General features: G+C 34.1%; 1 protein-coding gene and 2 pseudogenes across 4 annotated transcripts; all 3 read left to right on the top strand.

Annotated features, from left to right (window-relative positions):
• The first annotated feature begins 33,710 nt into the window (after positions 1-33,710).
• LOC120215579 (probable E3 ubiquitin-protein ligase RHG1A) lies at positions 33,711-37,809 on the top strand. 4 transcript variants are annotated; one of them, XM_039213222.1, is made up of 7 exons: positions 33,720-33,798; positions 33,945-33,986; positions 34,630-36,295; positions 36,756-36,806; positions 36,983-37,081; positions 37,160-37,300; positions 37,365-37,809. In XM_039213222.1, the coding sequence occupies exons 3-7, from the start codon at positions 34,661-34,663 to the stop codon at positions 37,494-37,496; spliced, it is 2,058 nt and encodes a 685-aa protein (XP_039069153.1). In that variant the 5' UTR covers positions 33,720-33,798; positions 33,945-33,986; positions 34,630-34,660; the 3' UTR covers positions 37,497-37,809. The 4 variants fall into 4 exon arrangements, with proteins under 4 accessions (XP_039069154.1, XP_039069153.1, XP_039069155.1 ...); XM_039213224.1 differs by having other exon boundaries at positions 33,732-33,798; positions 33,955-33,986; XM_039213225.1 differs by lacking the exon at positions 33,720-33,798 and having other exon boundaries at positions 33,827-33,986; positions 34,630-34,750; positions 34,862-36,295.
• A 1,577-nt stretch (positions 37,810-39,386) lies between these two features.
• On the top strand, positions 39,387-40,812 carry LOC120215580 (annotated as a pseudogene).
• A 19,201-nt stretch (positions 40,813-60,013) lies between these two features.
• On the top strand, positions 60,014-62,994 carry LOC120215533 (annotated as a pseudogene).
• Positions 62,995-72,089: the final 9,095 nt, after the last annotated feature.

The raw sequence follows: 72,089 nt of genomic DNA, 5'->3' as shown, positions 1-72,089 counted from the left end.
CATCGACGGCGGTCAGAAGCTTTGGCGAGCAGTGGCCAGAGGTTACCGGCCTTTCCTCCAACGAGGGAAGTTAGAGAGAGGCCAGAGAGAAATTCTTTCTCTCTTTTCAGAGAGAGAAAGAAAAAAAGAGAAAGGAGAAATTAAGCCCCTTAGAGGTTGGTTTTAGGGTATTTATACCCCTCCCCATACTACGTCGTTTTGGGGAGGGGATTTCTACATTTTGAGTGTATGGGTAAACCCTGTCTCAGGTCCTTATACTTTGTAACTTTTCATTTTAGTCACTGTAATTAATTTCCTTGAATTTTAATTTGGCTCTTAAGTTTTATTCCGTTTATATTTTAGTTATTGCCTTTATTTATAAGTATTTTGGGTAAATATTTTATTCAATCCTTACTATTTTAATGATTTTCATTTTGATCCTAAAATTTAGAAGTGGTTAAATTACAATTACAGTACCTCTATTGCACATTATTTTTGTTTATGGCCATGACTTTCGATGTTTTTACAGTTTAATCATTAAAATTATTATATTATTATTTTTAATCCTTTGCTTGTTTATAAATTTCTTGCTAATAGGATTACTTTCATATATTATTTTGTACGAGGAATTTAAAGAAGTTCCCCTTAACTGACAAGGAGTGTGTTTCTAAGGATTTGCTCGAATAAAATAATATCTTTTATATTTTAAATAAATTTTATATTTTATGTATTTGTTGTTTCTAAAAATATGGTAATTTTATTTTGTACGAAGAATACACAAAATACCCCCTTAACTAACAAGGAAGGTATTTTCGAGAATTGTTCGTGCAAAAAACAACCCGTGATATTTTTCTAAAATGATCATAATTTAAATGTTATTCGAATTTGCCAATTTCAATATTTAGATAACGTATAATCACTTAGGTACCAATTTCAGGCTTTGTGGGGGTGCTAATCCTTCCCCACGCGTAACCGACTCGCGAACCCTTTTCAAAACGAATTTATGGTTAAACGCAGATAGTTTTATCTTTTAAAAAAATTCTTAAAATTATTTTGAAAGGGATTTTTAGGTATTCGACCTACCTAACCCAAAGGTCGATGGCGACTCCAAATTTGTTTATTTATGTATTTATTTCAAAATCCAAACGTTTCCCAACATTAAGTTGGATCGATCCCCCAAAGCCCTTAAAAGCTGTAAGGACCGTTCCGACAGCTTGGCACTCCACTGGGGACATTAGAGAGTCAGGTCGTAATCGATTATACACCATCTTTTTAGTTGAAAATGGTAAATTTGAACTATATTTAATTTTGATCCTCATGTTTTGTTTGTATCCCATCGAACATCTTTTATTTATTAAGTTGTACTAACGTGTGATTTACATGTTTAGATTTTTTTTTACTTTTACTTTAGTCTGTTTGTTTTTGGATTGAGGAGAAGGATTGTGAGTTCCCCCCACTCGCACTATAAATGTTTGAGTATTTAGAGCCTTCTAACTGTGCTCTATCCTGTTAGGTAGGGGTGAACGCTATGCCTATGTGAGGAAAATTATTTTTCTCTACATGGGCTTTAGCAAGTAACCTCTGGGATACATATGCCTCATGTTTACGAGTGAAACATTGAGTTTCCTCGAATGGACATGGGGAAATACATCCTCTTGAATTGAAATTGATCCGTTTAAGCTTATAATGGGTGATGATCGAGGGTCTGGCAAGCTCAATGGAGCACCAGCAAAGGATAATTTGAGAACCCTATTTGTAATATCAAATTTATGCCTGTTTTATACTAAATATATGTCCGCAGTTCTTCAAAAGTCACAAAAGGGGGAACTCACTCTATCCTTTTTCTCGAATCTATTTATTTTTTTTGCAACAAGCATGAGAACTAGAAAAATATGCAGTTAAGTTTTATATTTTCGTACAAAGCCTGCGAATTAGATATCATGCGGTTAGATTTTTTGTGAATAACAAAGCACGTGGGTAGAAAGCATGTTTGGGTAGGATTTATCATACCATGTATGGGTAGTCAACCTATGAGGGTAGGTTTTATTTTATGCTTATAGTACTTACTATCTTGTTGCTTATCTTGTGTATACTAACCCACTTTGTTCTGTGTCTATTTTTTTCGATTTTATTTTCTTGCATTTTCATCTTAATGTCATCCAAAGATGTTAATTCACAAGTGATTGACTAAGTAATAAGATTGTTCATAATGAGACGAAAAATTCTTAGTCATGTAGTTAAAATCAGAAGATCCAAAGATGTTCTAATGATTCATGAAGAAAGATACCCGATGAATGAAGAAATTTGAAGATGGTTGAAGGCAACAAGGCCAAGATGTTTCCTCAAGAGATAGATACAATTAGATTAAGGACGAGAAGATCGTTCACATGAGAACAGCTTCACATTGGAACATGAAAACCGCTTCACATGGGAACATAGTTGAACATAGAAACCGCTTCGCATGGGAAGTAAAAATGGAGATCTTAAGATTCCATTTAAGGACATCTGGCGTCATCCAATGTGTAAAAGTAGACCGACAACTTTGGGGTGTAATATTATATTCCATGAAGAATACGACTCAATGAAGTGAAGAATCACAATTTTATTTTGACTACCTGGTGTAATGAAACCTTGTTGTCTAAATGAATGTTGTTCTATGGTGGTCACTTATGGAATTAACACATTTTAAATTTGCATTTGGCATTTACATTTGCATTCACACTGCTTTAATTTAATTATTTTTATATACATCAATCATGAAAGCGTGAGAGTATTTCATAAATGATATCGTGATAGAGTTTCTAAAAGCCAATTGAAGTTCACAGGGCGTGTTTCTGGAAAGATAGAAAGTAATGAATGAGATATTAGCGCGTGTTGGTAGGATCAAGAGAATCCAGGAGTAACTTGTAAAGACCCAACAAGAAATGATTGATGAAGGAAGTAAGTTCCAAGTTGAGTCCAAGGAATAGATGTCCAAGTTGATGAGCATGATGGTTATAGTAATATACGGGGATAATTTGTTAGAGGTTCTTTTTATTCTAGAAAGGATGAAGACTTCAAGTGGAAATCTGAATGTTAGTGGTGCAACCAATACGATGAAAGCAAATGATCAAAAACCTATTGGGGAATGTGGTAATCCAAGTCAACTCCAAAACTTGGGTATGATTCCATAAAATGTGAAAAAGATCATGCAGGGAAAAGTGAAAATTAAGGGTGAAACTTCTAACACGAAAGTTGAGTATGACTCATAGAACAGAAACCTAGAGGAAGTTCAAATACCAGTAAAGAAGGCTAAAAAGAAAAGGAAAAAAAAAAGAAGAGGATACCTCTTGGCCCGATTCCAGGCTCATACTCAGATATGTTACTATTTATCTTCGAAAGTGGCCTTCTTGCGCCTATTCCTCCAAGGCCTAATACTTATTTGCGTCCAGATTGGCAAGGTGCAAAAAGTTCATACAGTTATCATTCTAGAGATTTTAGCCACTCTACAGAATATTGTACAGTTATGAGATTAAAGGTCTAAAACCTCATCACGGAAGGGTTGTTATGCTTCGAAGGTGGAAAACCTAAGCTCCCTGGAAGCTCAAAACTTGTCCATGAGGGGAGATCTGGAAACCAATTTCTCTCCCAAGACGTTAGTCAAAGTTAAACCTTCAAAAAGAACATCTCGATGATCAATAACAAGGTTTTCAAGATGGTCATAATAACGGTAAGGAGAAAGTGAGGTCAAAAGAGCTTCTACTCAATTTTCCTTCATTTTCGTATAGCGAGTTATATCCCAAGTTACTCCAAGCCCAACTGATTACTTCACGTTTGGCTAAGCCTCTGCTGCCCCCTTATCCGAGTTGGTATAATGAAAAAGTTTCTTATGAATATCATGTTGGAGCTCGAGGACACTCCATCGAGAATTGTGGTAACTTCAAATGACAAGTCCAAGACCTTTTGGTTCATGGAATTATAGAGGTGGATGTTAACAATCAGTCAGTTTCGGTCAAACAGTTGTGATTCAGCGCCCAGAGTGGAGTTGATAAGGCTGAAACAAATAAAGTGCATACGGAAGAGGGCATGAAGAAAGAAAAGAGAAAAATCAAAGAAATCGAGGTATGTGAGGCAGAGTTAAAGGATTCAACTCACGAGACTTTTCTGATGCTGAAAAAGGAGAAGGAAATAAGAAATGACGAGAGGGAAATTAAAGGAGAAGAATTCGAGACTGGCCGTAAAAGATGTCTTGGAAAAATACGACTCTCAAGGTTTTTTAAGTGCCATTTCTGACTTGTTATTCCCTTTAATTAGGAGTTAGTACCTCACTCCAAGGCCTTTAAGAGTAAAGACTAGCCCATCTACTTATGGCTATGACCCGAATAGTGCTTACGATTTTTATCTGGGGACATTGGGCCATCCCACAGATAAGTGTATACCATTTATGGGAAAAATAGAAAAGTTCATCAACAAGGGAGTCCTGACACAAGAAATGATCAAGAGATAGGGAGAAAATGAGGACAAAGACCCTAGTCCGATTACACACCCAACATTCTAGGAGTAATGAGGCATTCTAGATGAACAAGTGGATGTCGTTATCCACCACAGTCGCACTTTATGTTTGTAGCATCTTGGTTGAACTTGTTTTTTGTACCTTTTAATCTTTCTTTTTTGTAAGGATATTTAAATGAACCTAAGCTACTTTAAAGATGGTGAGCATTAAATTAAATTTGCAACTTGAAATTCTTTGAGTATCAACTAAATTAAAAACTCTTTAAATGATTAGAGTTATAATTTTTTGACAAAGTGACAAGATCAAAAACTGATAAAACAAGGACCCTGGACCTTAGCCCAGAAGATACACTCGAACACCATACCCTTCTCTTGCAAGAATCAAGCTAACATTCTCTCAACATGAAGAAACAATTAAGGGCTTGGTATTCATGTATGTAACGATGTGGATAAAATAGGGCATCTTGCACATATGATTGCAAAGTTGATTGGTTTCTACTTTTGTTGATGACGTTCAATGATGATCATGTTCTTTAAATATGGAATAGTCGAGTATATGAATCTAGTTTAGGTCAGTTTCTTGGAAATTAAACTCTAAAAATGAGATTTTTTTACTTTCAACAACACCTAGACTAGAACAGGTTCTTCTTGACAAGCTTAAGAAATTGAATCCGTATACCCAGAATGTAATTATATGTATACAATAAAACTTGAGCTATCCATCTAGAGCAATTAGTTAAACACATCGGCTTTATGGATATGATTCAACTAGCCTGATAAATGATATATATATATATATATATATATATATAATGTTGGATTCAACTAGCCAAACAATGGAAAATTAAATCAAATTTATCTAAATAAGGAGTTTCGGTAAAGATGGACTAAGGGAGTTAAGGAACCCCTTTACAGTCAATTTCACATTAGCACTTAGGAATTTCATTTTTAGACCGATATTTCTATACTACCTTTGTTAGTGGAGTCTACAAAGCTTGAACAAAAGAAAGATTTTAGAGAACTGAAATTGAAGTATTCAAAAAAGTCTAGCAATTGAATATGCTAGTTGCTTCATTTTATCTGCATTCACTTAATATGCCAAGCCGAAAAAGAATGACATGTTACAAGGTTCACATGGGCATATAAACAAATGAGGATGGCTTAATAGCTGAAACCTCAGAAAATAAGAAAGCCAACCTAAAGCCAACCCATCAATTTTGATACTTGTCAAATAGCTATAACTCTGAAAACATTAAAGAGTTGTTGATTCTTTTGATATTCTATGAACTCATGTTTATGATTTGATTCGATTGTAAGCATGAATTAAGAAGCAATACGTTACAAAATTCTTATATTCTTTGATTTATAAAATAGAAGAAAGGAGAAAAACATTTCCAAACATGACAGTCTCAAATAAGAAAGGTCATTGAAGTTGGTGAGGCTCATTCTGCCTCTATTAGAGAAAAAAATAAACAATACCAGAATAATGAAGTATTATATAATCCTGAAAGCAAATAGTCTGAGAGATCAGAAGGGCTGGAGGATAGAACTTGTAACAATTCCTTGTGACGTTGCCAGTAACTCGTCAAGAAGAAGATGATCACCATATTCGAAAGGGGCACATATCTCAGATCATATAAAAAATGCAAGACATTTTTGTTAGAAGGATTGATCACTTCTTAAGTGTCCGTAACAACATGAAAAGAAACCCTTAAGCTATTTGAAAACACTGTTGTTTAGTGACACCAGAATGAGAATATTTAAGATTAAGATATTTGGGCATTAAGAGAGCCACGAGTACCCACATTAGGGCATTACCAAAACCAGACCTCGCGGGGATCATAATATTCAAATCAAACAAACATTGAGGGTGAGCATTACAACTTGGAATATTGGGGGTATTTTGAAGGCCCATATCATCCAGAAATGATAAATGACCCATATCATCCAGGAATACAAGATTGTTGAATTGAGCAAACATTTATTTCTAATGACACAAAATGTGTGAAGAATGAAAATGGTGAAACATGGACAATGGATCTCACTATATATGATTGTTTTGTCTGTCATTGCAATATACAATCACATCAGTCTGGTGATTTGACATGCATTAATGTTGGCAAGCTGAAGCATTCCACTTATATTCGCACTGAGTTTTGGTGTCATTGCAATGCTATGAAAAGCTCTGAACACTATGAGAAGAGCTCCCCTAGTTGAAAAATCTAGGCAGAAGCCACATGAAAGGATGAATGTGTTGTCGAATATTTTACGAACTAGTAACTATGGTGCTGAACCAATATTGCGATCATATGGTGTTTCCATTTTTTTACCCAAGATAAAGGTTGTCTTCTACAACTCCCAAGGTTAAAAGTAAAGAATGGTGAAGATTTCTTTTTAAGGAATAGACGATGGAATTTTGACAGCAAGAAACTAGTGGAGTCAACAAAGATTGAACGATGAGTTGTTGTTAAACCTATCAGTATGATGGGGTACGAATAGACTTGTTTGAGATTCGATTAGATGTGGAGATATGAAAGGAATTAGGATAGACCCTCCATTTAATGTGTTTCAAAAGTCAAATTCTCACACTGATCTTTACCGGGATTGGCATAGTCATATACACAGTATCTAAGAAATGGTAGATCCTCCTTTCAAAGATGAGAGCTCTATTGGATTTTTACACAAGTCAGGCGAAGAAAGCCAATCTTATCAGGGGAAAAAATTTACTAGGGGTAAGAAGAAATTGACACTACTCAAGACTTGCGAGAGTACACGCTGGTGCAAGCAAAACTGAAAAGACTTAATCAGGAAGAGAATGAAGATTGGTTTTACAACCATCTCCACCACAGATCAAGAAAACATGCATTCATACATGATACATGAATTTGTGTCATTGCTTCATACATCATTTTATACATACATGATAAATTTTGATATTCCTCATGATAATTTTTGTAAAATCTGTTTTGAGAAATTTTTGTCTATTTTAAGATGGTTTCCCTAGAAACTTCACTCACGGATTTCTTAGAACATGTCTCCTAAAAACTCAATCTTGTATTACTAAAAAATTTTCCCTTGAATCTTCAACTAGACTTCCTCATGAAGAGAAGTCAATCTTTGTTATTTTTCTCTCCCTCGTGAAGAGGAACCAATCCTTGACTTTCTTGTGAAGAGAAGTTAATCTTTGTTATTCCTGAAATAGAGTCAATCCATGTCTTCCTCGCAAAGAGAAGTTAATCTTTTTCATTCCTGACTCCCTCATGAAGAGGAAACAATCCTTGACTTCCTCGTGAAGAGAAGTCAATCTTTTTTATTCCTGAAGAGGAGTCAATCCTTGACTTCCTCATGAAGAGAAGTCAATCTTTATCATTCATGACTCCCTCGTAAAGAGGAACAAATCCTTAACTTCCTCATGAAGAGAATTCAATCTTTGATATTCCTAAAGAGAAGTCAATCCTTGACTTCCTCGTGAAGAGAAGTCAATCTTTGTTATTCATGACTCCCTCATGAAGAGAAACCAATCCTTGAAGAAAAGTCAATCTTTGATATTCCTAAAGAGAAGTTAGTTGTTGACTTCCTCACGAAGAGAAGTCAATCTTTATTATTCATAACTCCCTCATGAAGAGGAACCAATCCTTGACTTCCTCGTAAAGAGAAGTCAATCTTTGTTATTCCTAAAGAGAAGTCAATCCTTGACTTCCTTGTGAAGAGAAGTCAATCTTTGTTATTCATGACTCCCTTGTGAAGAGGAACCAATCCTTGACTTCCTCGTGAAGAAAAATTAATCTTTGCTATTCCTAAATAGGAGTCAATCCTTGACTTCCTTAAGAAGAGAAGTCAATCTTTGTTATTCATGACTTCCTCGTGAAGAGGAGCCAATGCTTGACTTCCTCATAAAAAGACGTTAATCTTTACTGTTCCTAAAAAGAAGTCAATCCTTGAATTCCTCTTGAAGAGAAGTCAATCTTTATTATTCATGACTCCCTCGTGAAGAGGAACCAATCCTTGACTTCCTCGTGAATAGAAGTCGATATTTGTTATTCCTAAAGAGAAGTCAATCCTTGACTTCCTCGTGAAGAGAAATCAATCTTTATTATTCTTGACTCCCTCGTGAAGAGGAACCAATCATTGACTTCCTCATGAAGAGAAGTTAATTTTTATTATTCATGACTCCCTCGTGAAGAGGAACCAATCCTTGACTTCCTCGTGAAGAGAAGTCAATCTTTGTTAATCCTAAAGAGAAGTCAATTATTGACTTACTCGTAAAGAGAAGTCTATCTTTGTTATTCATGACTCCCTAGTGAAGTGGAATCAATCCTTGACTTCCTTATGAAGAGAAGACAATCTTTTTTATTCATGACTCCCTCGTGAAGAGGAGAAGTCAATATTTTCTATTCCTAAAGTGGTGTCAATTATTCACATCCTCATGAAGAGGAGTCAATCTTTGTTATTCTTGACTCCCTCGCGAAGAGGAATAAATTCTTGACTTTCTCGTGAAGAGAAATCAATCTTTCAAATTTGGTCTTCTTGAAGAGCAACGAAGCAAATCAATCTCAAGTATGATCTCCCCCAAAGAATAGTGGAGCAGATTCTACTTATTTCAGATTTGGTCTTCCTGAAAAGCAGTGAAGTAAATCAATCTTGATTCAATCTTCCATGAAGAGCAGCGAAGTGAATCAAAATTTTTCTCAAGTCTGATCTCCCCTAAAGAGTAGTGAGGCAAAACCGTATTCCTTTTGATCTGATCTCTTCTAAAAAGTAGTAGAGAAGATCTTCATTTTCCAAATTTGATCTTCCTGAAGAGAAGTGAAACAAATCAATCTTGATTCAATCTTCCCTGAAGAGCAGTGAAGTAAATAAAAAAATTTCAGATCTGACTACATGAAAAAAAGAACATATCAAGTCCGATCTACCCTAAAATTATAGTGGAGTGGATTTCCCATTAAAAAATGAAGCCGATTGGATGAAAACTTATTGTCTCTTCTTCTTTGCCCTATTCTTGTTAACACAAGAATGAACAAAAGGAGTAGTTGTAGACAGTGATTTCCGTCCCAATTATTATTATTATTATTATTATTATTATTATTAAATAATTTACATTATAGGCCAAAATTACAAAACCCGATTGGGCCCAGATTACATTCCAACCCGGTACCCAAAGCCCAAGCTTGAAGCCCATCAGCCAAGCCCACAAGTGAAGACCCAAAAAACTAGAGTTTCTAAACCCCATCTCAACCACCGCTCACACTCAATCGTTACATCGGTTTGTTGATCTAATAGTTCAGATTAGACCAGAATTAGGGTTTTATTTCAGCTCTAATTATAACACCCCCAACCCGTACCCGACCCAGATACGAGTTTGAGTGTCACATTGACTTTTTAAAACATTATTCTTAACAAAATATAAAACATTTGGACTTATATTAATAAAATATGATAATATACCGTTGAATTATGTTCGTTATAACAAATTTAAGGAAAACTTTCTTGGCACTCTGAATTCCAAACAAATAGTATGTTCTTTCTCATCAGCTTTGTTAAAGGTAACACTATCATCGAAAAATTCTTAACAAATCTTCGATAATAACCGGTAAGTCCAACAAAACTTCGAACTTCAAACACATTCTTTGGAATTTCCCATTCCATTATAGCTTTTATCTTTTGAGGGTCCACTCTAATCCCATCTGCAGAGATCACATGCCCCAAGAAAATTACTTCATTTAGCCAAAATTCACATTTGGACAGTTTAGCGTAAAGCTTCTTATCCTTGATAATTTGCAAGACTATCCTCAGATGTGCACTATGCTCTTCATGTTGATTTTGAATACACCAGTATGTCATCAATAAAGGCAAAACAAAATTGGTCCAAATAGGGCTGAAAAATCCTGTTCATGAGCTCCGTGAAAGTAGCAGGTGCATTCGTTACTCCAAATGGCATCACGATGAATTCATAATGTCCATATCTAGTTAAAAAAACTGTCTTCGGAATATCATTATCTTAAATCTTCAATTGATGGTAACCAGAATGTAAATCAATCTTCGAAAATATCGAAGCTCCTTTTAACTAATCAAATAAGTCATCAATTCGGGGAAGGGGATACTTGTTCTTGATTGTCACCTTATTGAGATGTCGATAGTCAATGCAGAGACGCATTTAACCATATTCTTCTTAACAAATAACACTGGAGCTCCCCAAAGTGACACACTTGGTCGAATAAATCCCTTCTCTAGCAACTCTTCCAATTACTTCTTCAATTCCTGTAATTCTTTCGGAGCCATACGATAAGGTGCCATTACAATAGGAGTTGTTCCCGACATGACTTCTATTTGAAATTTTACCTCTCTCTATGGAGGTAATCCTGGAAACTGTGCAGGGAAAACATCAGGAAACTCTCAAACTATTGGAATCTCATCTAACCCTTTCTCTTTAGCTCTTGTATCTATCATATTTGTAATAAAACCTTGACATCCTTGTAGCAACAACTTCTTGGCAGACATCACTGATATTACATTTGCTAAAGGATTAAACATTTTACTAATCATATATACTTCTATTCCTTCTGGACTCTTCAGGGTTATATTTTTCAATCTACAATCGACATTCCCATAATAATAAAACAGCCAATCGATTCCCAAAATACTTCAAACTCATCAAAAGGTAGTTCCATTATATTAGCAGGGAATTCAATTCCCTGAATCTTTAGGGGACACCCCTTACAGACCTTGTTTACCCGAGCACTATGCCCTAAAGGATTAGTTACTATCACCTCATTACTCGTTGCTTCTAATGGGATTCTCAATTACTTTACTAATTTACTGGTAATATAAGAATAATTGGAACCGAAATCAATCAACACCAATTCTAAATTATCATACAATTGGAAAGTACCTGCTATAACATCGGGATCATCACGGTCGTTACTTGTCTTTAAATTGTATACCCGTGCAGTTGATTACATTTCAGGTTGTGCAGAGGATTCAGATTGATTCCTCCCTCTACCTCTTCCTTGTCCTCTTTGTGAGGCATAAACATTTCTTTCAGATGGTACAGACTCACCCACCATTAATGGACAATCCCGGATAAAATGTTTGGCATCTCCGCATCGGAAATAGACTCCAGAAGCCATTCGACATGTTCCAAAATGATTTTTCCCACAATGCTGACATTGTCTCGCTTGACTTTGAGTGGCTCTCCCAGTATCATATCCCACTGATTGCGTATGTCGAACTCTCATCTGACTTGCTCCTCTAGCAGATGAGGCAATTGATTCTGATCTAGCTTGAGGTCGGAATCCCGAATCTCTTCCTCTTTTTGATGGTGTTGTGCTTGAAGAAGAACCTATCCTCTTAGATGTTTGAACTCTTGAGTCCCCAAATCTCTTGTTCTGAGCTATCTCAAGAGTTTTAGCGCGATTAATCACCTCCTGGAACGATGACAAGTTCAGTACTATCAGTATCTCTTTCAATCTAGGGCGCAAGCCCTCCACAAACCATTTACAAGCATCTTTTTATGTAGTCGCAAGCTCCAAAGCAAACCGACTCAGCTTATTAAACTAGCACTCGTATTCATATACAGAGCGATTCATCTGTTTCAAATTCATAAACTCATGCTTCATTTGCCTGATGAATTTATCTCCAATATATTTGTGCTTAAACTCTTCCAAGAACAGAGACCAAGTTGCTTGATCACTTGACATCCTTATGGTGACATTCGTCCACCATATTCTAGCTTGTCCTCTAAGTAAAGACACAACTCCATCCAGCTTCTCCACTTCAGAGTAGTGGAGACCATCTAGCATGATTTTCAAATCATTCAACCAATGATCCGCTGACACCGAACCTTCATCGGCTTCTCCCTTAAATTTGGGAGCTCCTAATCCTCTCAACTCCTTTGCTACATTTACTCTGGGAGTTGATGGAGAAAGAGGTTGAAAACTTGTCAATATTGCATATAATGTTCTAAAGAACACATCTTGATCATCTATAGGCACTCCAGAAGGTGTTTGTTCTTCACCTTGCCTGGCCAGGGCAGGTGAATTACTGCTTTCAGCGGGCCTATCATCTCTCACTTCACTTCTAGAACTATCATGTCCGAACATCTATTAAGAATAAACATATCATTCTATTAGAAAAACAACATACTCATTACTATACCAGATCAGAAGTTTTCACTATTTTAGTGGTATGTATACATTATAAGACACTCTAGCCTTCGGTTTATGCCGAGAATCGACTAAACCGTAGCTCTGATACCATTAAATGTAACACCCCAACCTGTACCCGACCCGGATATGAGTACGAGATGTCACATTGACTTTTTAAAATAATATTCTTAACAAAATATAGAACATTTGGACTTATATTCATAAAAATATGATAATATACTGTTGAATTATGTTCGTTATAACAAATTTAAAGAAAAATGTGTTTTTATGAATAATAATATATGGTATGAACAGTGTCGTGAACAGTAATGGATAGTACCATGAACACTGCCACAGTGTACCGATGCACAAAAACATCGAATATAAATTATGTATTGATGCACTGCTACAGTGTACCGATGCACTGCTACAGTAACTTCAGCTCAAATTATATAAAACTCATAAAAATTAAACCGTTCATCACTATATATATTTACCATTTACATAAATACGTTTAAAACTTTACCAAACTCAATCAGAGCATAAATACTTAATTTAAATACTTTGTTTACATGCCAACCTATTTATCACATAATAATACATATTGTGTAATTTACTTCTAATTTGATCTTCAAGTGGAGATATGTTATTCTGCTGTCTAACCTTGCTTGTCTATCTTCTCTGATCCTACGTGTGAAACACTCACATGCTAAGTCATCGACTAAGTGAGGCATAATAATAATGAGAATAAAATATAATGGAATGCAATATCATGACATCATATATTCAATCAATGCAAGTCACATAACTATGTATCTTACTCATAATCTTATTAAATTATCCATCATGAATTCATATCAATAAGTTCAATAGCCTATGATACAACACTGAGAACCTGAGGTATGTGAGTATTGTGAGGTTGTGCACTATACTATTACCACAGCTCGTATAAATTATACCGAAGTGCCACGTAGAATTTGTCTCGAAGGATCGCGTAGAAATGCACCGTAGTACCATATAAGGTTTGTCCATAAGGACCACATAGAAATTCCTTAAGAATCATATACATATACCAATGATCAAGTAGGTGTCTCAAAAGACCTCAAACATGTTCCAAAGAATACATATATGTCCCGAAAGACCGCGTAGAATTATCCCGAATGACCGCGTAGACCCTCTACTATTGGCATGCCAACTATACCTATAGTTCTCATCTACATAACATGGGCTTTCACAATTCATATAGCTTATATCACGTAGACATATCATTTCTATACCTTTATCACATAGCTCATATAACTTTTTTTGCATATTCGTGTCACATAATGCATATGGTATGAACTCATATCATGTTTCATAATATGAAATGAATCATTTATCAAAGTATTAAATCTAGACTTGTCACAAGTCTAGAACTAAATATATTTCTATAATCATGTTATGCATATGCACTCACCTATATTTCTTTGTCTTTCCCTCAATCAATCTTACTTTTTCAATTGTTCTAGAACTCGTTTAGGCTTTGTATCTACATAAATATAAATTTCAAGATGATTATCAGAAGCCTAAACCTTATACTTCGATGCTATTAACTTAAATTACTTTAATAATCCAAATTCCTAATTTTCTTTAGGGGTGTACCGATGCACTATAGGTGTATCGATACACAATTTAAGTTTGAAATTCCCATGCATCGATGCACCCCTTAATGTATCGATGCACCTTCAAAATTGATCTTAGTGCATCGGTACCCATTCATAGTGTACCGATGCACCTGTCCAGAATAAACTAGTTTCACCCGAAAATATCTACACTTCACTCAAATTTTCATGTATACAACCCTTATTATGTTACTAAACTCATCTATAACAACTTTAACTAATTTCTATCATTCCAACACTTTATAATCTCCCATATTTCATCCAAATTCTTAAAGCTAAGAATCATACCAAATTTTCCATGTTATCCAAACTTAATTCTTACACTTATAACTTCTTATTCTCATATATGACAAGTCAAATTCAATCTCCAAATTCATTTAAACCCTCTTATTCAAAATTTCATTTATCCAATTCATATCTTTAATCATTCATAAGTTACAAATCTTTGAGTTTCTATTACCTTTTTCATCAACATCATGTTTCCTAAGTCTTCCTTAACCAAAACCATACTTAAATTTGAAGAGTTAACCAAAAGAAATCCAACTTACATTGGCTTTGGACTTCACGTTGGAGAAGAGAAGAAGATGAAGAAGATAAGTCTGGAAATTTATCTCTTCAAATCACATGGGTATTATAATACCCACAATTTTTTTTTTATTATTATTTCCTTTGTTCAATAACCCTTTTGCCCCTTTCCTTCTCCTTCATTTGTTAAATCATCCTACACAATACATTTCAATTAATTCCTTCACTTTTCAATTTATCTAATTTGGTCATTGAATTTTAAAATCTTACACTTTAATCATTAACCCGATATTGAGGATGTTACACTAACCACCCGTTGACCTCAGTCGTTGTATCTTACCTTGATCCAACGGTCCAGATCAGATTGCAAAAACCCTAGGGTTTCATCATAACCCTAGGGCTATGCCTCGTTGTCGCCTAGCTCGATGCTCCATTCAGCCACCACCATATTACCGCCGACACACCGACCAAATCGAATAATATCTGGGAGCATTTAATGCACCCAACCACCTCACCAGCCGCCTTTGGTGAGTCATAATCACCCCGAGTCACCGCCATAGATGGGTGGCTCAGAGGGAAATCCTCATTCGACCGGTCCGAAGGGAGGACCACATGTTCTATAAAAACCCACACCTGCAAGAGAGAAAAGAAAAGAAAACCCAAAAAAAGAGAAAACGGGGGCAAAACCAACAACATATCAGCAACTATTTGAGAACCACAACAACGGAAAAAGAAAAAAATAGTAAAAAACAGAGAGGAAACTTACCTTACCATCTTCCGAGTCTTCAAACATCGTTGGAGTAAATTTCTAGGTTGTCGGCCTTCCCTCAAGCGAGGGAAGTTAGAGAGATGCCAGAGAGAAATTCTTTCTCTTTTTAGATAGAGAAAGAATAAATGAGAAATGAGAAATTGATGCCCTTAGGGCCCAGTTTTAGGGTATTTATACCCCCTCCCCATACTACATCATTTTTGGGAGGGGATTTCTGCGTTTTGAGCGCGTGGGTAAACCCCGTCCCAGATTCTTATGCTTTGTAACTTTTCATTTTAGTTAGTGTAGTTAATTTTCATGAATTTTAATTTGGATCTTAAGTTTTATTCTGTTTTTATTTTAGTTATTGTCTTTATTTATACGTATTTTGGGTAAATATTTTATTCAATCCTTATTATTTTAATGATTTTCATTTTGATCCTGAAATTTAGTAGTGGTTAAATTACAATTTCAGTACATCTATTGCGCGTTATTTTTGTTTATGGCCATGACTTTCGATGTTTTTACAATTTAATCCTTAAAATTATTATATTTATTATTTTAATCCTTTACTTACATGTTTATAAATTTCTTTCTAATCGAAATACTTTCATATATTATTTTGTACGAGGAATTTAAATAAACGCCCCTTAACTGACAAGGAGTGTGTTTCTAAGGATTTTCTCGAATAAAATAATATCTTTTATGTTTTAAATACATTTTCTAAGGAGTGTGTTATTGGAATTTGCCAATTTCAATATTTAGTTAATGTATAATCGCTTAGTTATCGATTTCGGGCATTGTGGGGGTGCTAATCCTTCCCCACACATAACCGACTCCCGAACCCTTTTTCAAAACAAATTTCTGGTTAAACGCAAATAAGTTTTTATCTTTTAAAATTATTTTTAAAAGTATTTTTAGGTATTTGGCCTACCTAACCCAAATGTCGATGGAGACTTCAAATTTGTTTATTTATGTATTTATTTCAAAACCCAACCTTTTCCCAAAATTAAGTTGGATCGTTCCCCGCCAAAGCCCTAGAAAGCTGTAAGGACCGTTGCGACAGTGCCAAATTGTTATGAATTAGCTGCCATTGTGGAAATTAAATTCCTTGCTGCTTTTGGGATCATGTTGACGAAAGAACCTCCACTGGCGGCATCTACTATCTTCTTTTCTACTAGAAGCATTCCCTCATAAAAGTACTGAAAGAGCGTTTGTTCAGATAGGCCGTGTCGCGAACAACTAGCGTAGAGCTTTTTAAACCGCTCCCAATAATCGTAGAGTGATTCTCCTTCATTATGTAGAATTCCCAAGATGTTTCTCCTTAGTTTGCTTGCTTTTTCCGGTGGGAAAATCTGTCAAGAAAATCACGCATTAAGTTAGCCACGTAGTAATGGAGTTTGGTGGTAAATAAAATAACCACCCCTTAACCGATCCGACTAAGGAAAAGGAAAAACTCTAAGCTTGATTTAGTCTTAGGATACTCCTTAGGGCTTCATACTGAAGCAGACCATGTGAAATTCCGTGAGATGTTTATGTGAACTTTCACTAGGGAGAAGGAAGAAGATGGATTAGTCCCATCTTGAGTTGAAAGGCAGTCTTGCCGTTAGGAAAAATGATGCAAAGTGGTTGTTGAACAACGAGGACTACAACTAACTCTCTGATTGTCCGATTTGCCATTGGTATTTCTTCTGGTGTCGAATCTACTACTAGAGTGGCATCGGGTGGTGGTTCTTCGTGGGAACGAGTGTTAGATGGTGTCTCGGAAGTAGAATCCAGATCTAATTGTTACTTGTTTTGTTCTTGCTATTATTTCTTTCGTTGAAGCGTTTGGTCGTGGGTTCTACGATCTCTTGCTTCAATCTCTAAGTCAAGTTCTACTAAATCTCCCAGATTTTCCTTGGTCATAAAATCAAAAGCAAAAGAATAAATCAGTAATTTATCGAAGTCCCTAACAACAACCCTAATTTGACAAGTTCATTTTACTTGTCAAATAAATTCTTTTTCTCAAATAAAAATAGGAAATAGAGTATTATAGAGAATAAAAGGGCCGATCCATAGGGGCTTAGAAATTCCTGATGTAGAATTGTGTCAATTTTAATCCAGGCAGTTGTAACAAAAGTGAAAAAAGGGGTTGATAAATAAGAGTTGAAAGTGATTAAATAAAAGAAAGCAGCAAAATAAAATTTTGAAAATGATTATGAGAAAATAGTCTCGAACTAGCATTGCTTCAATCCATTTTTAATCATTAAAATGGATTTTACTCTAGGATTTATGTTGGTTACAGTCTACAAGGCTCAACCCATTGTAACTTATCTTTCTCTTTGATAATGATCTTCCCAAGCACTATTCGAAATTCAGTCCTTAAATGGACTAACCACAACTGTTGTCGTTAGAACAAATCAAATTAAGTTTTAGAAAAGCCCAACTTGGATCATGTTGTCTTAATGGAATCGAATCCAATCTTAATTTTCCTTAGCAAACTATCGCTAAGTGCGTTCCCAGGAAGTTTAATGTGCCACAGGTCAATCCTTCCTCCCAAATATAAATCAGAACAACATCTAAACCAACGTCGAGTTTTTGAAATGAAAGTGTTTTGATTTTTAAAAGTAAGGTCGATTGCCAAACTAATTTAACAAAAAATCGAGAATGTAACCCGAAGGGTATTAAGTACTTTTCAATTATCACATTGGAATTGAGTCATCGCTAGCTCTTGGCTAATAAGAAAGTTAGCTAAGCATGATAGAAATCATGCTTAGCATATTTTATAAAAGCAGTAAAAGAAATTAAAATAAAGAAAGCGAAACGAAAATAATAAGAAAAGAAGCTTTTATAAAAGCAAAAACAAAATAACAAAGGTAAATTCAAGATGATCTATGTCATACCCTAAGGAGGATATTTATAGGTTTCCAAATCACTAAAATAGCAAATAAATTTAAATGCAAAAATAATCCTAAAGATAATTCAAAGTGTTTAAATTCAAACTTAAAACTAGATTCCCTAAAATCTCTTCAGATTGTGTTGACTAGGCTACTTCCAAAATCTTCCATATCTTCTAGAAACTGCAATGTCAGGCTGCGTCTTGCCCAGTATCGTGCCCATCTGTACGACCGTGATCAGAAAAAATGCAGAAAATGCCCTTTTATTGCTAGTTTGAAAAAACAAATCCCTACAAGAAAATAAGCATAATAGAACCAAATCAGTAAGGACAATTGCTAACAACAGGAAAATTAACAAGTAAATAGTGTCAATTTAGAACACTCATTAGTTTGCTAGCATAATTATGATGCATTATAAGCAAGATCTTACCATCGCGAAAGCCCCCTGAATATGAATAACCTGCTAGTGGAAGGGGATACGAAAGAAACAGTTGACACTATCAGAGGAGACAGAAAATCTGCAATAGAGAACCATGGTAAGAGAGTGCATTACACTGATGCAAGAAGGTGAAAAGGAAATAAAACATATCTGGAGGGAAACAAATAGACGTACCGATCGTCTTGCAAAGATAGCCCTAAAGAAGAAGAGGGAGAAAGGAGTCTTGTAGATCCGTCCGATGAAATTCTTCATCTGATTGAGGCAAATAGACGTGATGAAGAAACACTAAGATTGTAAATTTGTAACGTCGTTGTTTTTATTCATTGTACCAAGAAAAGAGTCTATAAATATAGAAATACTAAATCAATATATTATCAAATCACTAAATCAAAATTGTAAATACATTCTAAAAAGTAATTGATTTGAATTAATTAATACCTACCAAAAATAAATTTATAAATTCCAAATATAATATCAAAATAATATATATAATAAATTGAAGAATTAAAATTTATAACTATTTTTAAATACTTTTAAATAATATATTTGAATCAATCAAAAGATTAAAATTTATAAATACATAATTAAAAAATTGAATAGATAATATCTATAAATACTAAATTAGTATATATTTGAATCACTAAATAAAATTTAATTTTTATAATATTAATAATAAATGCATTCAAAAAATCAAAATAATATATATATACACACACACCAAGCATTTGCATAAATTAAACAATGAACATCAATATGTTGAACTAAAATCCATAATTATGGGTACATATTTAAAATGTATATTTTTATCATTAATTATGTGTAAACACCTATTTTTGTCCGGATTCTAAAAAATATTATTATTATTATTATTACTATTATTATTATTATTATTATTTATTATTATTAATTAAAACCACTATCTACCACTACCAATTAAATAAATCATCCACTACTCCACTAAAAATCCACTATCCACCACTACCCACTATCATAACATTAAAATAACCTACCACTAACCCACTATCTACCACTACCAATTAAATAAATCCTCCACTACTCCACTAATAATCCCACTTATTCCACTATACCCACCGTATCTCATCATTATCCACCAAAATAAACCCATAAAATGACATGAAATAATCAAAGGAGGGAGGAGGAGAAGGCATACGTGAGAGGAGAGAATTGAGTGAAAAAATAGAGAAAAAATTTAAAGAAAAAAGAAAAAAAGGTTCTTTGATTCTGTCAGATTTTCTCCATCGATTGGGATCTCCGATCAACGATCAAAATGGTTAAAAGTTGCACAAGGACAACATGAACAACATACTGAAAAATCAGGACGATCGGACGGTGGAAGGCGACGGATAAGAGAAAATTAAGTCAAACGGTTTTTGGCCTTTTTACGATGAATGGAGCTGATTTATGCAAAACCGACCCTAGATAAAAGATGAGGAGGCCAAGATGGACTTCCCGGTGAAATTTGGTAACCATTGGCCACCGGTGGAGGTGACGACGCGGTGGCGACACGGCAGTGCGACGGCGGTGGCCGGCGACTCATTTATTATGCATGTTATGTATTTTTGGTATAATTTATGTTTAGTCCCTGAACTTTTATGTGTGTTTTTTTATTCCAGTACCTGAATCTCTATGTTTTCTGATTTTTGACACTTTAGTTTTTGTTATTTTATTTTAGTTACTTAAGTTTCTGTTTTTGCTATTTATGTCCTTTAAATTTCTGTTTTAGCTGTTTTAGCCTTTTAAGTTTATGTTCTTACCATTTTAATCCTTTAAGTTCATGTTTTTGCTAGATCTATTATTCGAGTAAAATAATTTCTTTAATTAATTAATTTGAAAAGCTAATCAATATTTAATAAATGGATCATATTTTAACTTGACATTTAATGAGATCAATATTTAATGAGAACACTTCCAGTAAATGAGCATACAAGCTACCCCATCAGATCAGTGAACAACAAAGAAATAAGAAGGCCAAACCATTGACCAAACACAGTAACCTGAGACTTTCTTATCATTTCCTTACCTAACCATTTCCCAAAGATAGCATTGATCTTGACACTTGTCAAATAGCTATAATTTATTGAATGATTAATAGTGTAATTAATTCTTTGATATTCATTGAACTCTAATTTTATGATTTGTCTCAATTGTAAAATATAGAAAGGGGCAATATTTTCAAATCCTTGATTAATCATTTTTCAAAACTCTTCTAATTGATATTTTCAGATTTTGAAAATAAAAGAAGAAGAAAAACACTTTTCAAACAAGACAATCTCTCTAGAGTGGATCTTGGTAATTGATATGTGGCTCTCAGAAACAAAGCTCGTGCTTAGAATCAGCGCTGAAACAAGCAATGAGGAACAACAGGCATCTTTAAAGATTCAACAACAAATATTGGGGCATATTTAGAGATTCAACATTGAATATTGGGGCATATTTAGGGATTCAACATCCTGATGTGAACGATCCGATCTTCTGAAGACATTTCCTCCACCAGTAGAAACTAACAGATTATCAGTATCCTTTAATGTTGTTTCTCTTCAAAAAAAAATTTGTCTTACTTGAGACAATTTCTCAAAACAAATTTTGTCTCACTTGAGACAATTTCTCAAAACAAATTTCGTCTCACTTGAGACAATTTCTCAAAACAAATTTTGTCTCACTTGAGAAAATTTCTCAAAACAAATTTTGTCTCACTTGAGACACTTTCTCAAAACAAATTTCGTCTTACTTGACAATTTCTCAAAACAAATTTCGTCTCACTTGAGATAATTTCTTAACACAAATTTCGTCTCACTTAAGACAATTTCTCAAAACAAATTTCGTCTCGCTTGAGACAATTTTTCTCTGAGATGCAAATTTTGAGTTTGTTTCACATGAAACAAAGTTGATCACCTTTTAAATTGTTTCTTTTTAAACCAAGTTTTGTCTCTTGAGACAATTTCTTTAAAAAAAAATCTGAGTCTATTTCACTAGAAACAAATTTTATAATCTTTGAGTCAGTCTCTCTTGAAACACCCATCTATAAAGTCGTTTCTCTTGAAACGAATTTTGTCTTTCTTGAGACAATTTCTTTTGAAAAAAATCTTTAAGTCTGTTTCCGTTGAAACAAAGTCGTCTCACTTGAGACAATTTTCTTCAAAACACCAAATTCTGAAATTGTTTCACTTGAAATAAAAATAATCTTTGAGTTTGTTTCACTGGAAACAACAACCATCTTTGAGATTGTTTCTCTTGAAAAAAATCTTGTTTTCCTTGAGATTGTTTCTCATGAAACAATAATCATCTTTGAAATCATTTTCCTTGAAATGAATTTGTCTCTTTTGAGATAATTTCTTGTGAAATACCCATATTTGAGTCTGTTTTCCTTGAAACAAAACAAACATCTTTGAGATCGTTTCCCTTGAAAGGAATTAAATCTTTGAGTTTGTTTCTCTTGAAAGAAAACCATATTTAAGTCATTCCCTTGAAACGAATTTTGTCTCTTTTGAGACAGCTTCCCCCTTGAAGCATAATCTATGAGTTGGTTTCTCTTGAAACCATTATTACCCTTAGATGATCAGTCGTCCTCATCATGTAGGTATCGTGCTATCACCCTTAGATGGCCTGTCGTCCTCATCGCGTAGGAACCGTGTCATCACCCGACCTGATTTCCTAGGAACCGTGTCATCACCCGACCTGATTTCCTCATCACATTGGAACCATGTCAGCCCCAGATAACCAGCCGTCCTCATCACATAGGAATCGTGTTATCACCCTTAGATGGCCTACCGTCCTCATCACGTAGGAACCGTGTCAACCCCAGATAACCAGCCATCCTCATCACGTAGGAATCGTGTCATCACCCGACCTGATCTCCTCATCGCGTAGGAACCGTGTCAACCCTAGATAACCAGCCGTCCTCATCACGTAGAAACCATGTTATCACTCTTAGATGGCATGTCTTCCTCATCACGTAGGAACTGTGTCATCACCCGACCTGATCTCCTCATCACGTAGGAGTCGTGTCAACCCCAGATAGCCAACAATCCTCATCACGCAGGAACCGTGTTATCACCCTTAGATGGCCTGTCGTCCTCATCATGTAGGAACCGTGACATCACCCAACCTGATATCCTCATCACGTAGGAGTTGTGTCAACCCCAGAATAACCAGTCATCCTCATCACGTAGGAACCGTGTTATTATCCTTAGATGACCTGTCGTTCTCATCGCGTAGGAACCGTGTCATCACCCGACCAAAACTCTTCATAATGTATGAGTCGTGTCATCCCCTGACCAGATCTCCTCATCACGTAGGAGCTGTGTCACCCTTAGACGACCAGAACTCTTCATCACGTATGAGTAGTGTCGTCCCCCAAATCAAAAAATATCAAGTTTCCAAAACCAAATAAAACCCGGACAAAAACTGATTGTCTTTTTCATCTTTGCCCTATTCTTGTTAACACAAGAATGTGCAAAGAGGGGCAACTGTAGATACCCATTTTTGTTTGGGTTCTAAAAAATATTATTATTATTATTATTATTATTATTATTAATTAAAACCACTATATACCATTACCCATTAAATAAATCCTCCACTACTCCACTAAAAACCCACTATCCACCACTACCCACTATCATAACATTAAAATAACCTACCTCTAACCCACTATCTACCACTACCCATTAAATAAATCATATATTACTCCACTAATAATCCTACTTATTCCACTATACCCACCATATCTCATCATTATCCACCAAAATAAACCCATAAAATGACATGAAATAATCAAAGGATGGAGGAGGAGAAGGAATACGTGAGATGAGAGAATTGAGTGAAAAAAATTAGAAAAAATATTTAAAGAAAAAAGGTTCTTTGATTCTGCTGGATTTTCGCCGACGATTGGGATCTCAAATCAACGATCTGAACGGTGAAAAGTTGGCAAGGACAACACGAATAACATACTGAAATATCAGGACGATTGGACGGTGGACGACGACGGATCGGAGAAAATTAAGTCGTATATTTTTTAACCTTTTTACGACGAATGGAGTCGATTTATGCAAAACCGACTCTAGATTCAATATGAGGAGCCCAAGATGGACTTCCGGTGAAATTTGATAACCATCGGCCACCGGTGGCGGTGGTGACGCGATGGCGTGATGGCGGTGCTGCAGCTGTGGCCGACGACTCATTTATGATGCATGTTATGTATTTTTGGTATAATTTCTATTTAGTCCCTGAGCTTTTATGTGTGTTTTTTTTATTCCAGTACTTGAATCTCTATGTTTTCTGATTTTTGACATTTTAATTTCTCTTATTTTATTTTAGTCACTTAAGTTTCTGTTTTTTCTATTTATGTCCTTTAAATTTATGTTTTAGCTGTTTTAGCCTTTTAAGTTTTTGTTTTTACCATTTTAATCCTTTAAGTTCATGTTTTTTCTAGATTTATTATTCAAGTAAAATAATTTCTTTAATTAATTAATTTGAAGCAAGCTAATCAATATTTAATAAATGAATCATATTTTAACTTGATATTTGATTAAAGATTTCCACCATTACGATAACGTGTAAGCGAAACAGTACCAATTTTGGGCGCTGTGGAGGTGTTAATCCTTCCCCACGTGTAACCGACTCTCGAACCCATTTTAATCGAATCTTTGGTAAACGCATACCAACTTTTATCTTAAAAACAATTTTTCTTAAAATTAATTTTAAAAGACGTTTTAAGTATTCAACCTACCTAACCCAAAGGTTGATGGTGACTTTATCCAATTTAATTCAAAATCAATCATTTTCCAAAATTGAAAGTCGTAATTATTTTTAAAACAATATTTAATTGTTCCACCTAAAAACGGTTATCACATTATGAAATAAATTAAGTGATCAATTATGTTATAAAGTCATAAGTTATTATAAGTGTCATGGAAATAAAAGTGTAGATACTATTAAAGTTGTATTTATAATTTGATGAGGGACAGAGTTATAAGTACAAATAATAATTGATTCTTAAATAAGTTATATGAAGGGGTTATGGTCCCCAAGAAATAGACAATCTAGCATTTACTCTTATCTCTGTCAGTGAATTTATACTTAAGGGAACTCTATATTCTTGGAAGATCACAACCAATGAAAAATTAAAGATTTCAACATATCAATTAATTCAGGTCGCTTTAGCATCTAATATTTTTATTCTTGATGATTGACATGATTAGATCCTGATTATTTTTTATATTTATTATGGTTTGATTCTTACAAATGGTATCAGAGTCTCATCATGTTGAATCATTAAGAATAAATTGATTTTAGAATTTATAATTTAAGGATTAAAATTTCGAATAAAAAAATTATGTGATAATTCGGATTTGCCAGATGAACACTGCCGCGATCACTTTGCTTTAATTCCGTGTCATGCCTTTGTTTCTATTATTTTTAAATTAGGGAAATTCAGTTGAGTATGAATCTTTTGTTTCAATTCTTATAATCATTACAATTAGGGTTGTAAATGAGACGAGACAGATCGTGAGCTACTCGAGATTGACTCGATCAAAGCTCGATAAATACTCAGATCGAATGGACTCGACTCGAGCTCGAGCTCGACTCGAGTTCTTAACGAGCCGAAATGAGCTACTCGATATTCGACTCGAAAAGCTCGTGAGCAGCTCGAAAATATAATATATTAAATTTTTTTTAAGAAATAAATTATTAATAATATTAATATTTATGTATTGATTTTTTTATAAAAAAAATAAAATAAGATTTCTTGTATTTAAGGTTCATGTTCGAGTTTGAGTTTGAGGCTTCAATCGAGTTAAGTTTAAGAATTTTGTTCTCATTTCGAGCCTTTTCGAGCTGCTCACGAGCTTCAGTTTAGGATTTCGAGTTCGAGTCGAGCTTGAAAATTTTAAGCTCACGAGTTTTCGAGTCGAGTCGAGCTTTATTTCAAAGTTTTCGAGTCGAGTCGAGCTCAACAATACTCAAGTTCAACTCGACTCGTTTACACCCCTAATTACAATTACTCATATATCTATTTTTTTAATCGCATGATTAATGCATTTATGTTAGTGCGATACGTTTCTATAATTTTAAAGCCATTAATTGCTTTGAAAGAAATTCAATCTACTGCTTTAGCTTGAGTATTCAATTTTTTCTCTACCTAATATTACTTTTAATTTTTCGTATATATATTGGCAGCGTCCATATTTATTAATGGACATTGAAATTGTATTTTAGTGATGGACAATCGAATTACGAAGTTCATCAGTGTTGAAGTTATTGTAATTGTTAATGCTTCTTAATCGCATGATTGATTTTTAGTAGTATAATTGTAAACTGTTGTTGAATAATTGTGTGATTATTAATGCAATTGAATTCAAGGTGCATGATGTTGGATCGTCTTTTGGTCTATTTAATGAATTAATGATTAAGAAATTTTATGAGGAATAATAAAAAAAATTAGATTTTCAGTTTCTAATAATATCTTTTAGATAATCTTATTAAGGGTACTTTATAAATTACGACGGATTATAAAATTTAATATTGTTTTTTTTGAATGATGTTGATTATGGAATATGGATTTTTGATTATTTCGGATATTATAGTACAATAAAAATTTCAATTTTAACTATTAAATATTATAAAAATATTAAATTTAAATACTAATATTTATTTTCAGACTAATTAAATTAATAAATAGATAAAGTATGTACATGTAACATGGATATGTTAGTATTTATCAGTCAAAAGAGAAAATTAATAGTTAACATAATCGAATGTATAATTTTAGTAATAAATATATGAAAATTATTAGATTTGATGATTGAATAATTGATCCAAAAAAAGAATTTTACTTGATTTATTTTTATTATTAATATTTGATTATTGCATCGATGTTTTTTCCGGAAAATCATCTTTTTAATTTAATATTTTTGATCAGGCACCGGTCAGACTATATTTCCCGATCTAACACCCTTTGCAGTAAAGCGTGCCCCCTACAGCGTGCTATACGCTGATTTGGCGCCACGTGGGGTAAGGCGCACCCCATGCGGCGCGCCTTATGCTGACATGCATACACGTGTGTATGGCGCGGAGCAGGGCCACGCCATACACCACGTAAGATATAGCGCGGGGTAGGGGCCGTGCTATTTAATTGTCTCAATTATCAAACATGCATAATGCAAGGCGCGGTGCAAGGACCGCGCCTTGCATTATTTTCCCAAACTTATCGGCTTTAAGGCATCATCTCTCGGCTATAAATAATCGTCTCACGTAAACTCTCTCACCAACAATCCTTTGAATCAGTAAATAACATATGACAATCATCTTATATTTAATTCAGAAGTTTGCTTAATTTTTCCTTATAAGGTAATTTTGTTATAATATTTATTTATAGTTTTATATGATTATTTGAAAAAAAATATTATACTAATTGTTTTCAATTAATTTCTGTGTTTGTAGAATTAGAAAGTGGGAGCATACGTAGAAATATTTTTGCGGTGCAGATAATAATATAAAATTATATTATTTAAATTATTTACGTTTATGTGTAAAAAATTTATTCTGTTATATTTTTGGTCATATATTATTTATTTAATCAGGTTTGTTTCAGTTGCTTTTTTGCAGATATAATATTGTTGCACTTCTAAACTCTAAGAATGATGCGACTTTCAGCTATTATTTATTATGATAGAGAAATTCGAGAAGATGAAACCGGCGTTGTTTTCATATCAAATTAGCGTGTTAAAATATCATTCAAGAGAAACATAACTCTTGAGGAGCTGATAACGAAGATTTTGAGGAATGAAGGTTCATGTTGTTGGAAGTAGTAGAAGAATGTCGTCGTTGCAGTACAGATTTCCAACATCATTGTTGTCATTAATTTATACAGCGTTTGACCTATCGAACAATGATGATGTTGAAATGATGGCTGATTCTCAAAGTAATTATTCATACGGTGATATTGAGATGTATGCAAAGTTTGTTCAAGTGCGTGCTGTTCGAGGTCAGTCATTAAGCTCACACTATGGGCTGGCTGAAGAAGTTGATCAAGTTGAAACCCGACTACAGTAATGTGTAATGATTTTAATGTCATAATGGGAAATCCACATCATGGTACCGGTACGTCAACTTCAATGGGGAGACATTTATCCGCAACTCCTTACGATATGTACTGAGGTGGGTCCACGAACAATCCGTATGGCAACATCGCATCCAGTTCGAGGGGAAAGCATTCATTTGCAAATTTCTTTGACCTTAATATGGAGATGTCATCAACGCAACAATCTGTACAGTTTCCATTTGACATGATGGCTTTAAGCTCTAGGGGGAGGCATTCGACTGCGAGCTTCTCAATCTAGATATGACTTCTAGTTCAAGGGGAAGGCGTGCCAGTAGTAGGTTCTTCGACCTAAATGTGGAGAGCATGGAGGAACCATCATCTCTACCAGAAGAACCGCTTCGTGAGCCTGGTGCGGATGGTGCTGACATTGGACTATTCATTCACCCAGAATCACCGCAATTCAACTCCGATTGTGATGATTATGTAGATGAAGTTCCATCAAATGTGGCACAAACTGACCCTCCAGCACACATGTATGAAGTTGATTATGATGCAATGTACGGGCCAAAATTTGTGGACATGCCTCATCTCTGTGACTATGGATATTACTCATCAATAAATAATGGTGAGTTATCTTTAGGCATGGAGTTTTCAAGCAAGGAAGAAGAGATGATGGCTATCAAAAATTACAATATCCGTAATTTTGTTCAGTCCAGAGTCGACCGCTCCACGACCGAAAAATATGTATGCTACTGTGCCCGAAGCGAAAATGAATGCAATTGGATGGTTCGCGTATCGAAGAGGAAGAGGAAAAACAACAGATGGGAACTAACAGTATACAACGGTTCTCACACATGTTGTGCTGGAGGGGTCAACCAAGATCATCCCAACTTGGACTCTAAGTGATATGCCAAGCCATCATGCCCATGGTAAAAGCAAGCTCTCATATAGCTGTTGCAGTGTTGATTTCAGCTATACAATCGCATTATGGGTACAATATCTCGTATAAAAAAGCTTGGTTGGCAAAACAAAATGCCATTGTCAAACTTCATGGCGAATGAGATGCATCTTACAACGAACTTCCAGGTTGGTTTAGGCTGGTGCAGACGTTGAATCTTGGGACAATTGTGGACTTCGAAACCTCCTATGCATACCATAATGATCTAGTTCTACGCGATCGATGCTAATTCTACCGGGTTTTTTTGAATTACCCACAATGAGTTAATGTTGTCAAATATTGCAAGCCTGTGGTCCAGATCGACGAGACTTTCTTGTATGGAAAATACAAGCAAGTTTTATTATTGGCAGTTATCCAAGATTACAATCGTAACATTCTTCCAGTTGCTTTTGCTATTGTCGAAGGAGAAGATACATATTCTTGGGCTTTTTTCCTCCGAAACTTACGTGCACATGTTATCACGAGGAAGAAAATATGTGTCATTTCAGATCGCGGAGCTGGGATCAAAGCAGCAATGGAGTCTTTGGGTCCAATGTGGCAACCACCATTTGTCCAACATAGGTATTGTCTCCGACACATTACTGCGAACTGCCATGGAAGGTACAAGAAGAATGATGAGCGTCAATTAATTGTGCGCATGGGTAAGTGAAAGCAAGTTAGTAAGTTATACATTTTTTGATCATTTTAATTTTGCAAAGAAATCAATTTATTAAGTTATACATTTTTTGATCAGGTTACGAACAACTTCCTCGAACGTTTGAATCAATGCTTCAAGATTTGCGGGCGAAGAACGAGGAAGGATACGATTACATCAGCCTCATCAATAAAGAAATGTGGACGAACGCATATGATGGTGAATATCAATATGGACACATGACGACCAACTTGGCTGAGGCAATCAATTCAACCTTAAAGGGTGCGCGTCACTTACCTGTAGCGGCTTTGGTAAAAACTATATATTTTCGTTTGGGGTCGCTTTTTGCGAAGCTCAGGGGACAAACTCAAACCTGGATGCAAGGCGGTCATGTCTATCACCCTAGATTAGTTGCAGATATACAGAAAAAAATTGTTGCATCAAATGGAATGTCTGTAACAAACTTCTCTAGAAGTCATGAAATGTTTCGTGTCACAGAGTTGCCGCAACCTCTTCAAGGGATTGAAGCTGTGTCATTAAGAGTAAATCTAAGGGACAGAACGTGCGACTACGAGTTTTTTCAAGTTCTGAAGTATCCATGCTCTCATGTGATAGCAGCTTGTTCGCATACACGTCAAGGCTATAACCGTTTTGTGGATCCCGTATACCTACTATCTGAAGTTTTTAAGGTATACGAATTTGAGTTTCCCCCATAGGTAATGACAAAGACCCTGATGAGGTTCAAGATTGGCTTCCGATTGTACCAAATCTAAGTTTATTGAGGGAGCGTAGTCATCCAAAATCCAATCGAATTCATTGCGATATGGATATTCGAGAAAGATCTAGACAAGACAGAAGATGTGGGCATTGTAGAAAACCAGGACACACTAGAAAAACATGTCCACTTCTGTTGTCATCAAGTAACAATTGATGAGGAAATGATGTAGTTGTTTATCAAATAATAATTATTGTACTTTACTTTGTATTTACTTCAAGTTAATGTTATTCGATAACCGCTGATGAAGATTAAAAAACGATACAATTATACGAGATTAGACGTTCGCGTTATATTAACAAATAATTGATATTAACGATACAATAAGTATTAAATGATAAATGATAACCAAATTACAATAACTTATATTAAATGATAAATTAACAAAGTAAGTATTAAATGATAAATAAAAAATTACAATAAAAAAGTCCAATAAATAACTACAATAAAAAAGTACTAAATACAAGTATAAAAAACAAAATCTATCGATGCATGCAACGCGAATGTGTTCCGCAGGGCGGTGGCTGTCGGTCTCAAGGAGGATTTCTTCATATCACTGGTTGTGACTCCTCATTGTCATCATCATCACCACCATCATCATCATCGTCATCATCATCTTCGTCATCCTCCTCCTCCTCCTCCTGAGTAGTACATAGGTTGATGAGGAGCTGATGACGATGAAACACCTCCATAGAATAAGGACCCTCGAGGTGTATGACTGACTATCCCACCGGCCTACGAAAACTGGGAAAACTCATAAAACCCAGACATCGCTGAGTGTGAAAACTGTACAGGAGGTGTCTGTGCTACGGCCATGGGTGATGGGGCTGAACCCGCCAAATATCCAATATATGAACCCCAAGTCGGATCTGCAAACATAAACCCATAATAGCCTCCAAGAGGGGTCATCTGTGGTGGAGGCGGGGTCATAAAACCAGGTGAAGGCAGCGGCAGTGGCATCTAATAATGAAAAGGCAGTGGCAACATCATATATGGTTGCAGTATGTAAGTCGCTGGATATGGTGGCTGCTGTGAAGGTCATGCTGGTACAACTGAGGATGAACCAGAAGCATCTACTCTCCGTCCACGAGTCATGAGACAATGGTGTTATGTCGGTGAACGTCTCTGTCAACGTCGCGGAAAGGTCTGCCCTCGTGTATCCTCGAGAAGCAGAAACGGTTTCTCGTACTATTGAACCACTAATAATAACCGACAGCAACCATCAAGAGGTCATAAAAAATGGGCTCTCTACGGGGAAGGCGCTGATGTCGATCATCCACAACACGACCCACTCATGATGCCTCACCAGCTAATCTGTATCTGTCTTGTCGCATCTATCTGTGCTATGCAACTCGTCCATATTGCGAGGTGCTTCCGGAATTGGTTGAAAAATACCAAATTGCCGGAGCACGCGATCAGTGGAGTGCCACTCGACGGTCGCATAACAGATCATGGGGACCATCACCATCCAAACATCTGATGGGCCTCTTAACTCAGGTGGGATCACCTCCCTCACATCATCAGTAGAATATGGCACCCATTCAAACTAAAACAAATATATATAATTTTTATCAAAAGAATAATCTAATTATATAACTATAATCTAAAATCGATTTTTAAACATTAAAATTCATACATGTGTGCCAGCCTTCTGATCGATTAACACCATAATTTTTTCTAAATCATCAGGTAGCTCTTGATGATTTTTCCTATCAGTAGACCACCTATTCAAGGAAAAAATTTATTATACGCTTTATAAAATTATTAATATACGAAATCAGTTTTATAATTACCTCATGAGTAGTGGAAATACGAATAGGTTCTTCACAACGGGACATAAAAAGGGCAATCGATACCATGCCCAAGACTGCAGTAGCAGGAGACATCCGCCGATAGCATTACGCCTGTAGTCAATGGCTCAACACATCTCCCTGTACAGGCAAGCCAAAACTGCCGAGCCCCAACTGAGTGATTCGACCAGATGAAAGTCGCCAAGATTTGCAACCACATAAAATGAACTTGGTTGCGCGATTTCTCTGACATCAACAACCCTCCTATCAGCTGCAGTATGCATGCCCGTACATACTGTTTAACTTCATCGTCAGACACGTCCTCGCTCAACTCCCAAAAATTGGCATCTAACCAATTTAACGGTATCCGTCCGCCGTTAAAATTTTTCGGGACACGTCCTAGACTAACTCGACACAAAGTAGTCCAAGAACCGGAAACTATCCCTGATATCACACCTCCATCCACCGGAAGCCCCAGGTGCATAGAAACATCCTCAAGCGTGATCGTGCACTCTCTACACGGAAGATTGAATATGTGGGTCTCCGGCCTCCACCGCTCTACTAAGGCAGAAATAAGGTATGGTTCTATCTTACAGTGACCTTGATATCTACCTAGGTGACCGAATCTAGCCTCTACTAAATACGACATTACACGAGTAGGTATAACTAACTTAAGGTTCTTAATAAAAGGATCTAATATACAATATCTCTACTAAAATATAAATAATTACACAAATTAATTTTTAAACTAATAATCATGCATTAAATTAATTAATTAAATTAAAACGTTAAAATGTTATTAAGGTTCTTAATAAAAGGATCTAATATACAATATCTCTACTAAAATATAAATAATTACACAAATTAATTTTTAAACTAATAATCATGCATTAAATTAATTAATTAAATTAAAACGTTAAAATGTTATTGTATCAGCAAAGTGTCGAGATATATGATTTATATCCAACCAAAGTAGACTGCCTTCCATTTTATATCTGCAAAAAAATTAATTAAATAAAATATTAAACAATTAAATAAATTAAATAAATTACTAAAAATACTAAAAATAATAAAATATATCTTAATAAGAGAATATAAAAGTATTTAAGAGAAGTTGAGAGGATTTGGTGTGATGAAAGTGATTGAGAATGTGTGTATTTATAGAGAGAGATATGTGTGAACAGGCGGGGTAGGTTGGTAATTAAGGGTATAGCGCGGGGCAGGGGCCGCGCCTTTCTGACGCGTGTCAGAATCACAGATCAGGCGCGGCCCCTGCCCCGCGCTATACCCTTAATTACCAACATGCTCCGCGCCATACACACTTGTATCCATATCAGCATAAGACGCGTCGTAGGAGGCGTGACTTACCCCACGTGGCACCAAATTAACGTATAATACGTTACAGGGGCACACCTTACTGCAAAGGTGTTAGATCAAAAAATATAATCTAATCGGTGACTAAACGAAAATATTAAATTAAAAAAATGATTTTTCCAAAAAAAAATGTCTATTGCAACAAAAATCATTATGATAAAATATTTTATTTAAAAAAATATTAATAGAGCATTTAATATCGTGCCATAAGTACTGTATTCGTCTTTATGGTTTTTTGATATTGGAGTCTTTGGTAGGAAGGTGCCCTTTATGACCTTTTCGTGGACTCTTCGTTCCTCTTTGTTATCGCTCTTCCTTTGTGGGTTATTCGGCAAATTAGGTATTCTACTCCATTTTAATCTCTCTTTGTTTCTTGTGTGCAGTTATTCTATTTAATCTTTGAAAGCTCTTCTCTTATTGGGTTTTCTTTTTCTTCTTCTCCTTTCATATGGGTTTTGTGGTATAATCCTTCATCTCCTCGATAAGATTCTTTCAGATCGATCAAGTTCTTTCAGCTTTATACGTTTGGTGAGCCTTCTGCGTGTGCTTTTCATGTTTATGTTGGTTTGATCGTTGATGGGCTGATGAGGGGATGATATTCTCTGTTTTTTCTTTCTTGAAAATTTTGGCTGTTTGGTTATATATGGATATTTTTCTTTTTGAGGTTTTGATTTTTATGGTTTTTTCTTTCCATGTCCTGAATCTGCATATTCTTTGAGGTCTTAGCAATTTGTGTTAAAAGTTTGTAATTCTTTGCTATCTTTTCACATGTTGGATTGTCGAGGCTCTCTTTAGTTAATTTTCTTTCTACTATTGCTTTCCTTTTGTTCTGTTTAATGGCGCCTTTGGGATTGAAGGTGGGATATGATAAGTGCTCCTCTTTGTTTATTCAGTTTCTTTTTGCCTTGTGCTCTTATATGGAGCAGCCGGGAACCTTGTGACTGCTTTCGTTTTGGTCCACAGTTGGATATTTGCTGTTAGTTGGTGCTCATTATCTTCTGATTTTGGTTTCATTCACCCTGGTGATATATTATTTGCTACAATTGGTATCTTGACGTTTGAGAGGCAAATATGTCTCTTCAAATCAAAGCAAACTTAAACTTAGACTACTGCATTACTATTAGTAATACTGAATTCGGTTACTTACAAATTGTATTGGAATATTATTCAGGATATTTGCACGGAAATTCAAACGAGTCATAATGCAGGGACGAAGGGGTACTATTGGTTCCTTGCTTGAAACCTTCATTGATCATAGTACTGCATCACGTAATGCTGCTATTGAACAGCAGGTTTGCTGGAATAATGTTCAAAATCCTATAGAAAACAGATTGCCTAATTGTTTGCTGTCATCTAATGACATGAACGTTGGATATGTGAACTCTATTGGTCGGGAGGAGCAGCCTGGTAGATGGAGCTTGGGAGAACCTAGCTTTAGTGACACTGTAACTGAGGTCAGCTATAACGAGCGGAAAACTGATCATGGATGGTCAATGTCTATGAGTGCTTCTACAAATGCTGGTCTGAGCTTAGAAGGGCAGAGGTATGAACAAAGTTCTCTATTTGCGCAAAGTTCCAATTCTGGTACAGTTCCCCAGAATCAAAGGTTAAATGCTGGATTAGTTGGTCATGGTGATAATAACTGTCAAATTACAGAACGGTCTAATAACCACTATAAGTCTAGTGGATCAGAAGATGAGCAGAATTCACTGGGTGCGGGTTCTGAAGCATTTCTTCTTTCCCCTGGAAGTGCTGGGCATGATATGGATGATAATGTTGACAGACCTGGTTTCTTGTATGAGGGTCATCGTGCATCACACAAAAGAAAGGCTCTAGAAGGAAATGTTGGGCAGTCATCTTTGAGTGGAAGTTCTGGCTACTATCATAATGCAGAAAGTAGTGCATGGAATGGAGTTTCTGCTAGCTATACCGCAGGAAGCAATGTGAATATATCTCCCCACTCAAGACAGGCTCACCCTAGACTTGAACTAGACATTCGAGGATCAGCATCTGACAGCATTCCTGAACCAATTGTTTTACCACCAACTGCAGAGAGCTCACGCAGGAATTTCCAGCTGCGAATAAATCCTTCTAGTATACAAGAACCTATTGCCCGTCCTCTAATTTCTACAGGTGATACAATCGGGCAGTCTGTTGTTTCGTATGCACCGCAGTCATCAAGACTTCTTCCAACTAATCATTCTCTGGATTTAAGCTCAGCACCAATGGTACCTAATGCAAGTTCTCAAAACCCGAATGTCATAATTAATGTTCCAACTTTGCTTCAAAATGGAGGTTCTGGCTCAAGAACTGGCAGTTCATCCAATTTGAATCTAACAGCCGATCGAAATGTTGTACCACGTGCAAGACATCAATCAAGAAGCATGGCCAGAAACCAATTAGATCATCGTATGTTGGCTCCTGCACCAGAACGAAGAACTTTGGTTAGAAATCCTGGTTTAAGCAGTGGAAGTATAAGTGCTCCTGAAAATATTGCTTCTTCTTATCATGCTGGTCCAAATTATGCAACGTCTGCATCTACTGGGGTTCCTTCACAATACCCACGAAGATTGTCAGAACTTGTTCGTCAATCATTAATGTCTTCCCTTGGCACTGAAGCCGGAGGCCAGGATAATCACTCTTCTCTGCCTTCAGGACCTGCTTTTTCAGAAGAGATGTTGCTTTCCTCTCAAGCAGCAAATCAGGGTTACTATCATTCATATCCTAGGTCGTTGCAATGGTTGGAGAGACAAGATGCTGGTTTGCTAGGAATTCCCCGCTTATTGCGAACTTTAGCTTTTGCTACTGAAGGAAGAAGCAGGATTGTCGCATCTGAGGTCTGCCTTTGAACTCCATCTTTTCTGATTTTGATAGATTTTCTGTTTCTATTCAAATTCAAACAATAACAAAGTACAAATCCTGGTTCCCTTAACACCACTACTTAATTTTCTGCCAAGCTAATTGTCACTGGAAATCACATGCCTGGTATAGATAAAGGAAACCCCTTTGATAGAGCAATGCTAATTGTGTAGAATGTGTATGTTGTTTTCCTTTAATTGCATGTCTGAAAGACATGACCTTGGGGATCGATATCCAAAATTCATGCACTAGTTGATGGATCAGTTATTCATGTGTTGCAATTATTCATGTGTTGCGCTTAATTCTATCTTACGAGCACTCGAATATAAATGCCGCCACTTATCTTGTAAACTCTTGGTTTTAGCTGCGTACGATATATTAAATATGGCCATTGTAAAGATCCACTCAATTAGATCTGACATTTTGTTTATGGGACAGATTCGCAATGTCTTGGATCTCATGCGGAGGGGGGAGAACTTGCGACTTGAGGTAAGAATTTAATTTAACGGTGTAATTTGATTCAGTTCTATCATCACCAACTAAAACTTGGTAGCATTTTGAGGGTGGCCATTCTGCTGGGGACTTTGAGAGTGGCCATGTCATTTTGGATCTTACTTCTTCCCCAAGCAAGTGACATTCTCTCTTCTGATTATGCTTTTATGCAGGATGTCATGATCCTCGATCAGGCAGTACTATTAGGGGTAGCTGATATTCATGACCGTCATAGGGACATGCGGCTCGATGTTGATAACATGACATATGAGGTAGTATCTATATTCTTAACATCCTAATCTTTTGTGTTTGAAAATTCTGACAGTAGAATTGCTTTGTGGGGGTAATAGGAGTTATTGGCTTTGGAAGAATGCATTGGTAATGTAAGCACAGGGTTGAGTGAAGAAACCATATTAAACCGTCTGAAAAGACGAAAGCATTTTGGTTCACCAGGAGCTCAGTTAGAGGCCGAACCGTGTTGTGTTTGTCAGGTAATGGATTTTTCTCATCTGCATTTTTTACGGACCTTGTAAATAATTGTTTACCAATTTGCAGGAAGAATATACTGATGGTGAAGATCTTGGGACACTGGAATGTGGCCACGACTTCCATGCTTATTGCATTAGACAATGGCTGATGCTAAAAAACGTGTGCCCCATTTGTAAAACAACAGGTCTGACTAAATGAGACGTCCTGTTGTTTCCAGGCAATTAGGTCTTCCTCTGGTCAGAGGAAGGCCCCGACATTGAATGTTCTGGTTCGACTTTTTCAGTTCAACTAAACTAGATGCCTTCTCATTCTGAGATGATCTATCCATGGTATTTGAGCTTTAGATTTTACTTCCAATTTGGTCAAACAAGGCTCTTTCTGGGTGGATGACAAACATAATGTGAAGCACAGGGAACAAAGAAGCTAGTTTCAACATTTCTCATTTTCTAATAGTTGTATGTATGAATTTTTGGCCCATTGGCGACATAGATTATCGTATACCTTTATATTATTATGTTCCTCTTTTATTTTCCTTATTTTTTTAACATAATTTTTCCAAGAGATTTCTTTATAAGAATTACTATGTTGTAATAATTTGTTGAAATAAGTTTGTGGTATATAAAAATCCAGCAACAAATTACCACTTAAAAAAATAGTTTAGTGATATATGGTTCTTTCACCCATACAAAATCCAACAATGAAGATTGATTAATGGCAAAAGAACAGTAGCACGTAAGCAACTTATCGACACCCTGAATCTTTGACACAGATCACAAGGATTCAAAGGTCAGGAAATCAGGGCTACTTTAGGACTTGGGATGGTCCGATGGCGTTGATCAATCCATAAGTCGGTTCCGGAGGAGCATTTCCATGTATCTCTACACTCGCAACAAAACTTTGCTTTTCATATTTCTTCCTGAACGTCGGAGTGCTTGGAGAGTTGGGTTCTTTAAACATGGCAAAACGAATGAATGGGGGTGTTCAGATCGGTTTCGTTTCGTGTGTAGTTCTATTGGTTTCGTCTAAAAACAGCTCTCATCTCCGTGTCATTGTAGCCTGGAAATCCATGTAATCTTGTGTTTCCATGTCGTTAAATGAGTTGGGGATCCAATGCTTTGTTGGGGTGATATGTCCAGCACCATAATCTAGAGGGGTTGCAGGAGGAACGTATTGTCAAAGTAGTTCCATTGTTGGTGTAGGGCGTGGTCATCAAAGCTGATCGGATGGCTGATGGACTCCAGTTAGGTTTCACTTCTTTCAGCCTACATGTGGGGTTGCCATCGATGTGCCCGAACTGAATGTATAGTCTGTCACCATTTCTTATTTTCCAAAATGGTGAGACTGCAGCTAGACAGCAATGACATCTGGTTTCAAAGTGCCAGGGTTTATAGTATTCGGTCCTCTTGAAGAGAAATAAGCCACTTCTGGTGCAGGTTTTGTACTTAAAACTTTTGAGCACAAATCTCATTGACTTCACTTTGAAAGTGGTGGGGAAACTGAAGCATCATCATTTAAACAAATCCACCCTTCATCAGGTTTTCGCCACTAGACTAGTTGAATGCGGCCGCTATTGCTTTGGTCTCCTAATATCTGATTTCAATTGAATCCCTATTTCTTTAGTAAAAAAGTTACTCGTATAAATGTCATCTAAACTGTGCCACATATCGTTTCCTTCACTCTCCACGGTCCCTCAGTGGACAAGTCTTGAATGCCCAAAATCTTTACTAGTCATCACTGTAACATGGTCCCTCAATGTCCAAACACATAATCCATAAGCCCAGAATCTTTTTCCCACTAATTGGTGGTCGGCGGACAATAATTGTATGGATATGGTGGTGCCATTACAAAACCAAAGCTGCCACCGTAACATGGCTGTCGAGTAACGAGTTCCTCGCTGCTTTCCCTTTTCTAAAATCAGTATACATCATCTCTTTTGTCTTCATCTCCTACTTTGGTCGTCCTATACTTGGTCCACAATCAACCATCTCCATCAAGCTCTCACGCAAATCCACGACAATAAAAGCATCCCTGAAATTGTACAATATCTACACCATAAACTGACGCAAAAGACAGATTATTGGTCCTCCATCGAAGATGCACGCCAAGACAGACTCAGAGGTGACGAGCCTCGCCACATCATCGTCAACCAGGTCTCCGCGGCGTCCGGTTTACTACGTGCAGAGCCCATCGCGATTCCCACGACTGAGAAAAGACCGCAACGTCTTTCCATTCGACGCCGGTACTGAGCCCCGGCGGGTCACCGCCGCACTCCCATTCCTCCGTGGGGGGCCACTCGAGTGAGTCCTCATCGAGTCGGTTTTCGAGGTCGCTTAAGCCAGTATCTGGTAAAGTATTGCAGAACGACAGCTCGTCTAGGGGAGCACATCGGAAGGGTCAGAAGCAGTGGAAAGAAAACGATGTGATTGAAGAAGAAGGGATGTTTGAAGATGAAGAGCGCGAGAAAAGTCTCCCTCGAAGATGCTATGTTCTAGCTTTTGTTCTTGGCTTCTTTTTTCTCTTCTCCATGTTTTCTTTGATTCTCTGGGGAGTTAGCAGGCCACAAAAACCCAAGATCACAGTGAAGGTAATTTGTAATCTCAATATACTTGTCAGCTTGTTGGATTCAATTCCGATATGGGTTTTAATCCATTGTTATTGTCCCCCCCCCCTCTTTTTGTAGAGTATAAAAGTTGAGGAGTTCAAGATCCAAGCTGGTTCGGATTTCTCAGGTGTGGCAACTGAAATGATCAGCATGAATTCAACAGTGAAGTTCATTTATCGCAACACTGGAACATTTTTTGGCGTCCATGTAACAGCAACTCCCCTAGATCTATCATATTCTCAGCTCACCGTTGCTTCAGGAACCCTCCACCTCAAAAACACCGAAAGAAATATACTTTAACATTGGATCAAAAGCTCATGATTTTGGTGTTTCAGATGAAGAGTTCTCATCAATCCAGGAAGAGCCTAAGGTGTGTACCTGTAACAGTGATGGGAAACAAGGTTCCTATGTACGGAGGTGGAGCTAGTTTGAGCAGTTCGACAGGGACATCGGTGTCGATTTCATTTGAACTCAGCTTCGTTGTTCGAACAAAAACTTATGTGTTGGGCAAATTGGTGAAGCCAAAGTTCCACAAGAAGATCGAATGTGTCATACCTTTCGATCCCAAGAAACTCAATGTTCCCATTTCCCTCAAGAAATCTTGCACATGCCATTGAGTGACAGATCCAATTGCATACAAGACACGTTCAAAAGGGTTTTTTTCATTTATTTCATTTCAGAATTGTTAGCTTCTTTTGTTGAAGGGAAGTGGGAAATGAATGATACAGCTAAGCTGGCAAGTTTGTAGATGTCTGGGCAGGGAGTGAGGAACGCGCTTGTGGACTTATTGGAGCTGCCGTCTGCCCATTGATTGAAGACCATGTACGGGGATTTGTTGGTCAGTTGTTGTGAGTTATGACTCTTAATTTTTTAGATGTAAAAGATAGAAATATCTATGGTTTAGACTGTTAATTCCTTTTATGAAACAAAAGATGATAATGACATAAGCCCCTGGGTGTTCAATTTTCGAAATTAATCAAATTAACTTACTAAACTGAATTAATTTGATTAACCATGAATTAGTTCGATTAGAAAACCATTTAAAATATTTTATATATTATACATATTTAACGTTAGAACTCCCCTACAAACACTTTTTTCCATAGTTTAAATCTAGCCAATTTTTTCGGTTATAAAATTATTATAATAAAAATAAATAAGTTTTTGTTTATGGTAACCATATAACACCCCAAAAATCGGTAATTTTTCGATTTTAATGATCAATTTTTTTTATTTGAATTAAGTTTTTGAATAAATATGTTTAAATTTGGAATGTGAGAAAAATTTTGAAACTCTTTTATGTGCATGTTTTGTTAAAGAACCCGAGTCTTAATTTATCTAAATTCCTTAAATTGATGACTCGTCATATATTTGTCATCAAATAAGATTTTTTTTAAAACTATTTTCATTTGGAAAAAGAAAAAAGAAGATGCATTTTATACCTTTGAAGTGGCTTTCACGTGGAAAAACATGAAAAGAAGAGGAAGATATTTTCTCTCATTTTTTAAACTTTCTTTCCTCCATTAAAGAATATCCTTCAAACATTCAAGTCTTTCAAGTTAAATTTCTTGCAGTCTAACCACTAATTTAGAAATCTAAGTACACATTTAGTAAGCTCATGATCTTAGCTTTCTTTTGCTATCAATTTTGTATGCTTAGAGTCCAAGTGTTATTGAGTCATAAACCTAAAAATGAGAGTTTGTGTAAATTAGTGGTCTCCTTTGTAATAGAAGTGATTCTAAGCCTCATGGTGATTTTCCTATGATTTTTAGGGATTTGGAACATCAAAGCATAACACCTTAAAGATTAAGGTTTCCATGTTCATTTGTAAATTATTATAATGTGTTTTGAATGATTGAATGATAAAGTCTATGTTTGATTCTATGCTTGATATGAAATAGACTGAAGAAACTCATATTTGGATGAGAGAATCTAACTTTCGATATTGGTATGATGATCCGAGATATACGTTGAGTGTAGCTTTTGTGTTCGGATGACTCGGTGTAATTCCGATTCTATGTTTTAACATTTGATATAGGTGAATTCAATTGATATATATTTTGGGCTCACATATAACATTGAACGGCAAAGTGAATCTCAAGATAAATTTGGTAAGCTTGATGATAGATTTTGTTAACATGCTATGTTGAGTTTATATGACTATGATATGTGTGATATGAAAGCTTGAAATAAATTAAGTTGTTATTGAAGTATGAAACCAAGCATATTATGATAAGTTTTATATGTTCATGATATTTGTACTAAACCAACATGTGATATGTGAAGGTATAATTTTATGTGATTTGTAAGAATAAAGTATGATAAAATGTGTTGTGAAAACATGAATCAAATCATGTTACGATTGATAAGGAGCTATGACTCACTTGGTGATCCAAGATAAGAAATTGTATGAATGATACGGAGCTACGACTCACTTGGTGTGTAAAGATAAGAAATCATGTGAAAAAGATATATTAAGTATTGCCCTTGGTTGATAAGTTTAGTTTGGATATAGTTGGTATGCCAAAGAGTTCATTTGAGCTCATGATAGGGTTTGGGTTACGATCCTTATTTGGCAATGTTTGAGGAATGTTATTGGTCATTGACGATGTTGGAGGGATGTTATTGATCATTGGCGATGTTAGAGGGGGACCATTCTTAATTATTTGGCGACGTTTTGGTTGGAGATTCATGTATTCATTTCTGCTTACATTTCAATGGGCTAAGTAATGATTTATATACTATAAATCTTATTATGAAGGTCAATCGACCAAGTTGATGAATAAATATGAATATGACTCTATGAAAAGAAAGTTTTTATATGATTTAATTCTGATTTTTAGTAAGCTAAGCTACAAGTTGCTGAGCATATGATATAAGTTCTTACCATGGAAGTTCATGTTATGATACAAGTTACTGCCATGAAAGTCATATATGATGAATTATGTTACTTGTGCTTGTCATGAAAATTACTGGTTATAATATATGTTGAACCATGCTTTGAGATTTTGATATACCAAAAGTAAATTTAAATAAATTTTAAGGTTATTTTTAGTTTGATTTTTAAACTTATATTCGATTCAACCATTCGAATATAGAAACTATTTTCAAAGTTAAAAACTTCATAATTACTCTTACTCTTTTGAAAATTCAAGCCATATACCGGAAATAATTTTCAAACTTTTTACAAAGGGTTTCGAATTTTAATCGAGTTAAAAAATAAAATTTTAACCCTAGAGTATCGATACTGCAATAATAGTATCGATACTATTCAAGTGGTACCAATACAAGTATCGATACCAATGTGTAAAAATAGACTGCAATATCGATACCGTTACCGATACTAGTGTATTGAAGTACTGACACTGGTACCAATACTCCTATTAAGTTTTTTACAAACAAGATTCCAGTAGGCTATTTTTGTACCGATACTCTGTGAGTGTTAATAAGAGTATCGATACTCTATATGGAGTACTAATACTCCTCTCTTCTCAACGGCTAGATTTTTGTAAGTAAGGCAGTACCGATACTCCAAGCCCGAGTACCGATACTCCAAGCCCGAGTACCGATACTCAAGGTGTCTAGGCAGCATTTATTGTAGGAAAATTCTTCCCGACGACTCTATTAACTCCCACAACAACCCAAAGGGCTAGAATTAAATGAAGATGTATAAAAACAAGATTCCAAGTCATATGGGAAGACAAGAAATCATAGAGAAAGCCAAAGCAATCAAATTGAGCCAAAAATCAAGTCAACGTTCTTCAATATTCTTTTTGATTTCAAATAACACTTTTTTACTCATCTGTTTCATTTTGTTGAGTGTTCTTATTTGTTCTTGAATTGTGCAAACACATCCTAGTGAAGTTTTCTAGTTTGCTATTTGTAATTTCTTCTTAGGAAAGGTTGTACACTTGAGACTTTGGGGTATAAATCTAAGTGTGTTGTAAGGTTACAACTTGTCCTAAAAGGTTTGAACAAATTAATGAATTTGTTCAAATCCTTAGTATGGAAGCTAAGGTAGTGGATATAAACTTCATTGCAGAAGTTGAACCACTCTAAAAGTGTTTGTGCCCAATTTTTCATTTTTTTTTGCAAAAAGCTTCAATCAATTTTTATTTTCCAATTCACCCCCTTCTTGGCTATTTCATTGGTTCGATTGACTCAACAATATCTATTATTTGTCATTTTCCATTCAAGTATATCAAGAACAACCAAGTATGTCATTTGCATTTGATTTGTTTTGTGTTTGCTACCTCACTAAACTATATAAGCTTATTCTCTTCATTTGTCATTTTCCATTCAAGTATATCAAGAACAACCAAGTATGTCATTTGCATTTGATTTGTTTTGTGTTTGCTACCTCACTAAACTATATAAGCTTACATTCTCTTCGTTTTACCATTTCAGGAAATAAGTTTTCGATAGCTTGCCAATTGTATTTAGGACATTGCAAGTCACTTCCAAAGCAAATAGTGTAATTTCTTTGTGTTTAAACTCCTAGATGGTGGCATATGTCTTGTTGTATAATTAATAAGTAGCTAAGGTTGTATGCTAATTAGTTCAAATTTTGAAAGTCTAGCTTTGGTGCATATTTGTGTATCGGTTATGATGGAGTCTAGAAGGGAATGTTATTAAAGGATAAGTCCTTACAAGCATGCTATGAAGCCCTCTGGTATATGCAGTTATTTCATATCACATAAGTATGCCTTTGATAAGTTGCATGAAAGATTATAAGCATGTTATATTTTGGTATATTAAGTTGGAAATTACTCTAAAAGATTATGATCATGACAATATGTTTGATGTGTTGTTTGGATAGGTTCCTATGATAGATAAGATATTATTGTAAATGGTTATAAAATGATCATGTTGTATGATGATTTGTATGTAAAATATAAGGTAGTGGGCATAATCATGTTGGCATGAAATTGTTATTATGATGAAGCATTTATTTGATTGTATGTTGGTTGATATTGTTGAGTAATTAAGTTTTGTTTTAACCGATGTAAGTTTATTGAAAAACCATAAAATCAGTTTGGGAACCACTTTATAGATTGCAAACTGGTTTTTCAAATAGAAACCATAATTTAGGTTACAACCTGATTTTTCATATAAAAACAACATTTTAGGTTGCAACCTGATTTTTCATATAGAAACCAGATTTTTAGATTGCAACCTGATTTTCATATGGAAACCAGATTTAAGATTGCAACATGATTTTTCATATGGAAACTAGATTTTCAGTTGCAACCTAATTTTTGTATTGAAATTAGATTTCTAAGTATGTGAATTATGTGTTGAATGAAATCAGAAGTTTAAAATGATTTTAAGACAAATCTTTAACCTTTTTATAACTACCAGTTTAGTCCCTAAACTTTTGAAAATTAATAATTAATCCATAAATATTGTTTAGGGTTAATAATGGATTACTAATACTTTTTTATGTTTAAGAATATCATGTTTGTTTTAAGATCATATTTTGGTTAATTTGAATTAAGTCTCTAAATCTTTGAAAAGTTTCAATTTCAGTCTTTAAGAAGATAACGCTATGAAATGATTCAATCTGATAGTAATGATTAAAATATGTTTGTGTATTGATTTTGTGGTAATGTATGTATAAGTGAACAATTCTCATAGTTTAAAAATTTATGGTTAAGTCCGTGGATTTTCATAAGTTTTGAATATAGCCTCGAAGTATGAATCCAAGTTATAAATTGTTAATGATTGTCTATGAGATGATATTGTCAATCATGTGATTGGATTGGTGAATATTTGAACCGATTTTAATGATTGCAAGATAATATTATATTCGCTCCATGTTATTTCATTTTGGGTTGATTTCCATTAACATCTTAATTTGATCCGTGTTTTTTGCCAAATCCGATTTTCATTTTGTTTTTATGTCTCTGTGATTATTTCGTTTAGAATTTTGATGCTTGAGTTTGTTTTGATGATTGAAAATTTATATTATCTATGTTTTCTAATTGTTTCATTATGGTTTAAAATTTTCGATAACATCTCCGACCTGCTTTCTGTCTAAACCGAGTTGAGGACGTTACAAACCATGTGTGTTATGTCGACTATAAATGATTTATCTCTTTTAATTTAAATGGATATAGATGACAATTTAATTGTCTCTGACAGATATCAACTCGAATTAAACATATTTTTCTTTAAAAATTTTGGGTTCAGGTCAAGTTAGATAGGATTTAGTGTGCAACATTTTTTGATTTGGCTGAGGGTTAGGTTTAGAGTAAAAAATATCTGACCCGACTCAACTTGAATATTTTAAATTATATTTTACAATTTAACTTACGTACAAAATGTCACTCTATGTATATAATATTTTAGCCTTTTCGTTTTGCTCCTTCCGCCACAGGTTGATTTCTTTCTCAACTTCTCTTCATTTCTTCCCCTCAAATTTTATTCTCTACATGGACTACGTGGTTTTATGTTTATTTAAATTTGTATGGTAATAGATTTTAATTTTATTTTTTTTATTTCATTATCCATGTGATCTTCTCTCTATTTTAAAATTTTTTGGTCCTTTTTTTCAAAAAAAATAATAATAATAATAATTTTGAGAGTTATTTTATTTAAAGATTTGATTTTTTTAGTTTATGATTTTTATGATCTTTTCTTTTTTTCAGGTTTCGATCTAAACTTTTTTGTAATATCTATTTTTGTTTAAAAAGAAACCTAATTTTTTATTATATTTTCTAATTTATGAATTTCTACTATAAAATCTGAAATGATTTTTACTATAGTTGTTTTTTTTGTTTTAAAATTTTAGTTTAAGGAAATCAATATATTTTGCATTTGAAGAGAAAAGGAGCCATTAGTTCAGACTTAAAGCTAAACAAAAATTTAAAATCTCTATTTTTTAGGGATTTTGAACTGATAGTAAAAGAAGAGGGAGAACGTTGGTGTCGTTAGGGTATATTTTAGGATTTTTTTATAGTTTTTTATTTTCAGTAATATAAATCGGATTGGTTCGGAGTCAGGTTTATACTTTATTTATGGAGTTGAGTCGACTTAAATAATACTATAATCAAAGCCAAGTCAGAGTCTGGTTACACTTTTATTGTGCCGGATCGGAATTGGAACAGACAAAAATTTGACCTGATCCATTGTCATCCCTATGAACAAAGAGTCTTAACTAATTGTTTTCTTAGCGCATTGAAGATGATAAACAATACATGAAAGAAAAAATACAGAGATTTCAAGGAGAATTAAAAAAGAGATAAAAAAATCATTTTCTCTCTATGCCTTAAGGATTATATATTGATCCTTGGTACGTGTAGGTATCAAATTCAGTATAACTGTAATTTATAGGATAATGATTGTTGCTTGTAGGTTGATAAAGTAAACTGATCAGGATAACATGTAAAAGCGTTAGTGATGATTTTTACAGTATTAGAATCAAAGATAACAGCTACAATCGTTAGTCAAATAAAAGAGGGTTATAGTTGTTCTTTTATGGAGGATTCCTAAAATATTAGAGGTATTGACTATTGAAAGAGATGTAACATTTTTCTTTCCTTGATCATGAGAAAGTCATAAAATATTAGATGTATTTACTATTGAAAGAGGTGTAATACTAGAGAATATAAAGAGGTGATAAGGGATGTGTAATTAGTATAGGCTCTAAACAATCTCTTCCCCTGTCGATGTGCCATGTGAATTCATCAACGATTTGGTCGATCCTTGAAACTCTCTCTGCCTATTGAGGGTGAGGAGTCTCTGCTGCCTTGGTTCGCTCTCAAGAAAAATATAAATTAACAAACTAAAAACAATCCTTACAATGATTTAATGTTTGCAAAAATTAAGTGTTCAGACCCAAATGAACACTTGAGCAATTCGATTAATAAAGCATTCAATTTCTTTTTTTTCAAATTAAAATTATTTTTTTACAAACACTGGCACATGTTTCACTGCTGGTTTCCATCGTTACACAAGCATATAAGCACCAAAGTTACATTGTTATACAAGCATATAAGCACCTAAGTTACATTGTTATACATAAAGGCATAATTTGCTATACAAGTAAATAAAGGTATATACTAGCACCTACTTTAGATTTGCTTCACTGCTGGTTTTGATTGTAATTTGCAGTAGGGGTTGGAACTGGGCCAATTTTATCCAAATATCACCCAAAAAAAATAAAAAGTATCATTCTAGCACCCTTACTCGAATATGTACCAAATTAGCACTCTTTCTTACAAATTAAGAAGGATGCACGTTTTGTGAAAAGAGCATTGTCCATGTGGCTGAAAGGCGCGTTCTACAGGGCAAGCTTTACCTAGTTTTCGCTGAAGTGAAAGTACACGTGGAAGATATGTTTGACAGGGAGAGCATTTGAAAGTTCTTTTCCTAAAACGAGCCTTTTCTATACAAAACCATTCCCGATTTAGGGTTAGGGTTTAAATGAGCAGTTTTCAGTTTTTAGGTTAAAATAGTTGAAGGTTAGGTTAAAATTATAAATATACAAGAATTAAGCCCTAAACTGAAAATAATGAACCCTAAACATTAAATTTTAAAGCCTTAATCGTAGACGTTAAACCTTGTAAATTATAAATCATTAACCATAAAATTTTTAACCTTATAGTGTAATTATTCAACACTAAAATGAAAATCCTAATTTATAAACCAAAAGATATACCTAAATCGTAGAATATAAACCTCAACTAAAATAAAATATATAAAATCATTAATATTTATATGATAAAATAAAAAACAAAAATACATAAAAAACAAGAAAATAAAATCATATAAATTCAAATATCAGAAAATACAATTACATAATTGATGGTCAACAATTAAGTGTTAACAAAAGATATGAACATTTTTCCTATTGTGGTGTATGTTTCTACAATGCTCACATCTTTTAGGTTCTTTTGACGTTTCTCGAATATCCATATCACAATGAATTTGAGTGAATTTTGGAAAACCTGACTCTCAATAGATATGGTATAATTGTAAGCAAAGTTTGAATCTTATTATTGTCTTTTTCATTACTTATGGGGAACTCAAATTCATATACCTTGAATACTTGTGAAAGCTGGTATACGGGAGCAACATAACTTTTATAGTCCAAACGGGAATGTAAGCAAGTTGCTATGACATGGGAGCGTAGATACTTTAGAGCTTGAAAAAAGCCACAATCACACAACTTTTCTTGTAGATTAACTCTGAAAGAGTTAGATTCAATCATTTGAAGATGTCGTGTCATTTCTTTCACAGAAAATATTTTATGGGCACGAGAAAAATTTGTTACCAACATTTCATTTGATGCTTCAATTTTTTCTATAGATCTGCTACTAATCTTGGGTGATAAACATGATTGTTTTGCATCAAGTGAGAGCTTGTTCCCCCTGAGCTTCGCAAAAAAACTTACCTAAACGAAAATACATCATTTTAACCAAAACAGTTACAAGTAAATGACGTGCCCCCTTTAAGGTTGAATTGATAGACTTAACGAAGTTGGTTGTTATATGACCATATCGATATCCACTATCGTATTCATTTGTTCACATTTCTTTGTTGATGGATTTGATGTAATTGTATTCTTGCTCATTTTTTCCTTACAACTCTTGAAGAATAAACTCAATCCTTTCACATAAGAGTTCATAACCTAAGTCATATGTACTAGTTAGTGTGACATAGAAATAAATAAAATGAAAATGATTGAGAAATGAAATTAAAAAAAAAAACAACATACCCATGCGTATGAGTAATTGACGTTTATCATTCTTCTTAAATTTTCCATGGTAGTTTGTAGCAATATGTCGGATACAGTAACAATGTTGGACATGTGGGGGGTTCCACATTCTACCCAAAGAGTCCATTGGTTCTTTGATCCCATTTTTGCGGTCTGGAATGATGTATATACCATACCTCATGACAACATGTAAGCATAATGTTTCATGAAAACAACCCAAGACTCTGTATCTTCTCCTTTAACAAGGGCAAATTCAACAAGAAGAATGTTGTGGTGACCATCTTGGATAATTTCTAATAATAAAACTTACTTTTATTTTTCATACAAGAATGTACCATCAATTTGTATCATCGGTTTGTAGTATTTCACCGTATTAATGCACCGTGGGTAAGTAAAAACACACAATAAAATTGGCATCGATCTCGAATCACTCGACCATTCTCGTGTGCATGGTGAGTTTCGAACTCAACTATCATCCCATGATTGAGTCTTTGCATTAAATTAAACCAAATGGATAGTAATACCCAAAAAATTGACTAGTGACTAAAATGTAAGTTTTGAAAGTTTAGTAGCCAAAGTAGAAACTTGAAAAAGTTTAAGGACCAAAGATGTAATTTCCCCAAAAATAAATTTTATTCTATAAATAAATAGTTCATATTTAAGAATAGATTCTCTATGGAATTTAGATTTCTATCCAGATTGGTGTTAAGAGCTATTAAGTGATAAAGCTCGATAAAGTATTCGGATAATCGGATCGATTCAGGAATTCACAAAAATTAGAAGGATGTTAGTCTGGGGTTAGAAATATTATATTTATATTTTTAATTAGTATAATTTAACATGAAAGACTAGAATTAAGTGAATTTCCCACGTTAAAATGGAATAGTAGAATTTAAGTTACTAAATTGAAATTTTGGAAAATTGAAAGGGCAATGATGGAAATCAATAAATATGAATTTTATGTTTAATGTTATGTAAATGGTGATGAAAGAATGGCATGGATGTAAATATCAAGAGTCATTAATGATAGATTTGACTTTTAGACTAAAATGAATTTTAAATTCATTTTATTAGAATTTAAGTCGTGTGTACATGAGATATTTCTCATGAAAAATCTAGAAAAAGTTGTATTCTTCCCCTTTTTCTCTATATATTAACATGAACCCCATGAAATGAAGACAATACATGTTTTCTTTCTTTTTCTTCATTGTAGTCCTTTTTCCTTTGATTTTTTGGATTAAGTTATGAAATAGAAAAATAATCTATATGAAATTCTCTATTATTTGGTGATAATACTTCATTGTTTCCATGTTTGAATAATTGATTTGATTGTTAAAATGGATGATGAATAAGTTGGATTTTAAGGATCTAAGGATAGACTTTTGTGTTGTGAATATTATAAGGTTGTTTCTAAGCTTGAATAATGATAAAAACCATTTAGAATTGCTTATAAACTACTCGACCATGGTTGATTTTCATGAGAAATTGTTGAGATTGGATTATTGTTGATATGGAAATGATTGAGAATGGATGAAAATGATGCGCTAATGATGAATTCATGTTTGAAGCAAATTGTAAATCAAGCTTAATATATTTTATTCAATTAGGCCTAAGGGAAGGAGGCAAAGAAAATTTGTGAAAACATTTATGAGGTCTAGAAATGATGTATGAATGATTCTACATGCTTAAAATATGATTTGGACCAATTTGAGAAATTTGGAAAGTATAGGGACTTAATCGCATAAATTGAGAAATATAGAGATTAATGTGCAATTATTTAATAATTGATGTGTATTGTTGAAATTGAATGTTGGAGAACTAAATTTGATATTTGCATGATGATTTGGATTAAATTGAAAACTTGTGAAATTCTAAAGACCTATTCAAAATGTATGGCAAATTTAGGGACTAAAGTGAAATTACTCAATAGATAATGTACTATGCTGGAATTTAAAAGTTAGAATGTTGAATTTGATATGAGAATGTGAAATTGGACTAATTTAGAAATTTAGTAAAGTTTGGGTACTAAATCATAAATTATGGAAAAAGGTAGGGACTTAAGTGAAAATTGTTAATTATTGAGGTATCATGTTTTAATTAAATTGTGGAAATTTTGGTTATGATAATTTAAGCTTGAATTAAAGCTAATTTGTAAAATTGTTAAGATTGAGAACTAAATTACAAATTTGTATAAGTTGTGGGTAAGAAATGGAAATTGGAAGGTTATAAGAGTATAAGAACTAAATCATAAAAATGGAATAAGATTAAGGACTTAAATGGAAATTTGAAATTATTAAAAAATTAAGTACTATATTGGAATCGAATCTTAAAATATTGATTTAATGTTGGATTGTTAATTTTGGGCTACTTTGTAAGTTTGTTAAAGTTTGGGAACCAAAATGTAAAGTTTAAAAGTTACTGAATAAAAATCAGCATTAAAGTATTTGAGTAGTAAATAATAGAATGGTAGTTTTGAAGTTAAAATATTAAAATGGAACTGATTTAGAAGAAAGCTAAACTGTAAAATGTGAAGAAATTATGGGTTAAAATAGAAATTGAGTATAAGGTTATTAATATAAATTTAAATTGAATATCACGGTACTATTTAGAATATTTTCAAAAATATAAGGTTATATTTGAAAGAAAAATTTATTAATGGTCAAATATGAAATGTTGAAAAGTTAAGTGAATAGTTGGAAGAAATAATTATTTAAGAGACTTGAAAATTTTAATTTGATAGAATTAAAGTTAGGTTTTTGATTTGATAAAGAATTTAGTATCAAATATATATTAATGGTATTTTTAGAATATCTACACAAATATGAAATTATGATATTAGTTAAAGTATTAATACATGAATAAAATAGTACATAAATTTGATAATATTCCTATAAATGTTTTATATGAAAAAGGATATAAGATTTAAATAAAAGCCCAATATATAAGACTTGAGAGTCAGTGATACATGAGATGAAGTGATTCTGATATGGTACATTCATGTACAACATAATTACCAGATACATTTACATATTCGGGATCACATGTACTGTGTTGTTGTGTTCTACAGTACATGTACATTCACAAGGCACTAAATGTGCCGCACCTACGGTACAATCACAGGGCACTAAATGTGTCATATAGTTACTGACAGTTTACACTAGATACCGTACAAAGCACTCATTTTTGACTCGCGTATCCTGTATTCTCATGATTCTACATTGGATTGTAAAAAAGAAACTAAAAGAAAAAATATAGTAAAAAATATAACAATATAGTAAAAGATATAGAAAAGAAAAAGAATTAGTAAAAAGAACAATACATAAAATAAGAATAGTACAAGAAAGAAATAGTACAGAAAGAAAGAACGGTAATGGTTTAATTATTATATTTTACAATAAAAATTTAGTTAAAGTTTGATTAAACACTAAATGATTGTAATTGAAACTTGAATTGTAAATTATTCGTATGTAAAATGATTTGGATAAATCTTAAAGGGTTTTATATTATACGGGTTTTGTACTAAAATGTATGTGTTACATAATATTGTTATGCAATTTGAAAGGCATGAGTTAAATAGGTTAAATAGAAAAATAGATTTTGTGATTATCAGTAGTTTCTTTAAATATGTTTGGTTGGAACGAAGAAGATCTAATAAATGGATCATGACATAAAATGATTAGATTGATAATCGACAACCGTCATAGTAAGATTAAATTTTAATTGATATTTTCTAAAATTATACAATAGTTGCTTAGTTTAAATTGTGGATTAAATTGAAGACAAATCATATACACTTAATGTGAAACTACAATAATAGTTGTTGTTAGTGGGTGGTCGTGTGGCGGTAGGCAACAACCATAAATGAGATGTTTTAATAAATTTAAACGTAAAAACGAAAGAAGAAAATATGGTAAATGGTTAAGTTTCATGTTATAAATATTAATCTATTGGTTTATAAATTAGGCAATTTTAAATGTGATATGAAATAATATAGACCTGCCTAATCGCTACAGGAAACCGAATGTGAATTGGAAATTACATATTTCATTATGAATTTATGTGATTAAATAGTTTAATAATAAATGTCAAATTTGGAAATATTAAAAGAAGCAAAATTTTCAACAGCTTCAAGTAGGAAATGTTATATAGAAACAATGTGACACCCTTAACTTGTATTCGGGTACAAATACGGGTTAAGGGTGTTACATGGGTAGCTTGTTGTTATTGTTAGAAGAATCTCACACGTCGTAAGTTTTATAATGACATTCTGTTTTGACTTCCATGCTTTTCTATAGGATACAGTGTGCCCATATTGTGATTGTATAGCAGAAATCATCAGTGCAATAGCTATGAGATAGCTTGCTTTGACTTTGGGCATGATGACTTGGCAAATAATGTTAGAATTCAAGTTTGGATAGTCCTGGTTGATCATTCCTGCACAATATGTATAAGGATCATTGTATCTTGTTAGTTCTCATATATTGTTATTCTTTTTCCTCTTTGATACACAAACCATCTAGTTGCATCCATTATCACGTTGGACACAGTGGAAAACATACTTTTTGTTGGTGGATGATTAACTCTGGAGTAAACTAAATTATGAATATTTTAATTCTTAATTGCAATCATTTTTCTATCTTTGGATGTAAACTCCATTCCAATATATAACTGACCATCATTGACTGCTGAGTTAAATCCGTAGTCTCCAACATTAGGCATAACTGGAAATTTTGGCTCGTACATTGCGTCACAGTCAGCTTCATATATATGTCTTGGAGGTTCAGTTTGTACTGTATTTATGAAAACTTCATCTGCACCATTATCAGAGTCCATGTTAAATTACGGTGATTCGGGCTCAATAAATAATCCTGTCTCAACACCATCCGCAGTTAGCTGACAAAGTGGTTCTTCTGGTGAAGATGAATAATCATCTATCTATCCGATGTTCAGGTCGAACAAGTTAGCATATGAATGTATTCTCCTTGAACTTAAAGGCATACTGTCATATCTGTTTTGAATAGACTGTTGTGTCGAAGGAATCTCGATATGAGGTTTAATAAGTTGAGAGATGAATTCCTTCCTCTTGAACTTGAAGGCATAGTGTCATATGGCTTTTGAACAAACAGTTGAGCCGATGGTATTTCTATGTTGATGTCAAAGAAGTTGGAAGATGAGTACCTACCCCTTGAACAGGAATGGATGTTTCCATATGGATCGTTTATGGAGCCACCTTGGTAGAGATCGTAAATAGTTGCTGATGAACGCCTCCACGTTGAACTTGATGACATGCCACCACGAGGTGAATTTGTCATTAATGACGTGAAAGCATTGCAAATTATTTTAGTTGGACTATCAACTTGATCAACTTCAGTTTATCGAAATCTAACGATGTTTTCTTCTTGAATGTGTTCCACAGGGTAGTGGTTGTCTATTTTGATGAGGGTTTCTTTGTCTAGGTTATTTTTCTCCACTCTCATCATCTTTAGTCACATCATCATCATTGACACCAACTACATTTTCTTGATTACGAATCAATGACAGTGAAGAACCTTTATAGAATAAAGAGCCTGAAAGTGTATCATTAATTATTCTATCGCTCATTGAGAAGTGTAAAAATTGTGAAAAAATTGAAATTGATGACTACGATCCATACGAAGGTGGAGGTGTTTGTGGAGGAGCATCACTCGCCAAATAAGAAGCATATGAAGAAAACGTTGGATCAATAGGCATAGGTGTATAATATCCTACAAAGGGTGGCATAAAACCCTATGGGCTTAGAATTTAACCTTACAGGCTCGATATGTAACCCTACGATCTCGGTATGTAACCCTACAGTAGTGGTATGTGAACCAATGGTAGTGTCATTTAAACTGGCACTAGTGGCATCTGAATCGGTGGTTTTGCCATATAAATTGGTAGGATTGGGATGTAACTCCAGGTGCTCATAATTGATGGTGATGGTGGATGTTGTTATGTTTCTGGTGGTACTGCTGAAGACAAGTATAAGCACTTGTTTTTCATCCACAATTCAGGGGACGATGATATTGTGTTGGTGGACGCTTTTCTTGACAACGATGAATAACCCGACCTCGTGCTTCCTCAGAAAGTATAAACAACTTTCTGTTTCCATTGAACCATGAAATATAATCATATAAAATTGAGAAACTAGTTTCTAACATATAATACCAAGGGGGAATGCGTTGATACCGTTTCCACATTACTTTACAATATTTGTGCTTCACCACCCAATTAACATCTTTTTTGCCTCTTCTATTAATGTTATGCATACTGTTGAGATTTAAGGGTGCTTTAGGAATAAATTGTGTGAAACCAAACTAACGAAGCACACAATCAATTGGATGTCACTCAATAACAACATAACAAATAAGAGGCACAACCGCCAGATATACGTCCAATTAACCACTCAAGTGAGGTGGGATACAAACCCTCAATTCATAATTCATATATGGCAACCATTAGAACTAAAATAAAAATTTAAATAAGATTTTAATTACATAAAGATAATTAAATAAAAAATTTAAACTTAAAAGCGTTCCTATGAACCAAATTTTTGCTCAATTTGTACTCGGATGTCTTCTAATTTATTAAGAATATCACGATGATTTTTTGTTGCTGATGACCACCTAATTAATATAAAATATATTTTAATTCATTGTATAGTTAAAAAAATATTTATAAATAAATTCAGTATTGAAATTACCTTAGTAATAGTGAGAAGACAAATGGTTCATTCACGATTGGACAAAAAGGCATGTGATACCATGCCCACAATTGGAGAAGAAGGAGCCAACCACCAATACCAATTTTAGTATAATTTGTAACTCGATACATTTATCTAAATAGATATCTCTAAATTATAGATCCCCAACTGAATGTGACGGTTACTTCAAAATCAATGAGGTGACATAACCACATACAATGCACTTGGTTGCGAGAGTTGTTATACATCAAGATCCCTTCTATGGTTCGTAATATATATGCATGTGCAAAAACTTTTACCTCATTCTCTGAACAATTTTGTTCAACTTTTTAAAATTGGTTTGCATCCACAATAATGTTATTTGACCAATGTTGAATACCATCGTGGAATTTCCTATATACTCCATGTACAAATTATGTCAATCACCATCCGCCACACCATAAAGAATAGTTCTATCTATCAAAAGCCCCAAATGCAATGCAACATCATTTAAGGCAATGGTGCACCCCCAAATGGAAGATGGAATGCATTTCTCTAGTCTCTACCTTTTGATTAGTGTAGAAACGGGGGAGGTTCAAGTTTACACCCTCCAACAATTTTCTCTATATAGCCAAATCTAACATCCGATAAATACCTCCAGATACGACATGGTGTGATCATCTTATTGTTATGAATAAACACTTATAATATATGATTATTTTACAAATTCACAAAAATTTTACAAATTAAAAATTGAAATAATATTGAATAAAATATTAAATAAATAAAATATTAAAAAGATTAAATTACCATAATTTAATATTTTTATCATATTGGCAAAATGACTCAAAATATGATTTGCATCCAATTGCAACATGACTTTTATTTTACAACTGCACAAAATAAAAAAAATAGTTATTACAATTAACTAATAAAATAATGAAATATTCAATAAATATATTAAAGGAATAAAAATAAATTTATACCTTCAGAAAGTTTTCCCGACCACGATTTGAACCAACTTGAAAGAAATTATAAATAGAAAGATGATATTAATATAATTTTTGACGTGATTAGTTGAGGGAAGGGGAGGGGTTTAGGCGGGTAAGTTAGGCGGGAAGGTTCGGCGAGAACTGTTGGCAGGAAAAGAAGGCATGAACAAGGCTCATTTAAAAAAAATGTACCTCCTTATTTTGTACTAGCTTGGCACATATTCGGAAAAGGGTGCTAAAATCGTACTTCTTATGTTTTTTTTGATGATGATATTTGGGTAAAATTGCCTAAAACTAATATGCGATAAGGGACTGTGGTGACCGGTGAGCGAGGCATTACACGGTTAAAATTAATGAATTCCAGTTAAATAATATAAAAAATAAAAAGAAATCGTGTATCGAGTAATTGAATATTTGATTAAGAGAAATTTTGTGAATCAGTCCTGACCCAAAAACTCATGAAAAATAGCAGGTAAGGTATTCAATCCGTAAATTCAGATATTTTTATTATAAATACCTAATAATTTTTAATTGAGTGAACTGATCGACGAATTAAATAGTTCAGATCAAGTATTTTTTAACACCCCAAATCCCTATGGTTACTCGTCATTATTAGCCGTTAAAAATGCAAAAGAGTTGTTACCTCAAAAAATAAGCATAACGTCAAAAAATACTCTTAACGTTTGATTAAATAATCACTTTATCTCTTATTTTTTGTGGGAGCATTTTGACCCAATGTTTTATTTCAGGGCAATAATACATCTAACATTTGATTAAATAGTCATTTTTAGCCCTTATTATTTTTCTTAGAGAACTTTTACCATCATTGTTTTATTTTAGGATAAAACGGTTCCTAGTTTTGGATCGTTAGCCATTTATTGACTAGCGATTTTCATCCACGGAGAAACCTTGTTGTCTCAAGTAAAACGTTGAAGTCAAAATAATCCAAAAAATTATATGAATCAAAGTGATTATGTAATCAAACATTAGAGGTAATTTTTGGCATTACGCCGAGAGATGAATCATTTTTAACACAAATGATCGATCCTTTTGTAATTTCAAAAAAAAAAAAAAATCAATACTTTTTATTAATAGGGTCGAAGGGATCCGACCTTTTTGCTACTTATTTGATCATTTTTGTGAGGAGTTTGATATTGTTTGCCTTAAAACTTACAACACTTTATTTTCAATTGCGAAAAATGATCATGATTTTCAAAACGTTCAGTTAAGTTGAAATTCAGTTTAAAACGTAGTTTTTAAGTTTGTTTGAATTTTGAATTATTTTTATTTAATTAAGTTTAAAATATTTTAAATTTATTATATCAAAATATTTTGAATTCAAACTTCAACACTAGACTAGTTGATTGGGGGAGAAATTGGTAAGGTCAATCGATTAAATTATATTTTTATTTATTTTTTTAAAAAAATGATAAAATTATTATTAACACATAATATAATCTTATTTTCTCATAATATTAAAAGTTAACACCATTAATAACAATACTGAAAAAGTTGATTATATATTAAAGCATGGTTTTCAGAACCGGACCGGTTAGCGAACCGGTCATGCTATCGGTTTACTGGTTTAACCGGTCGAACCGGTCCGATCGGTCGGAAGAACCGGACGACGTAATAATTATTTAAAAAATTAAATAAAAATACCAAAAATATTTAATAAAAAATAATTGTGTATATCACAAGTCATATTCAAAGGAAGTCATAACATATATAAGTTAAAAACCATAAAAACAAGTGAAACAAAATGATTCAAATTAATTACAACATAATATTTAAGGTAAAACATATTAAATAATAAATATAATTATATAACTATAATTAAAAAATAAATTTGGGGCTAAAAAATCATAACAAATGATATTGTTTAATTTTTTAAAAAAACAATCTCACACATGGCTAAGAAACATAGAAGAACATCCCAAAAGTCTAAAAAGTAAAAATATGAGAACAAACAATCCACATGCTAAGAAACATAGAAGAGCATCCCAACTAACTTCTATAAATAATAGAGGTAATTTGACATTCAAAATCATGGAGCCTTTTGGTGAGCATAGAGTGAACTATTCTTTCACTTCAATCAAACTTGAATTTTAGGCTTCAATCGAGCTTCTAAATTGTTTTTGAGTTCAAGCCTTTTCGAGTTCAAGTTTTAATATTATATTTCGAGTTCGAGTTGAACTTGATAATTTTTAGTTCGTGAGTTTGAGTCGAGTTAAGCTTACTTTTAAAGTTTGAGTTGAGCTCAGCAATACTTGAGTTCGACTTGGCTCGTTTAACAAACGACGTCGTTTGGTTTAATTTAAAAAAAAAAACAAAATTGGTGGTTTTTTTTTGGTTTTTTCTAGTTTTCAGCTGGTCCGATTCGAACGGTTCAGCGGTTCTGGCCGGTTCACTAATAACGGTTCAACCGGTATAGTTTGAACCGGACTAGACAGCGATTCCCGGTTAAACCGTCGATCTGATCTGATTTTCAAAACACTGTATTAAAAGTATTAACTTGAATGAATGTGCCGTATCAAATGTATATATAAATTTTTATTTTAATTGTTACCTTTCTGAATTGGCCTAATGCATAAGAAACAAAACAAGGAGGGGTCGTTTGGAAAATTAAAGGTACAGGAGAGGCCAATCCCCAAATAAAGTAAATAACGAGGTCAAAATAGAAATAAAAAGAATATTCTCTGCATCGGCCTCTACGCCATTAAAGAGATTGATCTCCGTTTATCCCTCTAGTTTCCGGAACATTTGTTCCTCCCAAAGATGGCTTTCCCTCAGCACCAGTTTCAGCAGCACTATCAACCTCAACAACAAGAACAATCCAAGAATTTCAGGTAAATACCCCTCAAAATTCAATCTATAATTACTACAGGAAAAGATTTAATCCTAAATTGAAATTATAATATGTTTCTATTTGTGTTTGATTTCAGGAACTTATACGCAATTGATGGTCAGGTTTCGCCGCCACTTGCTTATTACAATACGCCTGATTTACTAGATTCGTCTCAGCATCCTCCCTATGTCCCTCCTTGTAATACCCTTCTGTTCTTTTTTATTATTTTATCTTTATTTTCTATTGAATTTATAAGTAAAAATTCGAACTTGTTTAGTGGTAGTTGGCTTAAATTACTACATTATTATTTCGTTCTTTTACTTTTTGAGCATCAAAATTGGAACTTTGTTGTTTAATATTTCTGGGAATTTTTTTTTTTTCATTCAAGAATTTTTTTTATAACTATTGGGTATGTTGCTTTTTTATTGGTTTAGTTCATGTTGTTGGTTTTGCACCGGTTCGATTCCTCTTACAGATGGAAGTGATGGAGGAGCTGAGTTGCAATGGAATAATGTGGTTGAATCTAAAAGGAAGAAGCTAAAGGAACAAGATCTTTTGGAGAACAATTCACAGATATCTTCTGTTGATTTTTTCCAAGCACGGTCGGTCTCAACAGGATTAGGTTTGTCACTAGATAATAATAATCGGATGGCTTCTTCGGTTGATTCGCGCTGCTGTCTCTCATTGGCGGTGACATTGATATTGAGTTGCAGCTGCAGGATGCAGAGATTGATAGATTGCTCAAAGCTCAGGTCTGGCTTTATGGATTTAAGCTTCTTGATGAATTTTTCAAATGTAAATTATCATGTTTCATTAGCTTCCTTGATTTTTGTAGCCTTCCGTCTATATTTTAGGATGTCATTTGCACCTTATGTGGACAATAATTGGTTTTGCGGTCATAGAATGCATGCACATTTATCATGCTTTAATTCTATTTTTTTGATAATTCCGCTACAATCAATGCTATATACTGCTATATACTACATGTGATGAGTTTGTGTTTCTATACAAACTATCCAGCCGATACAATCTATCACATACCTAATTTTTAATGCTAAATTATTGTTTTTATTGTTTGTTTCAGATTTTTTCGTAGTTTCTTTGTTTGGCCATTGAGCCTATTAACGGTAGATATGCACATTCCACTTTAACACATTTCACGATATTTTGTTGTATTTGGTTGTTAGTGTCTTGTCTAGATGCAAATGAGCAAAGTGATATGAGAGTGAGTCCAGCATTCACTTATCTTGCAAACATTCATTGTGCTTCAACTTTACTTACCTTTGACTTAGTTTTTCTACTTCATTGTATTTTCATCATTTTGCTGAATTAATAGCAATTAAATATCTTTAACCATCTGCACTTTTGCGTTTTCACCAACTATGAATTTCGTCAGGTGCTTAATTGGATTTCCTTTTCCTGAAAATAACAGTGTACCATATAGAAATAAGGGTTACTTATGTGATGCTAGAAATTAGAGAAAATATGTGGAATTGAATTAAATGAAGTATTCATGTTTTCACCACATAAATTATTCGATTTGTATTCATCAATTTTGGAGTATGTTATCGGTCATGCTACAATTGGGTAACGTCTCTTCTCTGCATTGAGTAAAATCTAGATTGAAGATTGCTTGATTTCTAGTATAGGAATTATCGTAAGTTCAAGTGTAACTATTCTGCTAGAGAGTTAATACTAAGAGTTCTAGTATAAATGCTCTACGAGAGTTATTAGGATCAGTTTATCATTATCAGAGCTTAATCAAATTCCCATGATCCTTTGGATCAACCTGCAAATATCTTTAATCATGCATTTCATCTCAGACAACTTCCATTTCCTGGCCTTGATTTCCTCTTCCTTGACCTCTAGCGCATCCTACCATGGCTTAAAAGTGATTTCTAATATAAATCCTAGGATCTGATCAGGAGAAAAAATGTGAACACTAAGAAAATTGAAGATGGCAGACCTAATTGAATAGGGATAAAAAAGGTACCTACTTTATAATAATAAGAAACTGATCCTAATAACCCTGCAGTAAAGTAATTGTAATAAAACTCTAACAGTCCTTTTAACTCTTTAGTATAATAGTTATACTAGAACTCTGGCTAGGAAGGAGTCTTATTCTAATCACATTAAATAATAATTAAATGAACAAAAAGCATAGACTTGAATAAACTAATTTAAAAATCAGATTTTAAATAATTAAGTTAGACTTTGATGCTCCTGCAGCATAATTGCTCGGAGGGTTGTTAGTGAAGGAGGATAATTTGATTGTATCTCTAGTGTTGTTCACGTGGTGAAACCTATTTTTTTGTTGTTAGTTGTAGCATTCACTTTCTATCATTTTGTGCATTATATGTTTTTCAGAAAGTTATTTTGAATTTGGTTTTTGCTGAAAGTCTTCCAAATCCCTGCTTTAAGTAGGGTGACCGGTTACGGCAAGCTGTATTAGAGAAGGTTCAAAGTAGTCAACTTCAGACAATTTCACTTGTTGAAGAGAGAGTTGTTCAGAAACTAAAAGTAGGGATAGTAAGGAAGGATGTGGTGATAGTGAAGTTGATGATACAGCTTCATGCTGCAATGGCAGAGCCATCGATTTTCATCTGCTCAGCAAGGAGAACGGTGACGTGAAAGAGTTGATGACTTGTAAAGTTTGCAGAGTCAATGAAGTCTGCATGCTTCTGTTACCTTGTAAGCATCTCTGCCTGTGTAAAAGCTGTGAAAGTAAGCTTAGCTTTTGCCCCCTGTGCCAGTCATCAAAATTTATTGGCATGGAAGTCTTTATGTAATGATTATACATATAAAACCTTTAATCTTACACTAAACTTATGTCCAGTACTCTTGTGATATAGATGGTCTCTTGTTCTTAGGCCCTTTCATAATTTTAACCTTTAGTTGTAAAGGAAAAAAAAGAATTGTCTTGCATGTTAAGGATTCTGCTTCGTCAGTGTGCATGACTAGACATTGTTATTCTCTTGTTCTGTATTAAGTTGTGGTAGTTTTTATGTTTTCCCTGCTCAATGCCGTATGGTTTTCTTTTGTAGCTTAAGAATTTCCTAGGGGCACCATATGTTGTGAAATGCTGTGAAATGATTGGATAAGTTTTGGATAGGGCCAGATCAATATGAATTCAAGGTTTATGGGGGTGTTCGATGTTTAGGAGGTTATAAAGCAGAATAATGCACTGTGAGAGTTACGTATGAATCTTAAACTTTCTATTTCTGAATAGTTGGGCCAACCCATTGAGAAACTGATGTTCTAAAATGCACATCATCTTGCATATCAAAAGAAGATTCAATAATCTTAACATATTAATGCATCTGAAATAGAGTGCAGAAGGCAACATAATATTGGTTTGTATAAGAAGATTGATAAACTTTATTTTCTAATCATATGCATTGGAAAGTGATACATGCTTCCCCCATATATTATGATGTATTATCATTTCTTTTCCACTTCCATCTCCCATGCCAGTTCCCTGATAGCCCATCTCTGTCATGTCATTGCTTACCACACCCTTCTCTTTTTATACCTTCCCATTCTCCTTTCACTCCTTTTATGTTAGCGGAAGGGTTCAAGAAGCAAAACAGTGGGCGTTGGAGGTGCATATAGTTTTTATCCGTATATGGTTACTTCATGGAATGATGAAGACCAGCCACAGGTGGCAATAATATTTGTATAATTTTGCCAAGTCCTATTGTATTCTGAATTATTGTCAATGAACACACAGAAAAGGGGAGCTGCGTATATTTGATTTGACAACGAGTAAAAATGGAAAGTGAAGATGAAATGATGGGGTTGATCAACACTTGGATTGAGAGGGATGAAAAGGAGGTCCATTTTTTCTTTAACCTTCATCGGCCATTGTATGAACAGAAGTGAGGAAGAAGGCAAATGAAGTTGTTCTCCTGTGCATGCGATCCAACAGCCTTTATGTTCCCCTCTTCTAACCCAAATTATACAAGAAAATAAAATTTAAAGGATAGGAGATATCTAACTGCAACCAACACTTTTATCCTTTTTTTTACATTCGGGTACTAATACTTGTAGCCGTTTTTTCTTAAAGTCGGGGGTGAGTAAACAGTTAAATCATTTTAAAACCGATTTATGTTTTCTCCTAAAATGTTTATCAATTTTAGTGCAAAACATTAGATTTAACATATATATGTTGCTTTAAATAAATACTAGTGGAGAGCTGCAACGATCATTTTACCTTGGCAGCTAATACAGAGAATTTTGCTAAAACTTGTTTGATATGAGTTGGCGAATTTGGCAAGAGTTCACATATTTTGACCACTAATTGAATATCATCATGATTAGCGTATGGAAATTTGAAGCTGCTGACGGTGGGTTTAATGTTCAACATGGGGTTGATGGCTCATGCTGACTCAATGGGTTGTGGATGAAGGAAATTAGTTGATATTTTGTGGTCTATCCTTTTCAAATCCAGAGGAGGATCACTCGTTGAGAGAGTCTTGGATCAAAGGTTTCTTATGTGAGCTTTGTTAAGTTTTAAAGAGAATAAGCTTCTTGGGTCCCCTTTCTAGGGACAGAAGGATGAGTGCTTATATCTACTTTATGTTAGGCAACACATGGCTGAACGGGATAAAAAAGGATTGTTTCAGATTGTGATGAAAAAAAATTCAAGAACAGAAAAGACGAGGGGGGAAAATAAAATTGTTAGAGAATGAAACTAAAAGTATATATATTCCAAGAATGAGGAGTAAGTTACACGGATGCCTAAAGATAGAGGAACAAGTCGTTCATCAAAGTAGCTAGACCTGAAGTAGGAAGAGCAAGTTATTTTTTAAGTATCAAAGTCTGGAGATGGATGAGTAATATATATTTTGAAGTGTCACGACCTTAAGATAGACGAACAAATTATTTTTCAAAGTGTCAAGACTTCAAGATGAGGAACAAGTTATTTTTCAAAGTGTCAAGACCTCAAGATGGAGGAGCAAGTTTTTTTTTTTTTTGAACTTCTTTGCTAAAACATGGTTGAGTTCTCTACTTATGTTTTAACCAAAACCAATGCAATCGCAAAGCTCATGTTTCTTATTTTGAATTATTACCGGATATGAAATTCGTTGGTTTAGTTATGAATTACTTTTTGATGAATTTTAATTGAATTATTGCGACATTTTTATTTTAAAAAATATATATTCCTCATTTTTCTGTATATTTTTTTATTTGAACAATGACACAAGAATTTCATTAATAAAAATAAAGGAATCAATCGTAATTACAACACACCTAACCGTAGAGAAAAAAATAGGGACAATAATCACAAAAAAACTCATATAAAAAAAAAATTAAGCCCAAAGATACCAAGAAAAACAAAATTTTCCGTTAAGAATGACGACTAAACATAAAAAGAATCTAGTAACCTTCATAAAAAGTCACCGTCTCTGTCAAATGAGACACTTTATGAAATGATAAAAGAGTATTGAGCAAACCAAATTATCTGACAGATTGCTTCGCTACACATTTCTGATCATGTCGTCAAACAATGTTTTACCAAAGTGGGCATCTAACTATACTTGACAACTGACAAACCGATCAGAAAAAAAAATATCATTTGTGCGACAACTGCAAAGGTATGCGAAAAACATACCAAAAGTCATAAGTGCCACAAGAGTAGAGAAAACACGTGCCACAAGAACATAGAAAATAATGTCACATAGACAGAGATTCATATTCAAAATTTAAAAAAAAATCTTGTAAAAAAACAAATGACAATATAAATAATAAGAGAACTAATAATTTTTTTTAAGTTCTTATGTATCGCAGTTTGTCACATCTTGCTATTTTTTCATCTATCGCATTTCATTTTCTTGAAAAATTTATTCATTATTTTCATTATGTAAGAGAAAATAGTTCAAAATTTAGACATAAAAACTAAAATTACTTAATACATTTTAATTTATTCATCGAATTAACTTGCATGAGAATGCAAGCTAGTAATAGTATATGATTGTTGGTAACGCGTAAATACTATCCTACATTGAGTGGGATATACTATTGTACTTGGGTATTTATAGTTTTCATTCCCTTCCTTTGCTGAGTGATAGAGAACAAGGGATAATCTCGCTCATCGCAGCCACTGTCCGTCTCGGCTCGGCTCGACTCGTGGCTCATGACTCGTGGCAATTTTTGTCTTCGACATGTCCGCATAAATTCTATCTTTTTGGAGAAAATTCATAAGATTTTCTTGAGCATAAAAAGATTGTGAAAGAACTGATTATGATATTTATAGGCTATAAAGTGTTCTGGTTCGATTTAAATTTCAGAGGGTAACAACTGATAAATTAGTTGTTAATTTGATTTCTGAAAGTTTAAAATGTGAACCGTCAGTTTCTGAAATTATATTTGTGAAACTTTGATGTATCTGAACAATATTTCAGCTATGTTCAGAGTGTTTATTGTGCCAATTACAAAGTAATTACAAGAGTTACAAAGTGTAATTACACGAGTTACAAATGGATGAAAATTAAAGGATGAATCTGGACCATTTTGAGGCTAGATTCATTCGTTTATAACAACATTTTTCAGACAGTTTAAATTCGAAAATTAATCAGATTTATATCTGATTTCATTGTGGATGATTTTACCCCTGAACTAAGCCTATAAATAGAGAGACTTTCTAAGCTTCTCAAGTCACACATATACTCTCAACCTAAAGCATTTCAAAGCTTCTTTCCTCTGATTCTATCAGAAGAGTAGTACCGTCGGCAGTCCACTCTAATTTCAGGTGTACAAATTCTTAAAGCGACATAGTTAACCTCAGGGGACGATTCGCCTGTTGCAGCGATTACACACATTGGGGAAAATGTGTTCCTAAGGTAGTGATTTTTCGTTCAACGCAGTTTTAATTGTTCATTTGTTCAATATTTTTTATTTGTTTTCAGTGCTATCAGTCTCGTTTTGTAGTATTTATTTCCAGCAATTTAGAAACAAACTCAATACTGCAAAATGTCTAATCGTTGAATAAGTTGATTCCCGATCTTTCAATGCTTGATGCATTTGACGAGTCTAATTATCGAAGGTGGTCCCAATGCATTTTAAGATTCTTCGAGCAACTTGATTTGGACTATGTGCTGCTGAAGCCACATTCACTTTCTACTCCGACGATAAGTTTAGTAACACCTGAAATTACCTCTACTGGTGATAAGGCTTTACCCAATTCTATCGTTACTTTTTCCGCCACTGCTATTTCTGTTGCTTCTGCTGAAAGGTATGAGAAAGATAACAAGACAGTGCGAGGACATCTCTTGAGGCACATGTCGAACAAGCTCTTCGACATGTTCCTAAAAAAATAAGTACTAAGATAATTTGGGACATGCTTGAGAAGAACTATGGTGCTGATGATGCAGACATCAAGAAGTATGTCGACGAGTGGCTGAGATTCAAGAGGACCGATGACAAGTCGATTATGGATCAAGTTCATGATTATGAAAATATAGTATCTGATATCCTTGATGAAGGAATGCAAATGTGTGAAGTGCTGCAAGGAAATGTCCTGTTCGAGAAGCTGCCCAAGTCCTAGTCTGATTACCGTAACTTTCTCAAACATAAAAAGAGGGACATTTTACTTGAGGAGCTAGTGTGTCATATAAAGATAGAGGAGGCTACCCATTTGAAAGATAAGGTTACTAACTCTATTGGTTAAATGTCATTTAAATATAACTTGGTTGAGTCTAGTGCTGCTCAGGATCTAAATGAAAAAAGACCGCAAAAAGAAGAAGTAAAAACAAGAAGACGAAACCCAAGAAAGGCACTGACTTTCACGAAACCAGGGAAGCCCAAAGCTGAAAGGAAGTTCGTCAAGTATTATGTGTGCAGTCTAGTTGACCACAAACCTTACCACTGCCAATAACTGAACGTTGCAAAGAATAACTCTGATAATGTCATTGCTGTCTTGGTTTTGATGGTTAATCTGGTCGAGAATAGTGTTGAATAGGTCGTGGACACCGATGCTTCCAAACATTTTTGCTCAAGAAAGGAGTGTTTCATCGAGTTTGAGGATGGGGACAAAGCTGAACGTGTATATTTGGGGAACTCTACTCTGAATTGCTAGGAAAATGCAAGGTTTTACTAAAGCTGATTTCTGGTAAAACTTTAGCCCTAAATTTTTTTTGTATGTACCTGCTCTACGTAGAAATTTAATCAGTGGTGACTTTCCCAAAATGGTGATTATGTTGGGAAAGGTTTTCTAAATAAGGGTTTATTTGTTATAGAAACTCAATTGAATGAGAATAAAGCTATCACTTCTGTTTTCACTGTTGAGACTATTGATATGTGGCATCCTAGATTAAGACATGTGAATATTCACTCCTTAAAGAAACTGATAAAAATGAATATTCTGCATAAACTAGACATAACTAACTTTAACAAATGTGAGATTTGTGTAGAAGCCAAAAATGCTAAACCCCACTTTAAGATAGTTTCTAAGAGAAAGACTAAACTGTTAGAACTTATACATACATCTAGCAGACTTTAAACCTCTAAAAGTAAGAGAGGAAAATACTATTACATTACTTTTGCAGATGAATATTTAAGATACATAAAAGTATATCTCCTAAGAACTAAAAATGAGGCTGAAAACTTCTTTCTTATTTATAAGGTAGAAGTTTAGAATCAGTTAGATAGGAGAATAAAACTGGTTAGATGTGGATCAAATTTCTTAAAAGAGGTGTTTGAGAAGAATGTCATAATTCGCGAAACTTCTACTCCCTACTTTCCTCAACAAAACAATATAGTCGAGAGGAAAAACAAAACTTTAAAAGAGATGATGAAGTAGTTGTTAGTAAGTTCTAGGTTAGCTGACAACATATGGGAGGAAGCCATTCTATCCGCAAATCACAGTTTGAACCGAGTACCTTACAAGAAATTATATTCTACTCCATACGAATTGTGGAAAGGTTACGCTACAAATCTGCAATGCCTGAAAGTATGGGGGTGTCTGGCTAAAGTGGCCTTACCAGACTTTAAGAAGTACACCATCGGTCCTAAAACCGTTGATGCAGTGTTTATATGATATGCTACAAAAAGTGCCACATGCAAGTTCATGTGTTCACAAGATTACTCTATTTGTAAATCTAGGGATGATGTTTTCTTTGAAAATACTTTTCATAAACCTAGATTAAATGAGGAAACACAAATAGAAATATTACCATTCACTTCTTCTAGTGTACCTACTATGGGTTCTCAAGAGATTGAATTTGAACCTAGAAGAAATAAAAGACAATGAACTGAAACATCTATTGGACCAGACTTTATCACTTCTTTTTTTTAGATAAATGATTTAGACTCATCTGATCTTATAACTCAAAGTTTTCTGTTAAATGATGATCCTAAGACTTATGAGGAAGCTATAAGATATATGGATGCTAGTTTCTGGAAAAGCTCTATCAATGATGAACTAGAATCAATAATGTCTAATCATACTTGAGAATCAATTGATTTGCTTAGAGGATTTAAACCAATCAGCAACAAATGGGTCTTCCGAAAGAAACTCAGACCAGATGGTTCATGTAATCACCAATTTTTTTACCCCACATATATTATTATTATTATTACAAAAATAAAAAAATCACTATAGCCATACCTGCTGCAGCACCCATGCCCTGCTACACCAACTCAACTGCACAACTATGCATTGCCATCTCCAACACTTTATGCCAACTCCCATACTCTATAAACATCAGACAAACAAAGAAAAATTAGCAACATTTCCTTTTTATTTTTAAATATGTAATATGGGTGATATAAAGCCCATGAAAATTTTCATTTGGGGAGGTCTCTAGATTTAAAAAAAATCAGTGTAAAGAGGCTATTTTTTCGAATCAGCAGTAATATAACAACACAAAGGAAGACTTTCAAAGGTCAACCTTCATATTTCATTCTAGAAACTTTATTTTTTTCCCAAAATAAAAACATAGTAGGGGAAAGAGAAAAGTTTTAGGTCATTACCTTTGGGTAGTGGTGACGTCACCAGAGTTTAGTTGGTCTTTGGAAGGGTTATCATTAGGGTTACATCGTGGTGGCCAGAATATAAGCCATCAAGCTTATTTTTATAGGGGTTTTCTTTCATTTGGCTCGGTTCTAGTAGTAGATGAAGAAAGGAGAGAGTTTGGAAGTTAGTGTGGTGTCGTTTATAATGCTCAACCACCATGGATGGTGGTCAGAGTGTGGTTAATGCGTCAAATTTATGACGTTGTTTTGTTATCAGGTCTTTGGTCGGAGGTAATAAAGGAGGGGCAGAAGGAGTCTTGGTTTTATTTTGGGCGGCGATTGGAGCGAAATGGCCACCGAATCTGTGGCTGACGGTGTTGTTCGATAGGGTCTTGAGAGTGGTCGACCACCACACGTGAGAAATAGAGAGGGAGAGAGTTGAAATAAATGGGGTGTTGGGGCTTGTTAGTTTTAGCTGAGTTTTAAGGTTATAAATTAGATTTAGGGTTTATTACTACATAGGTTTCTCTTATTTAGCCGCATAATTGCGTTTGGTTGTCTGGGCCATTTTGAATTTAAGTTGAATTTGCAGGGTTTGTTTATTCTAATTTCCCTTTTTTTTTGTTAAGTAAATTTCAGGGTCTTAAAAAGGGAAATCTAATTTTTAGTCCCCATGAGTCATGTATATTTTTACAAAGTAGTCACCATTGCTTCTTTTTTTTTTACTTATTTCGATTTTGGATCTTTAACTTGCTTTTTATTTAATGTTGGTCATTTATGTGTTTAGTTTTATTACGATTTTTAATGCCCATGTTTATATTATTTCAATTTGGTCACCATTCACATTGTTTTATTTTATTTTAATTTAGCCACTATGTTTTATTTTATTCCAATTTAGCCACTATTATATTTATTTATTTATTTTTATTATTCGAATCGACTTTGCGATGACCATGTGAAATTATGTGAGATGTTTATGTGGATTCTCGTTTGGTAATCTGCAAAAGGTAGGGAATAGATGAATAAGGTTAGTTTTTAACTGGTACGGAGTTTCGCATTGGGGAAAATCAATGCACAAAGGCTCTTATTGAGTAGGAGCCGCGACTAATTCTCTAATAGTGTGATCGACCATCGGATTTGGTTCACTATTAACGGATTCACTTGAACTTGATTCTAAATCTGAACTCGATTATAGATCTGATTGTTGTTGTCTCCTTATTTCTTGAAGCGTCTGTGCGTGAAGTCTTCGACTCTGGCTTCGATTTCTGGGTCGTACTCCACTAATTCGCCCGAGTGTGTCCTGGTCATAAATCAAAAGCAAACAAAAATTAGTAACTTTGGTGAAGTCCCCGGCAACGGCACCAATTTGACAATTGTCTTTTTGATTTCAAAATAAATTCATTTTTCCCAATAGAATATATAATACATAGTAAAGAGAAGTAAGGGTCAATCCTTAGGGAGTTAGAAAAATTCCCAAATTTCTGTTTTAATTGCTTAAACAAAGCGATATGTAGTAAAGAGAATGGGGGTTTTGAATTAAAATGATTGAATAAGGAAAAATAATTTAAAGAAAAAATTAAGAAAATAAACAAATATTTGAAAATAATTATAATAAAAAGCAGCTTCAGTCCTCGCTTTGACTCATTTTATTTAAGATCATCGAAATTGGATTTTCAGTTTGGGATTCACGCTGGTTACAGTCCACAAGGCATATCCATGTAACTTGCTTTTTACTTTGGTAACCAATTTTCCCAAACCTAATCTTTGGAAATCCAACTTTTAATCGAACCAACTATGATAAATCGACGTTAGTGCAAAAACAGTTTTAGTTTAGGAAAAGCCCGACTTGAATTATGTTGTCTCTCTGAGAATCAAACCCAATATCAGCTTTCTTAGCAGACCGCTGCTAAGTGTGTTAACAGAAGGTCGGATATGCTATTCACCTATCTTTCCTTCCAACTTTAAATCAGAAAA

Source organism: Hibiscus syriacus, unplaced genomic scaffold (assembly GCF_006381635.1).
Source record: "Hibiscus syriacus cultivar Baekdansim isolate YM2019G1 unplaced genomic scaffold, ASM638163v2 tig00110123_pilon, whole genome shotgun sequence".
Lineage (NCBI taxonomy): Eukaryota > Viridiplantae > Streptophyta > Magnoliopsida > Malvales > Malvaceae > Hibiscus > Hibiscus syriacus.
The sequence above is the reverse complement of the archived record's forward strand: the minus strand, read 5'-3'. Positions and strand labels throughout refer to the sequence as shown.

Coding starts and splice junctions, on each gene's coding strand:
- LOC120215579 (XM_039213223.1), top strand. CDS start 34,661: ATGCAGGGACGAAGGGGTACTATTGGTTCCTTGCTTGAAACCTTCATT. Junction 36,807..36,982: donor GGGAGAACTTGCGACTTGAG/GTAAGAATTTAA, acceptor GCTTTTATGCAG/GATGTCATGATCCTCGATCA. Junction 37,301..37,364: donor AACCGTGTTGTGTTTGTCAG/GTAATGGATTTT, acceptor ACCAATTTGCAG/GAAGAATATACTGATGGTGA.